This window comes from Gastrolobium bilobum, unplaced genomic scaffold (assembly GCF_033153095.1).
Source record: "Gastrolobium bilobum isolate Gb01-03AN ecotype WA unplaced genomic scaffold, APGP_CSIRO_Gbil_v1 utg41872, whole genome shotgun sequence".
NCBI classification, from domain to species: Eukaryota; Viridiplantae; Streptophyta; class Magnoliopsida; order Fabales; family Fabaceae; genus Gastrolobium; species Gastrolobium bilobum.
In genome coordinates this window covers 161528-233616 of record NW_026896659.1, presented here as the reverse complement: position 1 = coordinate 233616, position 72089 = coordinate 161528, and the positions used below count along the sequence as shown (strand labels likewise).

The following is a 72089-nucleotide window of genomic DNA, read 5'->3' as shown; positions in this document are numbered from 1 at the left end:
TGAATCTGGTTGTTGGCTTCATGGTTTGGCGTATCATATTGGCCAACGTTCAGCTTTTGTGACTGAATTATGGGGTGTTCTCAAGGTCTTCAAGCTGCTTGGATTAGGGGTTGGAGACGTTGCATCTTAGAAAGTGATTTTAGTTCAGTTATCACTTTGCTCACCAAAAATGGGGGAGCAGCTCGAGAGTCCAGATTGGTGGCTCGCATTCGAGCATGGTTACAGAAAGATTGGGATGTTCAACTTATTCATAATTATAGAAAAAGTAATGGCTATGCAAATTGGTTATCTAAGTATCCACTAGACCATGTAATTGAGGATAATCTGTGTATTTTTGGCTCCCCTCCCCCTCGTATTTTGCCACTGTATTTGGCAGATTTTTCTTTGGTCTGTAATTTTTGTGAAGTTGTTTTAACTTGAGTTGGTCTTGGGGGCTTTCCTCATTTTGTTTACGAAAAAAAAAGTATACACAAGATTTATATGGAAAATTTGATTGAAAAAAATCAAAGATTTTTATTAAATAGAAGAAATTACAATCTCTCTCTAAAATGCAAGGAGAGAACAATATAATTCTGATTACCAAAAAAAAAGAACAATATAATTCTCTTTTATATCACGAGAATACACCTTATTCAAAATAACACTCGAGACATTTTGTTTTCCTCTCTAAATTTGGATACATGAAACCATTATCAAGCTCCTTAATTATTTTTGAATTTAATGTCTCTCATGTTGTAAGAGGAAAATTATATCCTACACATACATAAAAATGTGTGGGGTCCATGTTTTCTTTTTTTATCTCTTCTCTTCATATGACTCCATGTGGGTCCCATATACTTTTATATATATATAGGAGATAATTTATCTCCTATAATATAATAAACATCAAACCCTTTTTTTTATAGGCATAGATTGATGGACAATTTGATCATTCATTGATTAATCTTCTATTTGTTTTCCCTAACCGATGTGATTCAAACTTTAAAAGCCACTAATTCAATAGTGATATCAAATTATGCATGTGAGGACAATGGCAACAAAATATAGCTTTAATTTTTTGTCAGTTTAAACTAATATTGTGTAATTATAGTGCTTTTAAAAATTCACACATCTAGGTTGTTAAGATCGGAATTCACCCAAGTTTTTGAATTTTTAAAAGGGGATATTAGTCTCATATTATATGACATAAATTGTCTTATGCAACACACACAAAAAAAGTATATGAAACTCACTAGTGGCGGACCTACTCTATTACAAGTGACCCAAATGAAAACACGAACTTTTGAAAAAAAAAACATGTGCATGTTCTCATACAATAGAGGAATGGGAAGAAGAGTCTTACCACAGTACAAGGGCTAAAGAAAGAATTCAACTATGAGAAGATCCTCAAGGAAGAATCTTACTATGCTGCAACGACAATGTTGTGCATGACAAGGAACTTAGCAAGATTATCCAACTCCAAGGTGATCAACGCAAGAATGTTTCTCAATTCCTCGTTCAAGCTGGCCTTGTCAAAAAGGACCAGATCAAGATTCATGGTTTCTGACCATCTCTGGTGATCTTTATATGTTTATGTTAATTAAAGTTTGATGACATGGTTTATGAAATAAGTAAAGTAATAGCTTAGTTGACTCTTGATTATTATTATTTTATATTAAATTGAAATTTTCTTTTCTTTTCTTATTTATATTCTTTTATTTTTTAATGCATTTAAAATTTTTTTCAAAAGAAATTTGAAGGCATTGTGCCCTAACCCCTATCAGTAAATATATAGACATAAACAAAATTTTCTGGTTCTGTGATTGCTCAGAGCCATTGTCTTGCCTCTGTGTTTTAAGAAAACTAATCCAATTATTAGATACCCCATAGACCCTTGTGGAACATTTTTGGTTTGACCTTTTGAGAGAAACTTTGAGACGAGTAAAGCTGCAATCAAAGTGAATGCACATAAGACAAACAAAGGCAGTACCATATCCATTTGCTTTGGCCTTTGCTAACGTTGAGGTTTGACAAATGAGATGAGTTTAGTTCAATCGATACATCACGTGACAGAAAGACTAAGTCATAAAAATCATTCATCCATGACCTTCTTGGAACAGAATGTCTCTTTTTGAAAAAATATTTTCTCACCACAATAAAAAAATGTCTCTTTTTGAAAACAGAATGTACCCAATTGTTATGATACACCGACACTGACACAGGAGACCCGACACGACACGACACGCCGACACATAAATTCTAAAAAATGTCATATTCAGACACATTGGGACACGTTTTGATATTAAATAATATTTTTAATATATATAATATAATTTATATTTAATACATATAACAGCCTATAATAAGTCTTATAACCAATCAAATATTCAAATTTCATAACATAAATATAAACAAAAATAATTTTTCATGTAAATTTCATAAGAGAAAAAAATTGATTTATAAATTATTTTTTTTATTTTTAGTTAATAAAATAAAATTAAGAAGTAAAAAAACGTGTCGGATGCGTGTCGGAACGTTGATCGCGTGTCTAAAAAGGTTAACTGCGTATCAGAGTGTTGATCGCGTGTCTCAAAATATTAATCGTATGTCGAAGTGTGTCTATATCTAACATATATCCGACACACATATTTTGAAAGAAAGAACGTGTCCATGCTTTAGAGCCAATTGAATACATATGATGCATCAAAGTTTTGTTGAGCTTGTTGAGACTTTTTGTAATGAAGTGACATAAAAAAGAAGACAATGAAACATTTTTATTTTATTTTTTTGGGTACAAGTAATCAATTGAATAGTCTGATTGATTGAGAGATGGCTATTAAATAACATTTTTCATGCTACGTGCCTACAAACTCCCAATGTCAACCTGAAAATTCTTATAATTAGTTTAAGGGATATATTTTTCTTATGTTGTAAAAAAAAAATTACTTCATATTGTAGAGATAAAAGTATAAATGGAACTCACATGTAAGAGGAGAGAGAGAAAAGAGTGGTGGGACCCAACTTCTTTTTTTTTTTTTTTGGAGTTACCCAACCCTAATTATCTCTTTGAGACGAGTTGGCTCCCTCCGGTATCCCCACGAGCTTCGACTCTTTGAGCCGGCTATGGGACTAATCCGGAGTGCGGGGGAACAGTGATGGCTAAAGGTTCAGCCCCCTCCCCAAGAATGCATTCTGCGGGAATCGAACACATATCCAACCCCACTAACTCAGCGCCAAGTTACCAACTGAGCTGCACCCATTGGGTACCAACTTCTTTTTGTGTGTGTAGAAAAATTGTTTATCTCATGTAAAATGAGATAAACATAACACTTAGTTTAATGCTATTTTATAATTAATTTTAACATAAACTTAATTTGATCAAAATTTATTTTAAATCACTTTTTATTTAATTGAATTTAAAAAAGTGAACATACTGATAATTTTATTCTATTCGATGATCATTTTTAAATCTAATTGAAGGACCAGACAAAGAGAATCAAAAAGAAGAAAAAAGTTAAACTAAATAAATAATTTGGTAATATTTTTTAAAAATTATCTCAAAATTAATTTTAAAAAAAATATGTTTTTAAATATTCAAATGAGTACAAAACTACTTGTATTTGAAAAAATAACTACCCAATGGGTGCAGCTCAGTTGGTTCCTTGGCGCTGAGTTAGTAGAGTTGGACATGTGTTCGATTCCTGCTGAATGCATTCTTGGGGAGGGGGTTGAACCTTTAGCCATCACTGACCCCCGCACTCCGGATTAGTCCCATAGCCGGCTCAAAGAGTCGAAGCTTGTGGAGATACCGGAGGGAGCCAACTCGCCTCAAAGAGGTAATTAGGGTTGGGTAACTCCAAAAAAAAAAAAAATAACTCCACTTCACTTGTATCTAAATATTTAGTTTCCTACATTGACAACTTTAGGTTACTAGCTCTAAAGCACGGATACGCAACTTTTCAAAAAAATTGAGTGTCGGGGGCACGTGTTTAACACGGACACGTACCGAGACGCTCGGACACGCGTCTGATATGCAGTCAACATTTGGGGACACGCGGTCAACTCTCGGACATGTTCCGACACGTTTTTCCGACACGCGGTCAACGCTTAGACACGTTTGGACACTTTTTTTTTTTTAAATCTTAATTTTATTTTGTTAACTAAATATAAAAGAAATAATTTATAAATTAACTTTTTCCTGTTATGAAATTTGACATGAAAAATTAACAAAGTACGAAAAATTATTTATATTTATATTTATGTTAGGAAATTTAAATATTTGATTGGTTATATGACTTATTATGGACTCTTATATGTATTAAATATAAATTATATTATATATATTAAAAATTTTATTTAATATCAAAACGTGTCCCAACGTGTCAAAATATAATATTTTTTAGAATTAACGTGTCCGCGTTTCGTGTCGTGTCATGTCCCGTATCCATGTCCGCATCATAGGTTACTAGTACCTCTTAACTTGTGTTCACATGGGATGTTCACAGCCCCAAGCACACTAACACTTAAATTTGAAAAAATAACTCCACTTGTATCTAAATATTTAATTTTCTAATTTCATTTATGCAACTCTATGATTTCTTTTATTTTTGAAAGCCAAATTCTATTTAGTTATGTAATGATGGGATGGTGTAATATTGGTTTTCAAATTATTGATATGTATTTCATCATTAGAATGAAATTTTAGCTGAAAACTCTTTGTATTGCAAATATTTTTTAATCGTTTTGAGTCTACGTGGTTTAAAAGGAAAGCAAAATTTTAAATCATTTTTTTTCTAATTTTTCAAATAGAACTGCGGCGGTTTTACAGTGGCTCTTTACTTAAAAAAATTAATTAGATCTTGAGTTGGTTATTTCGCTGGTTATATAATTCGACGTCAAATCTCATAAATTGATATAACGGTGCTATTTCCGTTGTCGATTTTAGAAAACGCCATTGAAATTTGCAAGGGCGGTTTAAACAGCCGTCAAACCAAATTAAAATCGCACCTGATTACCAAAAAAAGAAATCGCACCTATTTTCCGAATGTGTTGCAGTGAGTTCCATTTTAATTAAGAATAGATTAAGTTGTTTACCCAAAAAAAAAAAAATAGATTAAGTTAGCTATTATATAAGTAGAAGACTCATAAATTTAATATCTTAAAAGTTTAAGCTCGTGAATGAATGGGAAATGGTAAGTATCAAACTCTCCACTACTTGATAGTTTAATATCATATTAAGCAATCAAATATTTAGTTTAAGTCATTAAGTGGAGATATATGAATTATTTTATATATTATACTTTTAACAAATTGTGTTTGGATATAACTTAAGATCTTCTTCTATAATTAGAGTATAAAAAGAAAAAGAAATTTCTATTTGAGTAAAATTAACCTTGATTTAAAAACTATAAACTAAACATGATATAAATCTATGGTGATGAACGCATCCTCATAGAAACAAATAGGAGTCGTGGATGTAATTACTACAAAAAAAATAAAAAAGAGAGACATAAATGATTGTGATGAAAGATCTTAAACAATATGAGTTAGTGAATACTTTTTTGTTTAAGTAACAGAAGCCTTATAATAATAATAAAAAGTAATTTTTCAGAAAAATCACTAGGACCATTTTAATCCCTTAGAAAAAAAAGGTCAATTTGTGGTCCATTTAAAATTCAAAATAGATCCAATTAGTTGAATCGTAGTCCCTCTGAAATATTCAATAAAGACTCGTATTAGTCTCTCAAAATGACTAGTATGGAACTATTTTGAATTTCATAGGATGATATTAGTTTAATTTTTTTTTAAGGAATTAAATTAGGTCCCGTATTTTTTTTCGAGGATGATATTTATTCTAACAATAATGAGTCTTAATAATAATAAATAATAATATTTATGGGTTAAAATAACTAGCCTGATTTGCCGGGAATGGGTCCTTGAAAGTTCAAAAAGATAACGAGCAAGAGCCATTATGATTCAACGGAATTAATCTATATGGAAAATGTATTAATCAAGTAATCGAGTTCAAAATTATAATTTAATATTTAAAGAAATTATTTTGTTTAATATGTGAATTTAGAGATGTAAATCGATAATTAGGTCAGTTTAGACTTTGATTTAAATAGGTTAAACTTATATAAAATATTTTAATTCTTATCTAACCTATTAGCTTGATGTAGACGATATATTATAAGTTTGGTCACCTATATAAAAAATCCAAAAGGTTTTTCCTGAGCTTGTTAGTTTTATTTAAGCCTATCAAGCCTTCAATACTTATTAATAATTAGAAAAAAAATAAATAAAATTATTTTATTTTATTAATTAAAAATATTAATTTTTTATTTCGTTTTATTTTAATTAAAAAAATACAATATAGACCAATTTGTAGGCTTGTAACTTGTAAGACTTGTAAAAATAAGTTATAGTCTATTTTTTAAATGGATTTCTTTAAGACTTAAACCTATTCTGTTTTATTAAATATATTAGGTCAAGTTTGGCCTATCATAGGCCCTTGATAGGTCAGCTATGTCTTTAAAATTGTTGGAGAAGAAACTTGATTCCAATTATAAAAATGAAATTGATCTCTAATTATATTAATTTATTTTTTGTGAAATTTCTCTACCAATTCATTGATTATTTGACTATTTTGATCGAGTCGGGCAGGGACAACAATATTTTTTTATTATACTTTTAACACAACTGCATATCAGGACTCAAACTTAAAATTATTGGTTAAATTGAAATAACTCCATTTCAATTGATCCACACTTTTAGTGATACATGCACCTACTCGTGGTCCAAAAAACTATTTAAAAAAGAAGGAAATGAGGCATTACTATAATGGGATTGAGTTTCTACGTATGACAGACCAAGCCAACTTATATTAAAAGGAGGGGTACACAAAAAAACAGGCATTTTGCGGCGGTTCATTTTGGTATACGCGACGGTTACAACCGTCGCTAAATGCATTTTTGCAATTAGGGGCGGTTGTAACCGTCGCGTATACCAAAAATGAACCGCCGCTAAATGCCTGTTTTTTTGTAGTATATTCACCTTTTCGAGTGCAAACTGACTGTGTAAATGGGCAACATCATCATTATCCTGAGAGCTGACATTAAGTTTAAAGGGAAACATCATCATTATGAGACCTGATAGCTTCTATTAATTTTAAAGTGATAGACAAATTTAAAACTAAACAACTTTTAGAAAGCATGCTTGTGAGGTATCATGCAAGGTATTTTAGGAAGAGAAGAAGGAGGAGACGTACAACATGTAGCAACAGTAGTGTTAAGAAATAAAATTGAATAGGGAAAATCAATTTCATCAAAAATAACATCTCTAGAAATATAAATCTTTCCTGTGGAGGAGAGGCATTTGTAACTTTTTTGATTGATTGCATATCCTAAAAACAGACATTTGTGAGATCTGAAATCAAGTTTATGTTTGTTATATGGTCTAAGTAAAGGAAAACATGCACAGCCAAAAACTTTCATAAACTTGTAATCAGGTTTGTTATGATAAATCAATTCAAAAGGTGATTTAAAATTTGTAACAGGAGATGGCAACCGATTTATGTGATAAGTAGCAGTTGAAAAAGCATCATCCCAAAATGATAAAGGGAGTTTGGCATTAGCCAAGAGTGCTAGACCAACTTCTGTGATATGTCTATGTTTTCTTTCAACTCTACCATTATGTTGATGAGAGTAAGGACAGGTGAGTGTATGAGTGATGCCATGAGTGTGCAGAAAGTGAATAAAAGCATGAGATAAGTATTCTTTTCCATTGTCAGTTTGAATTGATTTGATTTTTAAGCCAATGAGAGTTTCAATCATAGATTTATATTGTAAAAAGGCTTGAAAAACTTGAGACTTATTTTGCAAGAGATAAATGCAATTGTATCGAGTAAAAGCATCCACAAATAAAACATAATATCTGCTTCCAGAGGTTCCAGTAATTGGAGCTGGTCCCCATACATCCGAAAAGATGAGGTCAAGAGGAGCAGCATAAGAAGTGGTAGAAGTAAAGTGAGGTAATTGATGAATTTTGCCTAAGCAACAGGCTTCACAAACAGAATTAGTCATTGTGGTTTTATTATCAAAAACAGGAAGATTACATTGTTGTAATACAGATGTAACAATTTTGGAGCTAGCATGGCCTAATCTTTTGTGCCATAGATCAAAAGAAACATGTTTAGAATACAAAGCTATAGGGGGTGTAGGAACAGATGAGCATTTATTAACTAATACATTCGAAAATTGATAGAGACCATCTTTAAGATTGCCTTTGAGGACAATGTCCTTAGTGACCTGAGATTTTACAAGGCAATAATCAAGAAAAAAATTCAAAATATACTTTGTTATCTCTAGCAAATTGAGACACACTAATTAAATTTTTGGTTATGGAAGGTACATGTAACAGATTATCAAGTTTAAAAAGAAAAGGAGATGCATATGAGGTTAAAAATGAATTGCTAACATGTTGAATATGCATACCTGCACCATTTCCAATATGAACTTGCTCAGAGCCATTATACTCAGAGCTGGAAGAGAGATTACCAAGATCATTTGTGAGGTGATGAGTGGTTCCAGAATCTGGATACCAAGAGCTGTCAGTGAGTGATGCAGGTCCTTCCATATATGCCTTGGGGTTGTGAAATGAAGGAAGTGGAGGTGGAGGAGGTTGGTGATTCCTGAGTATTTTGTGATGATGGTTGGAAGTTGGAATCAAATCTGTAAAAACATTTCAAGGCAGGGTGTCCTATCATTCCACAGATTTGGCATTGCAACCGATTTTGATTCCAAGAATTCCAAGGTTGACCTTGTGATCTACCACCTCTAAAGTCGCGGCCTCCTCTGCCTCTTCTTCCTCCAAAGGATCTGCCTTCATTATTGTTGAATCTGTTTTCCTGTTGTACATTAGTTTGTGTGACATTTTCCTGAATGGGAACAGGATCAGTCTTCTTGAATTTTTTGAGCATTTCTTCTTGAGCAAGAGGAAAAGCTTCCAACTCAATTATGGAAAAGGGTGGGGATCTTGACATTGCAGAAGTGATTAATGGAGTGTACTCTTCACTCAACCCATCAAGAATAGCTTCTGATTATTCTGCACCAGTTAATGGTAAACCTACAGCTCCCAAAGACTCAATGATCTTCTTGATTTGAAGAAGATATTCTGATGCTGGTCCTTTCTTCTTGATGGTTTTCAATTGGTTTTTCAATTGTTTAACTTTTGCCTGTGTATGGTAAGCAAAGTACACTTGCAGCCTTGTCCAGATTTAATGGATAAATTTGCATCCTACCATTCTGTTCTTAAACGATATATTCATGGAAGAGAGCAGTCAGGACACAAGAAGATGATCTTGCTGATGCCAGGTTGCATAGTTTTCTGATTCTTTTCCGTTTTCTTTATCTTCTTGAGTTATAAAATGAGTGGGGATCTTTTCTTCGTTGAGATGATCCTGCAGATTGTGCCCATGGATTGAAGCAAGAGCCAGTTGCTCGCAAGGAAGAAAGTTGTCTTCATCAAGTTTGTCTGCAATTGGATTTGAGTAAGATTTCATAATGAGCTTTATTGACTTTGCATTTTCGTTGCTTGTAGAGGATCTTGGTGATGATTGAGGAGAATCCATGGATCGTTGCTAGCTCTGATACCATGTGAGGCATCAGACCTTGATGCTTAAAGAGAGGGATTCACACACGGTGTGAAGAGAGAAAATAGAAATAGAAGAAAGAGATTGAATGAAATATTATTGTATTGATTGATCACAAAGGATACATGAGTGCTGTTATACATAGCAGTTGGGAAAAGTAAAATAACAGAAAATAACAGACTTGTATAACAGAAACAGTTTTATCTATCATTATCTATCAATGCTTAAATAATTTTATGAATGGCCCCTCCATTTCTATACACTTTCCAAATGGTTTATTCTCAACAGTCTAAGTTGTCTTAATCAAACATATCCAACTTAATAATTCATCAAATCAAATGTCATCCAAATTTAACGTAAACAAAGATGAGGAGTTAGACTTGAGAATTTATTTAAAAAATATGAGTCATTCGATAAAGAGGATGTTCGCAGTGGGGTTCTAGGATATTTTCTTTATGTCTGCACAATTTTTTTATTTTTTATTTTAAAGATCATGATCATGATTCAATTTTTGCTTCAACTTCAAAAGTAAAGTTTTAAGGAAATAATAGATAATAATAATTAAAAAATAAATAAACACCACAAAAAGTCATTTATAAAATATAGTATATTTGTAGGAGTTAATCGATCAAAAATCCACCTTTATCGATGTCTATTTGATTCAAAGTTGGCCACTTTTGTTTAACAAAAAAGTGAAAAATCTCGTGTGATTCTTCTCCACTTGATGAAGATTGAATTTCGGGAATGTTGATGTTTATTAAGATTTGGAGCTAATAAGATTTATATAAAAAAAAAGACAAAGCAATGGGCTAGTGTTTAAACTTTAAGCTTTTAATCGTAGGGGTTGGTTAGATTGAACATATTTTTACCTTTTTCCTTTAATCTTCTTATTTCTTTTTTTTTTTTTTTCTTTTTTTTACTTGACTTGAATCACACATCTCATGTGAAAAAAAAATTCTCAACTTTGTGTATGCAAGTGCGCCTGCACTCATCTGCGTCCGCCACTGGATGTTCGTGATGGTGAGTTTCATCTAAGAACTACTAAGAAAACGCCATAAAGGGGAATGTGAATCAAATAAGAATAATAAAGAGAAATCAGCAAAGAAAACTCAAACTGCATTAGTAAATTTAACCCTTTGAGTTTTCAAATCTTAATTCTCAATTCGTTCTTTTTCTCTCACTAAACTTCTCTTACTTTGTATTTATTCTCTTCGTACATTCATTCCTTAATACTTTTTTACTTGATCCTCAAATTTTATAACTTAATTATATTAATAAACAAAAACTCTTATCCGCATGCAAAACTATCCAACCTGTGACCTTACCTTTACGAAATTTTTTACGGGTTCAATACCGTCTGATCATTTGTATCCTTCGAAATTCATAATTTTGATTGAACCCTAAATTCGTTGAAATTTTAAGAAAATATATTTCGTTAAAGATCATTTTACTTCCCTCGAAAAAGGTGGGCAGAAAATAATGTTTTTTTAAAAAAAAAAAAAACAAATCCATCGAATATTTTGACTAAACGAGTTTGTATTTCTGTCAAAAATTTCGATCATAATTTTTTACAGAATTTAACTCTTTTTAGAGATCTCACCCCACGTTTAGGGCACATTTTCAGGTTCAGGTATCTCGGGGGTTGATACCTCGGGCGGCAGGAGGTCGGAGCTTAGTTGACTTATGCATGCGTATTTATGCTGATGTACTTAGATGCTGATTATGTTTTATTGTCATTATACTGTTATTTGAGCTGAGACTTTGTTGGGCTTTGTTGCCTTATTGGGTGAGCATGGGAATTGTCCATCCCACATTGATTATGTTTTGTTTATTTAGAATCGTGATGTATAATGAATCAGGATTAGGTCCGATCTACGTGTTGTAGTTCCGTGACTAGATACATATTTATTTAATGAGGTTATTCAGTTAGCTTTTATTGCAATTTACATACAGACATTATTTTGAAAAAAGATTAAGTAATCAACTTGGTTAATAATAATGACATCATAATTGAAAAGAAAAAGTTAGCTTCCGCATTTAATTAGCTACGCTACTGCCACATGTTTAATACGCCGGGTGCACATGAGGTGTTACATTTTATGGTATCAGAGCACTTTCTAGTGAAAAAGCCTGTATGCATTGCGATAACTTAGGATGTCTTGCGGAGTGTTTTGTCTTGTGTGTTTCTCTTTTGGGTTTTACTATGATAATGCATGTGTGACCACATTGAGTGGGCCTGATCAACTCATTCTTTGTGCAACTTGTGCAGAGTCACGGTACTGCCTAGGTGGAACTGGGAGATGAGCGAGGGTTAGTCTAACACGGTCCTGGCTGCACTAGCTGAGTTGCAGGCGGCTCGACAAGCCGACCAGGAGGCCATCAAAATGGCAAACCAGGCTATGTTGGACGCCATCAGAGAGGCGAACTGGAAAGCCACTGAGCATGTGCTAGAGGAAAATTGCCTAGCGAACATGACCATGATGAGGGTCATGTTGGAGGATATGAGGACCGACAGTGTTGATGGCTAGCATCCTCCGCCACCACCTCCACCGCCACCACCTCTACCGCCACCGCCACCTCCACCCAGACACCAGGATGACAGTCAAAGTCATATGGAGGGTGTCAGTCATCCTACTGGGATTATGCAGACCTACCTTGAGCCTGTCGAGGACAGAGATACGATTGACCGCCGGTTGAATGCTTTCCGCAAGCATAAGCCACCTTCTTTTGATGGATCTTATGATCCTATTGCTGCTGTGAGATGGCTCCAGTCTTTGGACAAGATCTTCAGAGTTATGCAGTGTACTGATCCCCAGAAGCTGATGCCACATACATGTTAGAGGGAGATACTCATGAGTGGTGGACGAACACCTCTTAGGTTTTTGAGATTCAGGGCCATGTTATCACGTGGCCATTCTTTGAGGACTATTTTCTGGGTAGATATTTTCCCTACGATGCGCAGGAGAGGAAACAGGAAGATTTTGATCGGTTGGTTCAAGGCTCGATGACTGTGGACGAGTACTTGGCTAAGTTCAATGAACTGGCCAAATTTGCACATTTTCGTATTGATATGCCTACCCCGACATTTCTGGCTTCTAAGTTCCGTAGGGGACTTAATGAGGAGATTGGTGATAGGATTGCTGGAGCTGCTTCCAGAGACTTTGACACTTTGATTCAACAGCGCTGTGACATTGAGGACGTCTGTATTGTGAGCAAGGCTAAGAGGGCCATGGTAGCTGAGGTTAAGGGAACCAGTAGTTTCACTTCCTAGAGAGACAGGAAGTTCGAAGGTAGAGGTAAGGGAAAGCAGTTGGCTGCGAGGCAAGCGCCAAATCAGTTCAAAAGGAATTCGGCTCAAGGGAGTGCAGCTAAACCTCCTACTCCCAGATGTATTGTGTAACACCCCGTGTATACCCGGTATGTTAACATTACATCGTATTAAGCTGCGCTTAATTAAAAATGTGGAATATTCTTTTTCTTTTCAATTATGAAGTCATTATACTTAGCCAAGTTGATTACTTAATCAATTTCATAAAATCATCGCTGTATGTAAATTGCAATAGACATCTAACTGAAATACCTCAATATATAAATAGAGTGAGTATCTAACATCACGAATCTACAACTCGTAGCCCGGACAATAATCCTGATACATTATTACAACTCCAAATAAAGCAAGACATAAACAAGTCTATGTGGCATGGACAATCCCCATGCTCACCAAAACACAGCGTCTCAACAAGATAATCCAAAGTCATGATGAAGCTAAAAGCATAAAAGCAACATGCATAACCAGCATCCAATAAGTCTGCATATAATAACAGCAATATCTAACTCAGCTCCGGCCTCCTACCGCCTGAGGTCTCAACCCCAACATTACCTGAATCTGAAATAAGCATTCCCCAAACGTGGGGTGAGATCTCTAAACCAGAAATCTCAGTAAGACAAGGGGTCCTCAAGGATTCTCCACCCCAAGCTCACTTACATGTGCAATATAAGTTCTAAAAGCATTAATTCAATATAATTTCCAAAATAGTGCAATGCAGCAGATAATCATGTCATGTGGGTTATAACTATTCTACTGATCAGAGAAGTGCAGGAATACGTCTATTACCCACACAATACCAGCCCATGTTGTATCAGCCCATGCTGTACCCACCCCTAAAGGACCACCCCATGGCTTCCCTTTAGGTAAACATCACATAAATATCATACAGCAATTGCACTTAATAGCTCCATAGCATTTCAATAAAATAGTACATGAAAACACATCATGCATATAACCATCCCCCTATGGGACATGGTGGAACCAATAATGGCTAAACCGAGGACACGAAAGCTTACCTTGTAAACTAGCTATCCAAACCAAGAGTCCACACAAGCTCAAGGCCCACAAACAGCACAATCACAATCTGCCCGTACCATAATTAATCATCAATAATCATAGCACAGACTACACTAAGTGATTAAGTCTTTCTTACTCATTTTAACTCATTACATGTTGTTTTCTGCAGGAGGTATTCGAATACTCCACGAGTAGTATTTGAATACTCCAGCTCTCCAGAAAGTATTCGATTACTTTCATTTAAGTATTCGAATACTACCAAGTATCCGAATACTTTTCCCCCCAGTATCCGAATACCTCAGTATTCGAATACCAAACCCCATTGTATTCGAATACTTTCCAGTATTCGAATAATTCTTCAAAGGTATCCTAATACTTTTCTTCTCAGAAAAGTATTCCAATACTCCTACAAGGAGTATTCGACCACCAATTCATATATTTACTAAATACTCTAAGATTTTACTATGTTAAACTAGACATCTCAAGCTTTTCAACGACATATTTTATGACTCAATCGGAGTTGTATAACTTTGGTTAAGATTTTTGCAAAATTCCTACAACAAGCTGAATTTCCAGCAATAGGGTCTCGACTTAAAACATACACTGAGAGAAATCCACTTATCCAATGGATCTGAAAATTTACAGGGTTGTATCCCTATGTGTTAGCTTCATATAGGTCCAAACCTCACTCAATTTAGAGCTCTGTATCTCAAGATATCGCACTTTTACTAAACTAGGTCGCTGTTGTCTCGCGAAGTATTCGATTACTGCATTTTCTCAGAAAAGTATTCGAATACTTCTTCGACAGAATGCAGAAAACTAAGTTTCAAAGGTAAAATCGACCTCCAATGATCCAAACTCGATCTGGAGTCCAAGAACTCCTTAAACAGATGTTTATTAACATGCTATGAACCCAGAAACACATTCCTTTTATCAAATGGTTCAAGTTACGATTTTTAATTGCTTAAACAAGCTTAAAACATCAAAATGACAAGAGTTATGATCAAGTATACCTCTAATGCACCACAACTCCGAAAATGAGGCACACAAGGGGTCATCTACACAGCACATAGGTTCTGACCCACCAAGACTACGAAAATCAACAACAAGCTTTGACCTTTCACCATCAAAATGGTTTCTTGAAGCCTTTCAAGCCAAGAACAAGATGACCCTCACCCCAAGCTCTCAAACTTAGCACTAGAAACCCCCACACAGAGCTAAAACTATCAAAAAGCAACACCCCACTCACTCACAAGCCAACCATACAAGGTATACAAGGCTAGAGGTGACTAATCTCACATAAAAGAGGTGTCTTGAAGGGTTAAGGTGAAGAAAAGCTAACAAAACAGAGAAGAAATGGAGGAGCACCAGCTGCTGACCAGCCACCACGTAGAGGACCAAAGGAATTAACCTAGGTCTTTGTGTCAATCTCTATTTATAGCCACTTAAAGGTTAAACACACAGTATTAACTTTAATTGCTACGATTAGCATTTTAATCTCAAACTTAGGATTCTGAAACTACTCATTTTTCTAGGATTTATCATATTTTTATTTTATTTTTCGGAGCACCTTTCCGGTACGCGCTTTTCATAGCCAGTATCAGTTTCTGGCACCAGTTCTCATTATTTTGACTTGAAACTCGTTTTACAAGTCCTATATATCATTCTAGTAATTATCATGCACTTATAATAATTTTCCGGGATACTTTTTCGGTACGCATTTATACTGACTAGCAGAACCGGTATCTGCACTTTTCTTCCGAAAAGCGACTTTCAGCATTCTTAATCACTTACTATAATTATTAGAGCCTCATAATAATTATTAGGGTCAATTATGGAATCATTTCCTAATTTCACATAATTAATTAATTAACTTCCTTAATTAACGGTGCGGGTTCTTACATATTGGATGTGGGAAATTCTATGTTGGGTCGTGTGCTACCGGGCAGGTCGTTTGTTTTCACTGTGGCAAGGAAGGCCACTATGCTAGAGATTGTCCATCGTCTACGGCGAAAGCTGCAGCGGATCAGGCGATTCCATTGCAGATAATTCCTACTTGCACCTACAGTGGCACCTGTTTTGCCACCTGCCACTAGCAGAGTTTATACATTGAATAGGCAGCAGTCGGACAGAGCTCCGAACCTTGTGAGAGGTATAATTCTTGTTGAAGATACTTTGGTGATGTATTGTTTGACTTAGGGACGACACACTTATTTATTTCGAGTCCGATTGTTGTGGGGCTAAACTTGCCCATATCTGAGTTTTCTCAATCTCTGAGGGTTACTACCACTACGGGGGAGAAATGCGAAGATTCATCTATCTATCTGGATGCGGTATTTCAGTTGGATGGTCGGGACTGCGTAGCAGATCCTTTTTGTCTACCCACGGTCAGCCTGGAGATCATTTGGGTACGGACAGGCTGTTGAGAAATTGTGTGTGTTGGATTGTTGTGATTGCATAACATGATGTATGAATTATGTTTATACATTGAATGTTGTATTGAAGTGTTTGATAATATAACCTGAGGAACTAGGTTGATTGAGTGGGTTATTGGCCATCAGCGTATTGTGGACTATCCCTGGAGGGGATGTATCCAAAGAGGGTGCCTCTGAGGAGTTTGATTGGATGCTCAGTTGATGTGTGATTCATTCAGTGGTCCTTGTGTACAAGGTACACTGGAGACTGGTATGCCTACTAGTTCCTTGGCTGATAACCTATGTCATGGGTTTCCCTTTGGGGATTGGATCTTAAGAGTGTTGACTCTTGGAAGTCCCATGAGGGCACCGATTTGAGTTTGACTCATCGGGTGGTCCGGGATCAATAAATTTTAGTTTGCCTCATGGTATAATAATGCATTAAGAGACTTAAAATATGAGTTTATACTCTACAACTACCAAGTGGTGGGATGAGTAAAATATACTAAGAGTGATATGCCAAAGCTAGCATGAAAGGTAAGATGCCTTACGCCATTATATATTGTGGTGGTGCTTTATTTTAAAAAACGTAAGAGATGATATCTAATTGCTTGTGAGTGAGAAACACTCTCTAGTCAGGTTTGTTTGAGAATGTGAAATTCTCTTTAAGAAGTTAATGGGTAACACTTGGATTTTGTGGCAAGGCCACGCACGAACTTGTATATATGAGGCAGGTGCATGTACAATTAGTTTTGTGGGTTGAGTGATCTCCATGACTCTAAGTTAACATGAAATTAATGATCTGTTTCATATGTAGATTGCATGTAAACACCACGAATAGTACTAAGCATGAAGTAAATACCATGAACTGTGTTATTACATCGATGTTGTGCCATCCTTTATTGACTTTCGTTTTTGCAGATGACATGAGGATTGAGGTATGATGTTGCATAGAGTATTTATTTATTATGTTATTTGAATTGGAAAATTTTGTAGGTGTACGTGAACTAAGGTATGCTACTATGCGAATTGGTATATTAATTAACATGTATTGACTGAATTGAACATGAGTATGCTTCTGTACTATGAAATGAGCATGAGTATATTAATTAACATGTATTGACTGAAATGAACATGAGTATACTTTTGTACTATGAAAGAAATCATGGCTTTATTCTAAAGACTGAGGAGTTATGGAAATTGTAAGTTGAGCCACGACTAGAGTCATGGAATATGACCTAAACTCACTCAAGTTATTGTGAGGAATAAAGTATTGGGGGTCAGGTCACCTCTGCTGATAGAGTGACTGATGATCCTAGAGAAATGAATGACGATTTTGATGTTGATCACTTCAGACCTGGAAGGCGAGTTAGGAAACGTTGCGAGGTTCCGTGTGGCGATGATGGATTGGTATATACCCAAGATCATGAAAAGTTGAGTTAAAGAATTGTTCATCGATGTTGATACGATTTCAAGACCCGAGTAGTGAAGTATATGCAAGCAAATATATGAACTTGCACAGAGCAAAGAGCGTACGGTCTTGTCAATTTGGAGGAATTACCTCAATGGAGTAATCTTTACTTGTACGTTGACCAGAGATTTCATTCTCGGATGGTCGAAGAGTTAAACTTCTGTCGACTCTATTTGGTTATTGTGGACATAACAACTTGTCGGCCCAAATTTTTCTGGAAAGGAAAGCTTATCCAGAGGGCTATTAGCCCAATGCTAAATGGATGTGATAATAAGAACTTCGTGGGGTACATGAGAGCATTGTCAATGATCGATACCCGAAGTTCACCTCTTGTGTCAGAGTACAATTGCAAAGAGCTTTCATCACTCAGTTGAAAATAAGTACAACATATCATTCTCTGATGGATGGTGAAACTGTGTGGATCCTTCCAATAATGGAGGAAATGCTGAGAGCATGTGCTCTGTGGCAGAGCACATCACAGATATTTATACTTTTCACGGTGTAAATGAATTCGAAATATTATTGAACATAATTGATTAGGAAAAAAACTTAAGGAAGAACTCCAGAGGAGTGTGGACTTGGGAGCGGGAGGACGAGTTTCTCCTGCAATACCCCGAGTTTAAGGAAATGTATGTCTCTAATTTTGCGGACAAAATTCTTAAAAGGTGGGGTGAATGTAAGAACCCGCACTGTTATATTAGGAATTTAATTAATTTAATTATGAGTTAAGAGATAAATTCCATAATTGACCTTGAATAATTATAAGAGAGCTTAAATAATTATTGTAAGTGATTAATAATGTTAAAAGTTGTTTTTCTGACGAGAAGTGCAGATACCGGTTCTGCCTCACGGTATAAGTGCGTACCGATGAAGTATTCCAGAAAATTATGAAAAGTATGTATATAGCACTAGAATAATATATATGACTAGTATAACAAGTTTGGAGTCAAAATAATGAGAACTGGTGTCAGGAATGATACCGGCTACGTAAAAGCGCATACCGATAAAGTGCTACGAAAATTATAATAAAAATATGATAAATCCTAGAAAAATGACTAGGTTCAGAATCCAAAGTTTGGGATTAAAATAATTAGCGGAGCTATTAGTGCTAATACCGACTATTAAAACTTAATGTCCCTATATATACTAATTGCACAAAATCCTTGGCCATATTTATGAGGCTACGTGAGGCTTCCTTGTTGCTGATCAGCCTCCACATTCCATTGCCTCCCTCTCTTGAAAACTCACCAAGGAACCACCTTTTCTCTTTGGTTTTCTTCCTTAATCATGTAAACACCTTGTAGCTTGTGTTGGGTGAGTGAGAGGCTCATGCTTCTTAGTGTGTGGTTGCTGTTGGTGAGGGGTTGAGGACTGACTCCATTGATAGTTGTGTGGAGGCCATTTCTTTGACACTTGTTATCTCAAGAAGCCATTTTTGTAACAAAGAACCTAGCTTGGATAGCTATTTTCGTGGTCCTTGAAGTCAGAGCCATGGGAGCTGCATAGAGAGCTCCAAGAGCACCCCTCTTTTCTGTTTTGATCTTTGGGGTATGTCCTTGAACCTTGTTCATGAGTTTTCTTTGATAAAAGTTGAGTCTTGGCATATAAAATGAGATGAGTAGGTAACCAACTTAAACGTTTGCTTAAATGTGTCTAAAAATGCATGCTTGGACGTTTGGAAGTGTTAAAAATGAAACCTTGAAGGGATATATACGCAAAAATGAAAAACTGCATTCTGTCGCGAAATATCCGGATATTTGGTTGGTGATATCTGGATATAGATATCCGGATATTGGGTCTATGAATATCTGGATATAGATATCCAGATATTGGGTCTGTAAATATCCGGATATGGATATGCGGATATGTCCCCGAGGAATATTGGGATATTCAGGGAAAAATCATGTTTTGAGTTATTTTACCCAGACAGAAGCGTGAGTTGAGTTTCTGGAACCTTAAATGATTGTTATGAACCTCTGGAATAATTTAATTAAGTCAGAACCAATAATATTTAAGGCTTATGGCTTTGAGAGAAGCCTACGATCATTAAACGAAAAAGAAAACGTCTTTATTTCATAAACTTTTAGATTATGAATGTTGATATGATTGTTGGTATAAACAGACTGTGAGAGTGCTGTTTGTGGACCTTGGACTGGGTTGGATTCTTGAGTTGGATAGTTAGCTTGCGAGGTAAGCTTTCGTGTCCTCAGTTTTGCCCATTGTTGGTTCCACCATACCTCATGGGGGATGGTTTATATGCATGATGTGTTTTCATGAAATGATGTTTATTGAAATGCTTTTGAGCTGTTAAGTGCAAAGCCTTAGATATGTATGTGGTGTTCACCCTAGACGGTAAGTCTGAGTATGTAGCGTCATACAATATGGTGATCCTGTGGGCAGGTACAAGTAGCGTCTTGTACTGTAGGTTGTAGACGTATGTGATCCCTACTTTTGTTCTTTGGCCAGTAAAATTTTGACACACGTGACATGATTATATGTTGTATTGCACTGATTTCTGAACTTATACTGTTATACTGCTTTTTGAACTTACATTGCACATGTAAGTGAGCTTGGGGTGGAGAGATCCTTGAGGACCCCTTATCTTACTGAGATTTCTTTTTAAAGATCTCACCTCACGTTTGGGGCACATTTTCATGTTCAGGTACCTCGGGGGATGATACCTCGGGCGGCAGGAGGCCGGAGCTTAATTGACTGATGCATGCGTATTTATGCTGATATACTTAGATGCTGATTGTAATTTATTGTCATTATACTGTTATTTGAGTTGAGACTTTGTTGGGCTTTGTTGCCTTATTGGGTGAGCATGGAGATTGTCCATGCCACATTGATTATGTTTTGTTTATTTAGTCTCGTGATGTATAATGAATCAGGATTAGGTCCGGTCTACGTGTTGTAGTTCAATGACTAGATACACATTTATTTAATGAGGTTATTCATTTAGCTTTTATTGCAATTTACATACAGACATTATTTTGGAAAAAGATTAAGTAATCAACTTGGTTAATAATAATGACGTCATAATTGAAAAGAAAAATTAGCTTCCGCGTTTAATTAGCTGCGCTACTGCCATATGTATTTTTAATACGCCGGGTGCACACAGGGTGTTACAACATCGGTGTCAAATTTTGAAATTTGACATCAAATCTTAACCGTTGATTTCCGTCAATCTACGACTATCATTTATTGGGAATTAATAATTAATTATTAAGTTTGATTCCTAATAAATGATAACCGTTGATTGATAGAAATCAACGATTATGATTTGGTGTCAAATTTCAAAATTGGACATCGGTGTGAAAGAATCATGCCCTATATATATATATATATATATATATATATATATATATTCACTTAAGATAATCTTATCTTCGGCCACCCTAAAACTATGTTGTTTTGGGTGTTACGAGAATTAATGAAGGGTGTTTTGGTAAAATTCATATAATAAATAAACAAACAAACACCCCGAAATACCCTTCATTAATTCGCCTAACACCTAAAACGACATATTTTTGGAGTGATCGAAAATAAGTTTATCTCAAGTGACTTAAGAAATATTTTTCTTATATATATATATAGAAAAAAAATTCTCTAGCTATTTGAGATAAGCTTATATCCAGCTATCACAAAATTACATCATTTTGAGTTAAAAATAATAATTTTTTATTCTAAAAGTAAAAATCTTAAACACAACCATAGTTATCCCTCATTCTTTTCCTTTGGTTGGTTGTTCTTCCCCTCTTTGTCGATTTCCCACTTCGTTCTTCTCCTTTGTCACTGTTGGTTCTTCTCCTTCAATACACATTCTTGTTCAACACTTGAGTCATTTCTCAAGGTCAAGCCACACTCATTTTCCCGAAAACTAAACTTTCTTTGCTATTTTCTGCGAAAATATGAAAGAAGCATGAGATTTGCAAAGGAATGTGTCAACTATTTTTCTCCATGTGGGATGACTAAAAAAGAGAGTAAATCTCCTTTTGGGTCCCTAACAAAAAATGCGGTCCCCTCTTTTGTCCCTTAAAAAAAACGTGAACTTTTGGTCCCTCTGCAATTTCAATTTTTTGAAAATGTGGTCCCTTAGAAATTCAATGAAAATCCAATTTAGTCCCTAAAAAAGGACTAATATGGATATTTTTTTATGCGATGAAAGTGGGAACTGTATTTTTTTTTAGGGACCCAAAAAAAGATTTACTCAAAAAAATTTGAACTTTGAAGCACCTGCTTTTTCCTTTTGAGTTTGTAGTGCAGAGGCGCTCTCATTTTCCACAATGCAGAATAGAATCTCAGAGATATGGGAAATCGACCAAAGAGAAATGTATTTTAAAAATCTTTCCCCTCTTTTTTTTAGAATTTTTTTTTTTTCATTTTTAACCTCAATACAACGTAATTTTTGGATGATTGGAGATAAGATTATCTCTAGTGGCTGAAGAAATATCTTTTCGTATATATATAAAAGATATATATATATATATATATATATATGTATGCTTTAATATTTCTACAGTGAATGTAGATAAGTTATCTACATTAACCTCCAAAACAATGTCGTTTTGAGTTGAAAGATTAAAAAAATATAATAAGAAAGATCATTATAACCCTGAAATAAATTATAATTACAAAAATACTTGAATTCCATCCCCAAAAGGACATCATTTTGAGCTCAATGTAGATAACTTATCTACGTTGTCTGCATCCAACAATTATAATTTAAGAAATCATACTAATTAATTAATATAGTGGCAAATTCTTTTTACACCAGTATAAGACTAACAAGTCTTACATCACATCTCATCTTGATGAACGAAAATCATAAGTTGATATTTGTACTGTAATTAATGATTAATTAATTCGTATAACTTCCTAAATTATAACCGTTGGATGCACGAAAATCAACAGTTGAGATGTTGTGCAAGATTTATTAATCTTACACCGGTGTGAAATGATCCTTATATATATATATATATATATATATATATATATATATATATATATATATATGGCAGGATATTCTTACACTGTTGTAAGAATATGAACTTTTATACCAAATCTTGATCATTAATTTGCTTGTATCTAACGACTCAAATATCTAATAAATTAGAACAGTTAAATATAAATAGGATCAACGGTCAAGAATGAGAGTGTAACTGATACTGGTGAAAAATGATCCTGACATATATATATATATATAAATATTTGTGTGAGTGTGTGTGGATAAATATTTTCATAGCCATTTTAGATAAGATTATCTATAGCTACCATTTATAACTATGTAGTACATAGTTATAATATTAAAGTTTCTTTTTTTATCTCCTCAGTGTCTTTTCAGAACCTGTCTGCTGACGTGGAGAAAAAAAAACTTTAATATTATAATTATGTATTATCGATAGTACATAATTATAAAGAATAGCTATAAATAACCTTATCTAAAATAGTTGTAGAAATATTCTTTTCACGTATACATATATATAGAGGTGGCAAAGTGGGCGGCTCGTCCCGCTCCGCTTTTGAAAGTGGGCTGAAAAACCTAGCCCGCCCCGTCCCGTTTGGCGGGTTGGACGGGTTGGTCTGCCAGCCCGAGCCTAATTTACACTGACCCGCCTCAGTCCGTCTATGCCCGCCATTAACCTGCCAAAAAATGAGCCCGCCCCACCCCGTTTGACGGGTTGGACGGGTTGGCCCGCCGAGCCGAGCCCGTTTTGCCGGCTCTATATATATATATATATATATATATATATATATATATATATATATATATATATATAATGTTAAATTACACATTAAATTATTGTTAAAATCTTATATTTAACGTATTATTACAATAATGCATTTCATTACACTTCATTTTTTATGAAGATTAAATCAAGCGCAAAGGTTAAATGGAAAATTATCGTTGCAAAGTATATTTATGTAAAGTAAATATTTATTTTATGTTGATTCTCCAAAAATAAAATTGTTTATTTCTTCACTAAATTAATATTAAAGTTTAACGTCAAATCAGTCTTTTTAGAGGACTAATGTGATGTTGAAAAATATCGTCAAAGAATTAATTTGGTTTTTAAACTGGACATCAATGACTAATTTTATTTATTTTGTATTAGCTGAGCATATTTACAACTTCGGGATCCAAAGTAAATGTTTGTTCTTCTTATCACTTTTTATTTTCATATTTGCATAAAAAAGAAAATATTGTTCAATTAAAGTAATGAAAATAATAATAATACATCAAGTGAGACTGCTTTTTATTTTAGATAAAATCAAGATTCCTCTTTACAAGACTTCTTTTAACTAATAGAAAATTGCATACTAGCAAAATACGCACTATCTTTTGTTATATCAAGTACACATTATTTGTTAGACTTATTTTTGTAAACTCATGTATACTATTTTCTTACAAATAGTTTTTTTACCTCCGTTGCTCTTTCGCACTCGCACAGACATCTTTCACGGCAATAAAGTTCCAATTTTTAACCAGCTTTACTTTACACTCATCGCCTTTTCCTTTTTAAAATAAATCCTTCACGGGTATACACTCATATATAATAGGGATTAATATTTCTTATGTTTTAAGAGATAAAATTATCTTCTAAACATATATAAAAGTGTGTAAGACGCATGTGAGAAAAAAAGAGAAAAAAATAAGCCTCATATTTTTTTATATATATGTAAGAGATAAAATTATTTTTTATAATATTAGAAACATCAATCCCTATACACACACACATATATCTATATATATGATAAACTTTTGCAATTAAATATTGAAAAATATTTAAAATTTAAGTAATATATATGTAAGGTTCGCTTTTTCAACAGTTAATGTAGATAATTTATCTATATTAAGCTTAAAACGACGTCGTTTTGAGGCAGAAATCAAGGTATTTTTGTAATTATAATTTATTGGGAATTAATAAATGTGACACAATAAATGTTATTAATTTATAACCGCTAGATTGACGGAAATCAATGATGATTAAATTGGTTGTAAGAGTTGTAAACTTTTTTGGTGGTAAGTGAGTCCCTTCCCATTTTTTAATTTTTTAACTCAAAATAATATCATTTTGAAAACAAATATAAATAACTTATCTACATTCACTTTAGAAAGCCCTATGAATGTATCCGTGACCATGACATTCATTGTCAATTGAATCATATGATTGTGCATGTGACGCTATATGCTCTTGAAAATGATGTACAAAATCTAATGAATTAAATAATACTTAGGTCACATGCATGAAGATATACAATAATAATTTTCTCCCGTTCATATCGTTTCATCTTCAAAGACGGGGTTCACAAGGGCATATAAAAAATAGAAAAACAGTTTTTCCTTTAATAGGAGAGTTGTTTTTTCATGTCAGAGTTTGTTTTGTTTTGTGTGTAATATTTTTATTTATTTTTTGTTTTTTGTTTATGGTGGGACCCATTAAAATTATGTGTGTAGGAAATTTTCTAATCTAATGTTAAATGAGAGATGTAAAGTCCATAAAAAATATAAAGAAATTTAATTCGTACAAAATTTTTAAATTATTATTTTAGATGCTCGCTATCATAAAGGTAAAATATGAGATTAATGTCATATTGCAGGTTGTACATTTTCGATATATCAAATTTGTCTTAAAAGAAATTGAATATGTAAATCATAGAATTAAAAATCATATGAACGAAAGAAAAACAATACTTCAAACACATTGTTTGTGATTGAAAATAACCTCTTAAACCAAAAGAAAACTTTTACCAAATATTAAAAGTTAGAGGATAAAGTGTTACAAAAATAAGTTAGAGCAGCATCTATTAAAAAAATTCCACATAAAATAATTTATTCTTGTGAAGAAAAATCAATAAAATAAGCTCAGTTAATAAACGAGAGTAGGGTGAGAGTATGTATTCATTGTTGTACCATCTTTAAAAGCGAATGGTTTATACAAAGTGAAATCAATAAAAGTTCCCCAATAAAAAAAATTGATTTAGCTTGATAAACAAAGATTAAAAAAAGACGTAGAAAACCTTCTAAACAAAACCATATATTAAAAAAGACATTTACCTGAATAATCTTTTTACAAACTTATTTTTTTTTATTAAAAAGCCGTCGTTTAATTCATATAACTTGCGCTATTTATTGCAGAACGATGAAATAAGCTATATGAATGAATTAATGTTGCATTGTTTGACAAATTTAGAAGAGAGGACAAGTTTAAATCTCCACGTCGCTATGTAATAAAAAAAAAATTAATGATCTTACCAATCGTGTCTTAAATATATTTGTTAAAAAATATTTAATATTCTTTATTAAATATTTTACTTTTTCAATTAATAATCTTTATTTTTAATTCCTTAGCTAACAATCCCTTAAGCCCTTAAGAACATTCTCAGGCAAATTTCCTAAAAAAGTAAATCTACAAAATACATAAAAGTCAAAACAAAATAAGATAAATTATAAACAATATTAAATAATAATAAAAAAGAATTCTTAATATTTTGTTTCAACGTGAGGAAGAAGAAAGAGCAGAGACAGAGAGAGAAACAGAGAATCGATCGGAAAAAACAGAGAGAAGAGAAGAAAAGAAAAGAGAATGGCCACCCAAATGCAAGATCCGCCTTCAAACCCTATCCCTAATCCCAATGCCATGGCGACTACGTCGCCGTTTATCCGCGGTGGTGGGAACGGTGGTTCTGACAATCCGGTCTTCGGTTCCGGTTCCGGTTCCGGCGCCGGGGAGTCCCATTCTCACCATCGAAGGGCACAGTCGGAGGCCAGTTACCGGCTGCCGGATGACATTATGGACCTATCTCCGTCGGATCCGTTCAACGGCGGATCCTCGACGGCGAGCCTGGAGGAGATCGGATCCGAGGACGACCTGTTCTCCACCTACATTGACGTTGAGAAGCTCGGAGCAGTCGGAGGAGGGACGAACGGATCGGGTCGCGGCGGAAACGGATCGGATCAGAGCGGTTACGGTAACGGCGCCGGCACGAGCGGTCAGAACGACGGAGAGAAGAGCTCGAGCGCCACCATGGCGAGGTCGAGGCACAGGCACAGTAGCTCCGTCGACGGTTCAACGTCGACGAGCATGTTTGGAGAGATCATGGAAGCCAAAAAAGCCATGCCTCCCGATAAGCTCGCTGAGCTATGGTCGATTGATCCAAAGCGTGCCAAGAGGTCTATGATCCTCCCTTATATTTTTTTTCTGAATTTATACTTCATTGAAAACGCATCAAGTTTTTGGCTCTTCAATTTTGGTTTCGAAACTGAAAGCAATGGATTAAGGTTGATGTTACGTAAATTCATCAATAGTTGGTTTATAATTTAATAATAATAATAAATATTATTATTATTATTATTATTACTACTCTCTGAGTCCTTACAATTGCATTGCTTCGAGTCTTCGTGAATCATGAATGTTACAAATTGGTTATTTATTTGTTTGCTTTCATATGTTCTGTGATTATTTAATTACCTATTAACAATGAAAATTGAGCGTTACCTTTTAAATGTGATTAGTTGATGTATGACTTTTTTAGTTGACCTTATCTGATCTCAAACTATTGCTTTCGCAGAATCTTCATATGGGAATCTTAGGTTTGGCTTTGATATTTGATAGTTGCTGTGTTTTTCATGACTTGATGCGTGGATAGATTTACATGCGTATCTTTACATTACACAAAGCTAGCTCTGCTGTGTTATATGTATCCTACATTGATCATTCAATTGTATAAGTTGGTTGCTGTGGAAAATTCCTCCTTTATATGATTCTAGTGTTTTGTAGAAGCAAGTTCTCAAACCCTGGCAGTAATTGAAGCATCGGAATGGGATATGAGTTATATGACTGAAAAGGGAAGTGACGTTATAATTGATAACTTACGGTTTCTGATTAGACAGGGAGGAAGGTTTTAGATTGCCGTTGTATTGGGACTACAAAAGTTGCAGACAATTGTAGGAAAATGTGGCTGATGCAGCAGCAATTAAGGCTTTGTTCCGGTTGTGTAGGTCTGGAGACCTCCAAAACCGCAATATAATGCATTCGCCGACCACAATTTAAATTCGTTTGTCATTAAGAATCTTCCTGTTTTTGTCTAGATTATGTTAAATCTAATGACAATATAATAGTTATAAAACGTTAGAACTTAAAATTTCTGAATAGGCAGAGACGTTAAATGTAGATCATTTAAAATGGGGATGGGAAGCAGCAAAAGTGAGGGAGCGTGAGGTTTAGGCGATAGACACTGCTCTTTAATTTCACTTAATAACTGTATTTTAATAGCTGGTGTGGAATTTTTTTTGTTATTCTCACAACTATTGTTGTTATGTATAGAATCCTCGCAAATAGGCAATCTGCTGCACGTTCAAAAGAGAGAAAGGCCCGCTATATACAAGAACTTGAGCGCAAAGTTCAGACCCTTCAGACTGAAGCCACAACTCTCTCTGCCCAACTGACACTGTACCAGGTTGGTGTTGACTTATGCAAGAATTTAGTTGAACTAGGTCTTAATATGCCACTGCAGTTTCTTATTCCCTTTCTGCTGCTTATGATTATTGTTTGACTATTCTTATAATCTTACATCGTTGCTTGCAAGTGTTTCTTCTTCAACCTTGTGTTAGCATATCTTCTCAGTTCTCACCACCTGCTCAAACTTAGTTTTAATGACAAAAATATCGCATTTAGATAAGTAGATGCACTCTTTTTGTATTTCTCTTCAGAAATTCCTTTTTTTTTTCCTATACAAATCAAATCTATATATTTCTTGATCATAATATTGAGTATTTTTCTTTTTGTGAATTATTATTGAGTAATTTAATTGTACAAAGGTAATTCCTGGTACACAGGTTGACTTTTCATTAAACTTCACCATTAGTTGACTTCAGCTATTATGCGTAAACTTGTGGTTGAATAGGAATATGATTGATCACTTCTTGATTTTTTATAGAGGGACACAACTGGTCTGAATACAGAAAATACTGAGCTTAAGCTCCGTCTCCAAGCCATGGAGCAACAGGCACAGCTTCGCGATGGTAACTATTATTAAGTCGATCACTTTTTTTTGATACAATAACATACTTTACATTTTTCGAAATGATAGTTTTTATAATTATTTTTTTAAGGTTAATTAATTGTATTGGAATCTGTTTCTGATCTGATGTAGCTCTTAATGATGCATTGATGAAGGAAGTTGAGAGGCTTAAGATTGCTACTGGGGACATAATGAACCACTCCGAGTCTTTTAATCTGGGAATGCACCAGATGCCATTTGCAGGGTCAAATTTCTTTCCAATCCCACCACATTCAGGTCCTTCTGGTCACCAAAACATACAGTTGCCTCCATTTAGTCACTCCCCATCTAGCATGCCAACTCATCAGCTGCAACAAACAAATACTCTCCAAATGTCAGATATATTGCAGAATGACCAGCTTGGTCGTTTGCAGGGACTTGACATTAGTAGCAAAGGATCAACCCTCGTGAAGTCTGAAGGTCCCTCAATATCTGCTAGTGAGAGCAGCACCACATTTTGAATTTGACCGAAACTGCTTGACCTGCTGACTTATCCAGTGCATTCCCTTCTCTTCAATTGTTTTTAGTGTTGACATGTAGTCATCTAGTGAAGGTAATCTGCTTCACTAAATATTCCATTCACATTAAGGATTAATTCTTAATTGTTTATTCTTAGGGATGCTCCCCAAAAAGGTGAAGCACCCTTGGTGTTTTGTTGCAAAAGTTCACCCAATCATATGTCGAAGCATGGCATTTTGATATTTGTGGATTTTAGAATATTGGGAATGAAAGGTCATTCTCATGGTGTCTTTGTAATGTATCTTGGGACTTGGGATGTTTATCGATCCCTCTCCTGTCGTTTGTATCATCATTTACATGATAGCATGTAAACTGTGATTTGTTGTTGTGTTCCATTTCAAGGATATGTAAAATAAATTATCAAAGAAAAGAAAAGGATGTGTAAGATGGACTTAGTTCCTTCGATAATGTCTTATTATAGTTTAATTTATTCATGGTAGTTGTACTATTAGAATGTTGGAGACTCAATGTATTATGCTTCTTCTCAGATCAGATATTTATGTAGTTTGATTTATTCATTGTAGTTGTACAAAAGAGTTTTGAAGACTTCTTGTATTATGCTTCTTAGATCAGATATTTATGAATACTTAGCATATAGCTAACTGATTGCATCTGGATTTTTTTAACTCTAATGGAGGACTGCGTCAATCATCATTTTGGAGATAAGGTTCCGAAATACCTCGTCCATGTATTTCGATTTTGGCTTTGCTAACAGCAGCTGTCCTTTGTCGCCTGTTTTGGAGATAAGGACTCCCCTCTTCGGTTCTCTCTCTGCCTTGCCTTTTAAGTTTTAACTTTTTTTTGTTTTTAAGATTTTTCCACAGGCTAAACAATTACTCCATCAATCCAATCGAGTTAGGACTAGTAAAATTCTGTCTATTAAAATTTTAATACAATTGCTTATACAAAACTTAAAATCGAGATTACTGATTAAACTATGTTTGTGTAATTTATTTTTTTTAGTACGTCCAGTTTTAACTCTCATTTCTTCTTTGGTTTTTTTGTCTTATAATACATTAATAGTCAAAAAAAGATAGGGCAGATTTGTGTCTTTAGCAGCTGTCTTATCTCTAGAGGTAATGTGGTTCGTTATTGTGGGCCAAACTCCATTATAACCAGTGTCGAGAAGGGAAAGCGAAGCGCATGGGACGATAACGTTGTCTGCATACCATTAGTTATTGCTAAAAAAAAAGTTGGACAAGTTTTTTTTTTTTTTCTTTTGACAAAGGTTTAAAAAGATAGAAAACTTTTTTATTCCAAGACTAATTTATAATTAAATTAAAGATCACTGGTCAATCGTCAATGGTATATTTTAAATCGATTAGCCCGACATTAAGTAGGAAAAGTTGAAATCAAGTAGTCATTTTGGAATTTAAAGTGTATGAAAGCACACAAGCATTCATTGGGGTGAAAAGTTTAAGAATTGGAAAATTTGTCCCATTCTCAGGTTTGTGTACGCTATAAATCACAATGATCGTGATATTATCAATGAAAAATTGAGACAAAAATTAAACCTTAGTTTAACTTTTTTGAGTCTCTTCAATCGGTTCATTTTAAATATTAGTCCGGTTCAAGAACTATCAGATCCAAAGTAGAGACCGCTCTCACAAAATCATTTTTTTCATTCCCAAGACTCGAACTTGAGACTTGTAGTTAAGGAATACAAGCTCCTTACCACTTGTGCCAATGATATTTGTTTCATTAGTTTATTAGATTGGACTCGTGCCAATTATATTTGGTTCATTAGTTTATTAGATTGGACACCAATAATGTACATATGTATGCCAATAGATAGAAAGAAAAACCATCATATAATGCGCTAATCCCGCGAGGATGTGAGATTGTTATTTTGTTTGATTAGGCTATTGAAAGAAGTCTACCACGCACAATGTGGACTCTGCTAGAGTAGAACCAAAGTGTTGTAATCCACTAAAAAAAATGATTCGATGATTTTTCTACACGTAACTGTTGAATTCCGCTGGCTTTTCTGATTCTTATTTTTCCATATTTGGAGTTTGGTGCAGACTTTTCGATATTTGTTTCCAATCGCGGAAGTCTTGATGTCTACTAGAAACAAAATACCAATTATCTTATCACTAATATTACAATTAAATTTTCAGCAATGACACCTCCAATTTTACATAATCAACTTCCACGAATTATGTGAATTTTAAGGGGGCCAAAAAAATACTCTCATAATGCAGATGTGACAATATCAATAGTTAATTTGAGATATTAGATGATGTTTTTCCAGCTACTGCAAACACAGAATGGCCCATGAGCAGAAAAGAAAAAAAAAATAGTCTTACTTATTTTTATGTATCAAATATTTTCTATGAATGAGAATATTACGCATTCTGTATATTTTTTATCAAGTGTGGTGAAAGATAATTCATTTACACCATTTCTATCTTTATAATTATTTATTTTCATTTTTTTTTCTTTTTTGTAAGGGAATATCTATTTCGTTTTACAAAAAATATGTTCCTCCTTTGTGATGAATCAACCTATGCTGTTATCGGTTAAAAATAAATAAAAAATGTACACAAGTAGCAATGTTGGATATTATCACACTCACGTAAAGATAAATAAATCTCATCAGTTTTTTTTTCTCTTTTCTTTATAATAAAACCCATATATTTTTATTTGAATGTTATTTATATATTATAAAAGAGGTGATCAACCAAATTATGGTAGTTCAATAATTGATATATGAGAACTGAGTATGTAGAGGTGAAAACATATTTGATCATCCATAGTATTATATTTGGAAGGGTTTAAGTCATTAAATCTAGATTCACGCCGAGCAGAATTGTCTCCATTAAAAGATATTATAGTTTTTCCAAAAAAAAAAATGTGATCAATGCTATTTGTTGATTTTGTTCAGCTACTGTTTTTTTTTTCTTTGAGTTAACCCAAATGATCAACTTATTTCCTGTCGAAGGTTGAAAAGGATTTTCGTATCAAATGGTGGTAGTTTAGTTGATTCATGGAGCTGAGAGTATGTATTTGATCTTTCTCAATATCACTTTTAGGAGTAATTTAAAATGTTAATCTTGTATCCATTCCAAATTAGGCTAATCGCAAAATAATGAATCGATTGAAATCAAATCAGTGTCCACAATTTTGCCAATAATGTTCTATTTTCATTGTTATTGTCAGTGATCTGTTGGCCTCTAAATGGTCAACACTCAGCCATGATGATCCAAGTTGACGAGTCTATGATGTTGCCATGTGTCCAACGTTGTGCCACAACATATTGAGCAAAGTTTCTTTGCTCCAGGAGCAGAAATCATTTTGTGGGAATGTGGTGAGAGAAAGAGATAAAAGATTGAGGAGAGACGAGAGAGAGAGAGAAAAAAAAATTAATTCAGATATCAATTTTTTAGTGGAAGGACCATCCTTCAGCCATATATTTTTTGCGCTATATATATATATATATATATATATATATTTTTTTTTTTTTTTTTCTTTACGTTCTTTTTTTTTTATTGGCTAGCTCCTCATTGAAACAACGAGTGCATTGAGCTCCCCACTTCGAGGACAGAGACACGCCAAGATTTGAATCTCTGACCCAAACAAATCATTAGAATTTCAGTTACCAAACTGAGCTACCCTTGGAATTTACGTTCTTATTTTTTACAATCCATTTTAATGCCACAATGTCATAACGTAACCTTAAGAAAGAAAATAATAAAGGGATATTTTTATTGGCTGATATATTGTTCACCAAATTGGTTGGATCGTTATACCCGATCCGTACACTTTATTCCCTAGTAAGTTTAATATTTCTTTTTTTTAGATATAGAATAATCTTTCCAGCACTGCTAGTGATCAATAGTCTTGATCTCCAGTCATATAGTGCACCCTTTGCTGCTTACTTCACCCTGCACAATCCATAATATTAGTGTGAATATCAAATATTTTCAGTCAGCAAAATAAATAAATAAATAAAAAAAGAAAGAAAAATGGATATGGAGGCTAGGCAGAGAAGAGAAGGATTACTTGGAGCAGTCAGTGGAAGGGTAAACTTTGTAGGGACATTTAGTGCCACATTTGCCAGGAATAGCATTAACACGGTTATAGTCAATCCCAAGGATATAGGCTGCTTTATCCTTAATGCACTGGCATGCACCTCTTCGATCATCTGCATTCTTATATGCTGCATTGAGAGAGTGGATACCTTGGCAACACATGGGTGACACACTCCCTCCCAACACTGCATAGCTGATGCATGGAGTTAGCCAGATAGTGACTTGATCACATGTCAAGTTTGCTTCAGCGTGAGAGCCTGCTATAAGCATGCATATCATCACTGCAGCAACCAATGCCACCTTAGTCACTGCCATTTTTTTTCTTAATATATATGTAAAGAGGGTCTCTTGTGGTAAGTATTTGGTTTTGTAGATAATGGGGTATATATAGATTGGAGAACAGGGGTGGTGTGGTGCCTTAAGAGAATCTTACAAGTACACGGTGGCTGCGACAAATTTATAGATAGAGCCAAAGATTTTTTATCATTTGCATGTGATAATTCTTAGTGAGAAAATTCAAAGAACGTTTCATGAAACTTCAAAGAGGTAGAAGTTGCGTATATTGATTAAAGAACTAAAAGCATAGGTATTATTAGGCTTACGGGTTGCACAACAGCCAAATTATATTATGGTAACGTTTCCGCCTCATATCCGTAGCCGCCTCAATAGTTGGGAAGAATTAACTAGAAATAAAATTTACTTTTTATGAATGGCTTAAAATGTTTCTCCGTTAGTTTTTGACATCAAGAAAAAAGGATTTAAGATAAGACACTTTATTTCGAAAAATTTAAGATTACAAATATTTGCATTTGAGAAGTTATCTATCCGATTTCAGTCCAAATGCACAAATTCACACCGGTTAACTGTTTCATCTACGGAATCACACGCGCTCATGTTCAAAAACTGAGTTAATGAAAACTTGACTGCTTTTGGATTAATCACCCAACTTGTTATACAGCAGAACAAAAATCAGATTAAAGAGATCGACGATAGGATTCAACTATACAAAGTCACAAAAATAGAAGAAATTAAATTGACACACTGAAAATTCGAAAACTCGAGTTGACGCTGGAGATTAGTAACACCCAATCTATGACTTGAAGAAGAAGGACAAGAATTATTAGATTAAAAATTTACACGGCTACCATACCCTTAATCCTACCAAGAAATAATTGCATATACAGATCAAACAAAAAATAGCATCACATAAATTCATTTGTATATAGTACAATTCATATCTCAAAGTTGGCATGATTGCTTTTCGTCTCCAGCATCCCGTAATCGTGAACGATGATGACCTGAAATTTAGACCGCAAGTTAGACGTAAGCTACAGTACATCCTCTCTATCATTAGTCAAATGATATGCAATTTGGCAGCAAGTTTTAAACAACGATACCAGGTTCTATTAAACTATATAATGCACTTATTTGTACGGGAATGTTTTACATTAGTAGCTGCAAACATGAATGCAAGTAAAACTATCAATACCAACCTCAACTTGCCACGTTAATTGCATGCACAACAATCTGTTCTCAACCCGTCATTAGTGTCTTCTGTTTTTAGGGCAGACGGACATTCTATAAGGCTCAACATGGAATGGTAAAGTGGCCAGTATGCCACATTAGATTTTTCAGCCAGATAAAAAAAAAAATGGTACCATGATACTGAATTTTTCCATCCGATTTCTTTATTCTTAACTCAGTAGCAAGAAAATTAAAATCGTCTTGAGCTTTTAAGATGCAGGGGTTCATTAAGTTGGATATCACGACAAGAAACCCTAATTTTTTACTGAATTATCATAAACTAGTATAAAAAGGAATCACGTAACAGCCATAAAACTTCAGATATGCATGCTATATGCATCACCGAAAACTGCACTTGAAATGGGATGGACTAACCTTCAGATGAGCCTTTGAAAACCAGGATGTAGGGATGAATCCAGAAGTGTTTGAGTGGGCCTTTGCAAGGGCTTTGGACACCAGTTGTTGGTCCTCACTCCTCACTCACTGCACTAGTTGGATCACCTTTTAACAAAACTCGATTGCATCGAACCTGCTATCAAAATTGCCATTTGCCATTATCTGGAGCATGACAAATTTTTGCAGATAGGAATATAACGTAATGCTGTCTATCCCATAGGCCAACTTAAGCCTCCAACTGACTATGAAGTATGAACCAGGGAGGAGAAAGGCAAGGAAAGAACAAAAAAGCTTTCAACACACTCGGTCATCCAAGATCACAAAAGTACAAGACATCAGTTAGAAATAGGTCATACCAACTACTGATATTCTACTTTTATCATAGTTGACAAGCCTTGTATGATACAACTTATAATTTAATGGTGCCATGGTGGTAAGGCACTGTTAAATTCGTGCAAAACACTATCAGAGGCTCATGGCATTGCTGCTTGGTGATCAAGGTGCCATGACAGCTGCTATGCCATGAGTCCATGACAGTATGGCATGATGGCAGCAGCACGCTTGAAATGATGGACAGTTTACTCTTTTTTCAGGGTATTTTGAAGTTTTTGCCTAAAAAGTGTTTCAAAAAATCTAAACCATAGTCCTAACACATTTGATGTGTGTGTCCCTGTGAAACTGAACAAAGCCCTCCTCCCTTCTTAAAACAGAAAGAATCAAGCAAGAAGTGAAATTGCAAGTGTTAATACAAACATTAACCCTATTAACCAAGGAAATACAATTTCAAAAGTCTATGCAAGGAAAAATACCTCCCTAAGATATATACATAGAATGTTCAAACAGCTCCTCTGTGTCACCTTATCATGTTTCTCCATTTGTCCTTCAGATCAACCTTCAAAGAAAAAAGATCGAGTTAAACTAAAGGCATAAGTCCAAAAAGAAACAAGGTAAAGCATTTTGGTGCATAGATTGCATACTCCACTTCTATTTTCAAAAATGTTACTGTAGAAGTTTCGAATTGTCGCCCAGTTTCCTTCTCCAAACCTGATAAATGAGAACATGAAATCATAATGTATTCACCAGTCACCAGGACATTTATGGTTTGATTAGTTTAGGACAAGCACATACATTTTTACACCAGCCCTTAGTGTCTCCTCTTCCAATGAAGACCATTTCCTTTTCCTCCTTCTTGGCTGTCTTCCTTGTGGCAAATTATCTATAGAATCATCCCACTGCAAAGACAAGGAAATATCTAACATGCCAATGCAAAAACATATAGACGTACAAATTGAGTACCCAGAACAAGAGAGAAGAATCCATTAAAAAATGGAGACTCTTAACCATCTGATTGCAGAAAATCAACAAAGTCTTTGTTGATCCACATCTGCAGAACCCACAGGCCACTGTATCAGGCGATGGCATGGTTTTATATTGTCACAAAAATCGTGGTTTTGGCAGTTTCTGCAACTGCATGACGACCACATCGACCACAATTTCCCGTAATTGTCCACAATTTCTGTAACCACAACCACAATTTAAAACCATGGGTGGTGGTAATCCTTCTCGAAGAAGAACTTCCTCCACAAAACAGCAAGCATTTTCCCATGAATGAACTCATCTTGAACAAGATACCACCGTTTAGATCAAAACCTGGTCCCTTGCTAACAGTTAAAAAATTAAATGGAATTGGCCCCCAGGTTAAAACAGATAATTAAAAACATGATTACCTCATAAGTACGGGCAGTACTAGTCCGTTTCATTATGTTGGGACGATTAACATTACCACAATGAACAGAAGACTTCTTGGCAAGATTGGCATTATCAGGTTGAAAAGGTACAATACTCTTGCAAACATCTGAATCTGGTACATCTATGTCTCCGCGCAGGTTTTCAATAGGAGGAACATCTTTTGTTGCCAATTTGGATCTTACAATTTCAGACGTATGCATTGCATCAGGAAGAGGATCCTTGACCAATGCTCGTAGCTCCAAAGAACTTGATTTAAGGGATTCCCGAACTTTTTCAACTTCAGGACTAGGCACCCACGATTTTAATGGCTCCACTTCCTCAGCACCAGATATTTTAACACCCCTACGGCATGCACGAAGTGCAGAGTGCTTGCGTTTAAGCTGAAGATTGCATTTGTGAATTCCTACTGGGGACACATGGAAAAAAGAATGTTGAAGAAAGAATCATTGGAATAGCTTAGAGAATTCTCTGAAGCTATGTTGTATTTATAATGAATTACAATCAGCAATAATGTACAAACAATAATGAAAAGCATGGAGACCTATACTAGAGTGAAATGGAAACCCATGCTGGAATGAAAACCCATTCCTCAATTATACAAACAAACAAATAACAGATAAAGGAGGAGTAGGTATTCTGACACTCCCCCTCAAGCTGGAGCATATATATCATATGCACCAAGCTTGTCACAGATAAATTGTATTCTTGGTCCCCTCAGTGACTTAGTAAGAATATCAGCAAGCTGATAGCTTGAGTTAACAAATTCAATGAGGATTTCTTTAGAAAGGACTTTCTCTCTGATAAAATAGCAGTCAATCTCAATGTGTTTGGTCCTTTCATGGAAGACGGGATTTGATGCAATATGCAATGCAGCTTGATTATCACAGTAGAGTCTCATCTGATTAGTATCTCCAAACTTCAAATCTTGAAGTAATTGTTTTACCCATATGAGTTCACATGTAACATTTGCCATTGCACGATATTCATCTTCTGCACTGGATCTTGCAACCACATTTTGTTTCTTACTTTTCCAAGATACTAGATTACCACCAATAAATACACAAAATCCTGAAGTTGATCTTCTGTCACTGGGTGATCCAGCCCAATCAGCATCAGAGTATCCCATAACCTTAGCATGACCTTTATTTTCATTCAACAATCCTTTTCCTGGAGCATTCTTAATATATCGTAAGATTCGAACCACAGCATCCCAATGCTCAATACACGGAGCATGCATAAATTGACTTACTACGCTTACCGGGAAGGAGATGTCTGGTCTGGTTAAGGTAAGGTAGTTTAGTTTACCAACTAACCTTCTATATCTGTCAGGATCTGAATACAGTTCTCCTTGATTTGATAATAACTTGTGATTTGGATCCATTGGAGTGTCAACAGGCTTGCAATCTGTTAAACCAGTTTCTTCCAAAATGTCTAGAGCATATTTTCGTTGTGAAAGCACAATGCCACTTTGTGATTGAGCTACCTCAAGACCGAGAAAGTATTTGAGTTGTCCTAAATCTTTTGTTTGAAAATGTTGAAACAAGTGCTCCTTCAACTGCAAAATACCCTCATTATCATCACCTGTAATCACTATATCATCAACATAAACCACCAGATAAATACATCGACCAAAGGGAGTGTGACGATAGAAAACTGAATGATCAGCTTCACTCCTAGATAACCCAAATTTCTGTACAACTGTGCTGAACTTGCCAAACCAATTTCGAGGAGATTGTTTCAACCCATAAAGAGACCGTTTTAACTTACAAACTAGTCCAAACTCCCCCTGAGCAACAAAACCAGGTGGTTGCTCCATATAAATCTCCTCATCTAGATCACCATGAAGGAAGGCATTCTTTATGTCTAGCTGATATAAAGGCCATTGCCCAATAGCGGCGATGGCTAGGAATAGACGAACAGATGCCATTTTGGCCACGGGAGAGAATGTCTCACTATAATCAAGACCATAAGTCTGAGTGTATCCCTTAGCAACAAGACGGGCTTTAAGTCGATCAATACTGCCATCAGAGCCTACCTTAACTGCATATACCCAACGACATCCAACAACCTTTTTGTCTCGGGGAAGTTGAACTAAGTCCCATGTATCACTGTGCTCAAGGGCAGTCATCTCATCAATCATAGCTTGCCTCCAACCAGAGTGGGAAAGAGCCTCGTTAACAGTGTTAGGAACCTGAACAGAGGATACAAATGCATAATATGACGGAGACAAACGGTGAAAACTCAAGAAGTTATAAATAGGATGAGGATTACGGGTGGTACGACTACCTCTACGAATAGCAATAAGAGAAGAACTGACAGACTTACCGGGAGTTGATGCCGATGTAGTAGAGGAAGGTAGGTCCATAGTAGGAAAAGCCGTTGGGATAGGACATGATGTATAAGGATCCTCAGTGACTACCTCGGTTGTAAGAATGGCTACCTTGGAACGTCGCTGGTAAGTGATGATTGGTTGTTGGGGAGGATCAAGCTGGTCATGATCTGGTAGAGAAACGATGGGTTCCTCATGATCAGGCTGAATATCTGTAGGTACCTGTAAAGAAGACAAAGGGAGACCACCAAAGTATGGTACCGGTAAAGCTTCAGAGATTACTATAGGATCAGTGGTTGAAGTGAAGTACGGTGTGTCTTCAAAAAAAGTGACACTGGTAGAGATATAGTGACGATGAGTGATAGGAGAATAATACCGGTACCCTTTTTGCAATCGAGAATAACCAAGAAAGACACATTTGATAGCACGAGGGGACAACTTGTCGCGCCCGGGAGATAGATCATGGACAAAACAAGTACAACCAAATACTCGAGGAGGAACTGTATACAAAGGAATTTGCGGGTCTAACACCTGAATAGGGACTTGATGATTGATAGCAGAGGAAGGCATACGATTAATCAAATAGCATGCGGTTAAGACAGCATCCCCCCAAAATTGCAATGGCATATGAGCATCCAACAACAATGTACGAGTAGTTTCAATAAGGTGACGATTTTTTCTTTCGGCTACGCCATTTTGTTGGGGGGTATGCGGACATGATGATTGATGCAAAATCCCATGAGATGACATGAACAATGAGAAGTCAGCAGAGAAATATTCTTTGGCATTATCACTACGTAAAACTTTGATTGTTTTGCTAAATTGATTATGAATCTCACTGCAGAAGGATTGAAATATGGGAAAGACTTCTGAATGTTCCTTCATTAAAAATAACCAAGTACATCGAGAAAAATCATCAATGAAAGTCACAAAATATTTAAACCCAGTTGGTGTAGAAACACGACTAGGACCCCAAACATCAGACTGAATAACAGAAAAACTAGATGTTGTTTAACTGTTGACCTTACTAGGAAAGGAAGAACGAACATGCTTGCCAAGTTGACATGACTCACAACTGAAAGACATTAGATTTTCAAGACCTGGGACCATTTTTTTAAGTTTTAATAAACTGGGATGACCAAGACGGTGATGGATAAGACTAGGAGATTCCACAGTAGCACATGCCCTATGAGAGGTTGATTGGAGGTAATAAAGTCCTTGTGATTCATGTCCTATGCCAATCGTCTTTCCCGTACCACGGTCCTGGATAACAAAAGAATCAGAATAAAAAGTTACGGAACACTTCAGAGATCTTGTAAGCTGACTCAAGGAAATTAAATTAAATGGACAACCAGGTATAAATAAAGTAGAATTTAATGACATGGATGCATTGGGTGAGACAACACCAATACCTCGGACAGATACTTTGAAACCATCAACTAAAGTTACAAAACGAGGACAAGCAGGTGAAGAAAGAGAAAAGAAGAGAGACTGATTACCAGCTACATGGTCAGAGGCACCTGAATCAAGGATCCAAGGTGTGGAATTATTACCCGTATGAGAAATACAAACTGTAGGATTACCTGAATGAGCAACAGTGGTAGTAGAAGATTGAGTTGGCTTTGCTGCTTTCAACTGAAGAAATTCCTGAAACTCCTTTTCTGTAAGAGAAAATGACTGTTCACCAGTGTTAAATCTCGTCCCTTCTTCTACACCAAGTTCAGACTGAGTGAGATTGACAGATTTATCAGGGAAACCATGTAGAGAGTAACATGTCTCCTGAGTATGGCCTGATCGCTTACCGTATGTGCAGTGAAGATTGTTGTTGCGATTACCACGAACACCACGACCTCCCCGAACTCCTCGTCCACCACGACCTCCACGTCCTCCACGAAAGCCAGAGTTAGTGACTAAAGCGGAAGCCGAAGTGTCAACTATGTTGGGACGCGGGTCTGAAGTAGTGGAATTGGGAACCCTCAAGAGGCGAGTGGTAAGATAGTCCATGGTGGGTACTTCGTGACTAGTCAAAAGTTGATCTCGAATGTGATTGAAATCAGGATGCATAGCACGCAATACCAGGACTACATATAGATTTTCCAACTTTCCCAACAAGCCTTGATGGCTGTCAGCCTGTAAAAACATTTTTAGTTCCTCCACTGTTGCCTGTGCCTGAGCAACAAAACTTGTCCTATCATGACTATTTTGGTGAAGAGAAGCCAATTTCTGGGCTGCATCATAGAGTCTTTGAATGTCATTAGCAAATAAGCTGCGAGCTTTATTCCAAAAAGTGACACATGTTTTAAAAGTGCGAAAATTAATTAAAATTGTGGGTTCCGCAGATTGCCAAAACAAGGCACATAACTGATAGTCAAACATTTCCCATTGACTTCGTTCTATTTGAGGAATATCAGAAATTGACTTTTCAAGATGGTTTGAAAGACCTTGACCAAGAAACCACAACTCAACAGAAGAGGACCAAGCTAAATAGTTCTTACTATTTAACTTTTCAGATGTAATTGTTGGTGAACCTGAAAAAGCATAAGCAACTGGAGCATGACGTACCGGATTGGTAACTTCGGATGAAACAGGAACTTTAGGTGAGAGAGGAGTTTTGGGACAAGAAGAATCTTCATCATTTGAAGTCATATTTACTCCAACACAGCTAAAAAACAGACCCAAATCGCACAAAAACAAGGCAGAAACACAGTACTGGAATAGAAGTGGTTTGAACAACAAACAATAATAAGTGGATTTGGACAATACACTATTGAAAAGAACCAGAATGGAGCAACTCAGTACTGGAACAGAAAGAGGAGACTGAGTCGAGCACGGCGAACGGAGATGAGCAGTGGAAGGCGGCGCGTGGCCTTCACGCGCACGGAACTGGGCTGCGCGTGGGCTTCTCGCGCTTGGACTGTGGCGGCGTGTGGCGGCGCGTGAGGAAGTTTCTGCCGGTGGGGAGCTCCAGATCGGGTCGTCGGAATTTTCTGGGTTGACTGGGAGTGTTTCCATCTTGATTCACAGTGGTTTTGAGGTATGTTGGTGAACCTGGGAGTATTTAAGCTTTTGAATGGACTAAATGAACCTTGCACTTGATACCATGAAGAAAGAATCATTGGAATAGCTTAGAGAATTCTCTGAAGCTATGTTGTATTTATAATGAATTACAATCAGCAATAATGTACAAACAATAATGAAAAGCATGGAGACCTATACTAGAGTGAAATGGAAAATGAAAACCCATTCCTCAATTATACAAACAAACAAATAACAGATAAAGGAGGAGTAGGTATTCTGACAAATGTAAATAACAATAAAATAGGTGTAGGCATAGCAATTCTTGAACTGTGTTGTAACTTGTATCATTGAAGCTTCCTCTGAATAATGAAAGACCTATTCATTTTAAAAACCATAGAAGTATTTGTCTAAAGCTTAAACTGATTTTCATTGACAAGAATCCTGTAGAGGGTGGGTAGTAAAAAAAAAAGCTAACTACTTACATCCAATTGGCAGTAACAACAGTGGCAAAGGTAACATACAAACAAAATAAGGAAACACTTTTTGCGCCAATTCACTGTTAATACTTAATAAGCCAAACAATCAAATTCCAAATTTCCTCTCTTCCACAGAGAGATAGAGATAGAGAGGGACTAAAGTATAATTTCTAGGGTAATACACAAAAAAATAAAATAATAATAATATCCTTATTTAGATAATGAATAATGAATAAATAGCATATATATTCCAAAAATGCTTGCAAGCACAAACACAGAAACCTTGATAAAACACGCAAGAGATACTCCACAGTTAATTTCATCAACAAATTAAGCCATACTACTCTCAGCTCACAGTTACTATTGTGTGTAGTCCTTGAACACAAACATAACTTGCTAGTAACAAATACAATTCAAAGCATAAGAAACTTGACACCGAAATTTAGAAAGCAACACCCAAGTTATTTATTTATTTTTTTGAAAAAAAAAAAAAAGAGACCTTTATTTCCCTGTGTTGGAAAATCAAGCCCTTTATTTCCCTGTGTTGGTAAATCAAGCCCACCCACTTCCTGATTTGTATCAACAGAAGCTCCAACTCTCTCTTCCAATTGTTCCTTGCCCTGAACTTCACCCGTCACTGCCACATTCTGCATGCAGCATGCATCGTCATCATCATTATCATTATCAGAATCACTCCTATCACCACCAACAGAGTCCCTTCTCTCCTTCGCTGAACCCTCCATCCCTCCATCACGCTTCCCCATCGATTCATCACCCAAAGCATATTCACAAACACCTTCAGGGCGCAAACCATTCGCCTTCGACAACGTCGCCACGGAATCGAGAAACGAAGGACCCATGATTTCCCACGCTTCATTCAGATACACCTTCACCTTCTTCAGCGCGTCCCTTCTGCTATTCAAACTCGCCAACCTCTCAGAAACCCCATGATCCCAAAGCGCAGCCTCAATGTCATCCCTCCACCGGGTCAACTCGCCGGAGAACAACCCACTCCGGCGACCCTCCGCCGTCATCTCCGTCACCCGGCCCCGCCAGATCCTCCGGACGGCGCCGAAGTACTCGCCGGCGGATTCGTCGGGGGACGCGGCGAGGTACTTGACTGTGCACTCGACGGCGACAGCGCAGTAGGCTTGGCGCATGGCGTCGGTGACGGGAACAGCGTCGTTCCGGTCGAGGTCCTCGAGAACCTCGAAAATTTCGAGTGCGGTTTCGGTGAGAGAGGCTTTGAGGAGGTGAGATTGGAGAGTGCGGAGGAGGAGGGTTTTCTTGAGGCGGTTATCGGCGCCGGAGAGAGGAAGGACGGTGAGGGTTTTGTGGATCAGGGAATCGGGAACGGAACTCCGGAGAAGAAATTCGAGGACCCACCGTGAAATGTCCGGATCCATTTTTAGGATTTCAATTTTGGGAATTTTTGTGATGAAATTGAGATTTGGGGAGAAGAACCGGGAAAAAGATTAACGGGGCGTTTGGTAGGAGAAATGTTTTGAATATTAGTGAAATGAAATTAAGAAGCAAATGATTTGAAAGTGAGTTTGGTAGGAAAATATAAAAAAGTTGTTTGGTTGAAAAAAAATTTATCGAGAAAATTTGATAACTTGATGGTATTTTGGTCTGGGTCAACTTTCACCTTCTGTCATTTACCCATCTAACTAAGAAAAACCACGTCGAAGAAAGCTTTTTAAATAGTGGTAATTGCTCCATTTCAAAGGCCAAATCTGAATAGCTATGCAATATAAATAGACGGGGAAATTTTAAGAAACTCTCTACCAAACAAAGAAATCAACAATTGCTGGCTTGATTTGGATGGGAAAATTTTAAGAAACCTCCCACCAAAGAACACCTAAGGGCATTTTTAATCATGTTCGGTGTTTTTTTTTTAAATTAAAAATCAAAACAAAATAAAAATAAATTGGACATATTTTTTAAGTGAAGGATATACTTACCACCAAAAAAGTTTACCATATTTACAACCAACTTAATCACCATTGATTTCCATCAATCTAACGGTTATAATTTATTGGAAATTATTAGGTCCCATTTATTAATTAATTATTAATTTTCAATAAATACAATAAATTATAACCGTTAGATTGACGGAAATCAATGGTGATTAGGTTGATTGTAAAGGTGGTAAACTTTTTTGGTAGTAAGTATATTTTGCCCTTATTTTTAAGGGAAAAACATCTATTCTTTTAAACAATATAATCTTATATCATTTTAGATTCTATAGAACATTGATTTCCGTCCATCGATGGTTATAATATATTGGATCAAATTTAATGGGCCAAATTTATTATTAATTAATTAATAATTTTGATCCAATAATGTTTGAATACTAATTTTAAAATAATTTTTTAATTTAAAAAAAAAACTTATTTAATAAGATATGTTTTTATAAAAATAATTCTAAAAATTGTAATTTTTTTATTTTTATAATCAAATTTAAAAAAAACTGGGAAAAACATCTGTCATTTTAAAGTGTATAAGCTTATATTCTTTTAGATCCTAACCAATGATTTTCGTTCATCAACGATTAAGATTTATTGCGAATTAATAATTAATTAATAAATTTTATTTGTGAAAATCTTAACCGTTGATTGATGGAAATCAACGGTTAAGATATTAGTTGTAAGAGGTTGTAAAGAAAAATAGGTTCTAAGTATAACCTTCCCATTTTTTCTTATATTTGGAGTGTAAGAAAAATTCAATTAGATTAATTAGGAAAAAATATTTATTCTTTTAAAGAAAATTCATCTTAATTAAAATTATTAAATTTTATTTAATATTTAAATTTAAAAAAAACTTCTCATTTTTCTTACCATAATTTTTATTGTGTGACTCTCACTATAAAATACAATAATATGACATAATTTTATATTTTTTAAAGGAAAAAATGTTTCTGCAGTTAATGCAGATAAGTTATCTGCATTTATTCGCAAAACGACGTCGTTTTGGTATTGAAATATTAAAAAATTAGAAATATAAAGACTATTATAGCCCTGAAATAAATTAAAATTACAAAAACACCATGATTTTTGCCCCAAAACGACGTCGTATTGGCTTGCTGCAGATAACTTATCTGCAGAAAAAGCGAACCCTTCTTTAAAAGAATAAACACTTTTTCCAATAAATAAATGTTTAGCTGTAATTCTTATTTTATTATTATTATTATATCATGGAAGTGATATATCTTACCAATATATCTCATGGTTGTATCACAAAATCAATTAAGGAGTTTCCAAAAAAAAAAATCAATTAAGGATTATAAAATGACATCAAATCATTGATTTGATTTTGGTTCAAATTATAAATGTGATTATAAGAAATTGTAAGATAAAAGGGATTGTAATTATAATATATTCTTAATTAATTAGAAATGTTAAGTTTATAGGCTAATATGCTTTTTAATTACTAATAAAATATAGTGAAGTAGTTCAAAGAAAATGGCCTTGAAGGTCGTAGGCATGTGAGGATGAAAATAAAACTTTTCAAGAGCGGAAACACACATGCAAATTAAGATATGTACTTTAGGACGTAATGATACCTTTGTTCGTGATTCAAAACTCCAAAGTGATCAGTGTAAGGTTTGAAGGTTCAAACCCTCTAATGTTGATCCACACCACCCTACGTCAAGATGCAAGAACACTTCTTAAAAGCCACCAATCGAACACCACAAGGAAGGCTAGCTAGGCGTCCAATAGGAGAGAAAGAGGCCTAGGTTTCAAGGTGTTTAGTTGAGTGAATTTTCAGCATGAAGACTCACAAAGTGGCGCATGAAGTTCTATGAGAAGAGGCTAGGTAATTTTCAAAAAACCCTTAAGAGAACCTAACAAAAGGATGCACTTTTGGAGATGAGAGAATGATTGAATTGAATCATATTTTTCTACCAAAAATCTGACCTATGTAGCGCCCAATGGTGGAGGAATAAGTGGAGTTGTTGCAATTCAAATCTAGCCAACAACCTCCTATCATATCCTCATGAGACTAAGTCTATACCTAGTCAAAAATCTGACTTAATAACCATCATATGGCCAACCATTTGGTGCGCCCTTATTCAGCCCAAAAACAGTCCAAATACATTGAGTAGTTGCAATTCAAATTGAACCAACTCACTCACTTATTCTCTCAACAAGCCAAATCTGATTGGAGCTTATTTGGTTGATCATATGACCATCAAAGGATCACCAAATCAGCGCCCCAATCTTGCTAGAAGATGTCCAAAGATCTTCTCTTGATACTTGGGATTTGATCCATCTAGTTCTCATCTTATCCATTTGTTATGAAACAACCTTTCACAGCCAATTCAAATTCAAATTCAAACGTTCAAACATTTAAATTCAAAATTCAAATTCAAAATTCAAATTCAAAATTTAAATTCAAAATTTAAATATTTGATAATTAATTTAACTAATTAAATTCATTAATAATGTCTTGGACCATCCAAGCCCATTACTACTACCATGCGCCCTTTCCCTCTTAGGTGGGCTTCCAAACTTCTTCTTGGACTAACAACCATTATTAGGCCCAATACCTTTAATGTTATATTCATCAAGACAATAAGGTGTTAGTGTGTGACCCATTAGGCCCAACATAGCCACTGACATAAATGGGCTTGGGCCCAACAAGCCCACAACCCATTTAATGATAACACAGAGCACTAGCAATGCTTTGTTGCCCCAGAGCTAGTTAGGTTAATGACATGATCATCCTATTACATATATTTGGTTACCGTATGTATTTCCTTTCATCTCGGTTACCTTCCCTTTAAACCTAGGGTGAGGAAATGTATCAACCCTTGCGGTTTAGGGTAAGCTTTAATTCGAAATAGGGAATCTTCAATTTACTGACTCTAAAGGCAGATCATCTCATGATCTCTTTTACTATGCATAAATTCTCGAGTCCTGTAAATGTCATCTCGATTTCTCCGGTTTACAGATAACCTAATCCCTTACAGAGATTTGACGAATTCCTTCAGCTTATCACCCTAGGCATGTGCTCTTTCAGGACATGCCCAAAAGTATACCTATGAGTCTCCATGTTTCAGGCAGACGAGGTATACAATTAAAACATGCCTTCTAGAACACACTACAGTCTAGGTGACAACTTATGGTCTAAGAAAAAACATACCCAAATATTAAGAGACTGCTCTAATGATACTTTTGTAAGATTTCCTCATAGAGTCTCTTTGTGGGTCTGTTCAATGCGAGCTGTACCCTTATAGGTCCACCCACGACTTTAGCTAAGACATCTCCATATTTGTAGCTCATGAGGTCTTTACCTTGTATCTGAATACAAGTAGATAAGTCGTACTAGTCTTACCCGAGATTATTGATCCTCAGTCTCAGTGTCTCTAAACTAGGAACATAAAATTAGGAATAAACATCTGGTATCCTTAAATCCTCATGATCGTGATCTCATCACAGATACTCAAGAGATACATATTTTATTCCAAGGGATTTATCCAGTTACTCATATAATATATTAACAATAATATTGAGACAAAATATGAAACAGGATAAAGAGTGCTTATTATTTATTTGCGACAATATAAAAAGGTACATATATGTCCTAATCTAATCAAAAGATTGTCTCTAGGATATCCATATACTAACAGTAGTTACCCATGCATGACATTTTATTATTAGCATTTTAATAGACTTGATAATTTTAAACTATTTGAGTATGGCATTACGTATTTAAATTTATAATTACGATTTTATTTTATTTTTGAAAATAAAAAGCAAACAAGGAAATACAATTCCAAATTTTCAATATCTTTCACTCTATTAAATTTGGGGGAAATGTTTATACTTTTAAAAGATGGTCATTTTAGTTAAAATTAGTGTTTTTATTTAAAATTTAAATTATAAAAAAATCTCTCTCTTTTCCCTTCAATAATTTTCATTGTGTATCTCTTTCTTTCACTTGAAATACAAAATTATATATATTTAAAAGGACAAACATTAATTTGATTAAATTTTCAATATCTATAACATAATTTTAGGTATTAACATTTGTCCTTTTAAATAATATAAAATGGAAAAGGATCCACTTACCACCAAAAAAAATTATCACTTTTACAATTAATTTAATCACCGTTGACTTCCGTCAACCTAACGGTTATAATTTATTGAAAATTAATAACATTTATTCTGTCATACTTATTAATTAATTATTAATTCCCAATAAATTATAACCGTTAGATTGACAAAAATAAACAGTGATTAAATTGATTGTAAGAGTGGAAAACTTTTTTGGTTGTAAGTATATCCTACCCCATATAAAATTATGTCATTTTTGTCAAAACTATTATGTTTATGGTGAGAGAAACATAAATTATAGTGGGAGAAAATGAGAGTTTTTAATTTAAATATTAAATAAAAAATACTAATTTTAACTAATTTTTTTTTTTGATAACATAACTAATTTTTATATCTATCATTTTTTATTTTATTAATACCTTTTAAATTAATTTTGGTTGTATAATTAAGTATTAATACTTAATTATATATTTTTATTAAATTTTCTTCTTTTTTACCGTTAATTGCTTCTTTGCATATGATGGATAAAAATTTATAATTTTTTATACCATCAATTGCTCCTCGTAAGCAAATTTTATTAATATATATTTAGATACAGATAATGCGCATAAACATAGATTGGTGTAGATATTTAAGAACTCACATTTGGAAATGATATAGTCCTGCAAATTATAGCATTTATTCTCATTCATTATTTTTCCTCGACATTGTTAATTTTATTTGTATGTTCAATTTATTGTTTAAAGTTAATTTATTGTATTTAGTTCTGCATATATAAAAGATACTAACATTGAAATATGATATTCTAGAACTCTCATAATTGGAAACCGAATATCGGGAATAAATTAAAGATATTAACATTAAAATATGATATTCTATAAGGCTCATAATTGGAAACTGAAAATCGTGAATATCATACAGCATTTACGCAGATTCAATATTTTTCCTTTATGTTGTTCAAATATATATATATATATATATATATATATATATATATATATATAATATATATATTTTCCTTTATATTTTTTTTGTATTTTAAATGGTAATTTGAAAATAATTCATTATATTAATTTTTTATTTCAAAGTAAACAATATTGATAAAATTGGAGTTGCGTTACTAAAGATTTAGTTCAAGATAAACTTTATACGTGACAACATATGTACACTATTAGATTTTATTTTATTTTTTGGTAATCTGGACACTATTAGATTTTAAAATAAGGGAATGATCCGTTTACAAATTTTTTTTATAAATTATATTAAGTATGACCGGTTATATATTCTTGATTAGTGTATGACCGGTCAGACATAGTGTAGTTTGTAAACAAAAAATTTGTAAATATAACTTTTCTCTTTAAAATATGTATGTATTTATTATTTTAAATTAATTTTTCGATATAGAATTCATTATAAACTCCAGCATATAATTTTGAATTGATTGTTTAAAGGGGTATGTTTTTCTCATGTTACATAAGATAACATACCCCTCCTACTCATACATTAAAAAGTGTGCTAGCATTTATTTATTTTTTTACTTTTTTTTTAAAAGTGGGTTCCACATGTTTTGTGTCTATGGTATGAGATAGCAAATCTCATGCAACATAAGACTTGTATTTCCCTTGTTTAAAATAACAGGATGGTGGTTGAAACATGTGACCTTATATAAAGTGCTCATTCTCTTAACCAGTGTTATTAAAATCGGACCGACCCGATCGGGTCGACCGAAAACCGGTAAATCGATCATATAACCGGTCTGGTTGAAGCAACGGACCGGCTATGCATCAGAACTGGTCTGACCCGGTCGATTTTAATAAAAACCGGTGACTCGATCGGTTAACCGGTGACCCAGCCCAGTCCCAAAAAAAAAAATCACAATGGACATATTTGAATATTTTTTTGCTTATTGACTTACATAAGTTATGTACCTACAACACTAATATCATCTCAATTATGTACTATGCAGAAAATTTTGAATTAATTTATAGTTAGAGATTTAATTTTCTAAACCTAAAGTCCCGTATCACGATCATTATATTTTTGTTTGATCTTTTATTGGATAATAATATGTGATTTATTATTTTTATATTAAAATATTTGAAATTTCTATCATTTTTTTAGATGTTTGAGTATGTTTATAATTTTTTAATATAAATTATAAAATTGCATATAATTATCGGGTCATGCGGTTGAACTAGTGACCCACTGGTTGAATCAGTGACCCACTGATTGAATCAGTGACCCAGTGCATTGACCGAGTCAATGACCAAACCGATTTTAATAACATTGCTCTTAACTACTAGTTCAACAATTGCAATCGGTAATCACAATAACTTCATCATGATTCTCCATATGCTTTTAGATTTTTTAACAATTGAATTTAAAAAGTTATTCTACATAAGTTGTGGATATTACAAATTCAATTTATAGAATTTTCAATATTAGAACTCCTTCCGAAAAAATTATTTGAAATGTTTTTTAATTTTTTTTTTCTTTGATGTCAAAAGTGGTCTTAGATACTTAAACTTTGTTACTAGAGTAAATATTATATCAGGTAAACTAGTTAGATAACATAGTCAATGACTACGAGATCACGAATTCAATCATTATCACTTCCATTTTTTAGAGGAGCATAAGGGAGAACTAAAAAAATGGGCTTTCAAGCCCAAATACACTCTTGCATGAGAAAATGCATGTATTAGACTATTAGAAAAAAGTTTATTTGTGACGAAAAATTTTGCCACAAATTGTTAATTTTTGACACAAATAATCAAATTTCGTCACAAATAAATTGCGACGCAGGAATTTGTGACGAAATTTCATAAAATTTTGTTACTAATAAGATTTTTTCTTATAGTATATAATATGAAATTATTGAAGGCTCATTGCTTATAACCTTAAGCTTTTAGTTGAGATAGTTGTTTATTATGGTATCAGAGCCAAGGTGACCAACAAGTTTAAGCTATTGAGTTGAATTTTTTGCTTATCAAATTCAAACATTCATATGTTCATTATAATAAAAAAATTATAAAATTTTATTATTATCAAATGATCATATTATTAATATTTTCTTAGTAATATACTATAAGTATATGGTATTAAGAATCTTCCATATTATTAACAACGGTTCATATTATTTTAGAATCTACCTAGGAATGAATTCAAAAAGAATAAGATTTTTTATACATATTAATCCTCACACACCAACTCCGTCAATTAAATTACTTACATATTGCAAATCTTATAATCAAGAAAATCATAAAAGTGCCTGATTCGCACCTGATTCGCAATATCTTTCATGGATGGAATGATATTTAAAGTGATATTTTATTGTGCAATGCCAGTTGTATGTTACTAACACAAAACATAACACTATCAACAAAGGCTTATCCAAAAATCAAACCATGTATATCTTGCTCTATATAAGAAAAGATTGGTCATGATAAAAAAAAACCCAGTACAAACACCTTCTCTGGTCACCACCATGACTAGAAAAAAGGTGAAACTCGCATTCATAGTCAATGATGCTGCAAGGAAGGCAACATACAAGAAAAGGAAGAAGGGTCTAATGAAGAAGGTGGATGAACTCACCACCCTTTGTGGCATTGAAGCATGTGCTATAGTTTATAGCCCATATGATTCTCAACCAGAGGTTTGGCCATCCCCATGGGGTGTCCAAAAGGCACTAGCCAAGTTCAGGACAATGCCTGAATTGGAGCAGAGCAAGAAGATGGTGAACCAAGAGACTTTCCTGAAACAAAGGATTCTGAAGGCTAAAGAGCAGGTGAAGAAACAAAACAAGGACAACAGGGAAAAGGAGATGACCTTGCTCATGCTTCAGTGCCTTAGTGCAGGGAAGCTTCTGCATGATAATTTGACCATGGTTGATTTGAATGATCTTGCATGGTTGATTGATCAGAACTTGAAGGATGTTGATCGAAGGTTGGAAACAATGAATAAGAATTCTCATATGACTCCAAGCCAAGCCCAAATGATAGCCCCTGTAGCCAAGAATGAATATATGACACCGGTGGATCATGGCCATGGGTTTGATATGAATGTTGACACCATGCAAAAACAGTGGTTTATGGACTTGATCAACAATAATGGGGATGAAACAATGCCATTTGGAGATGTCAATCTCCAAAATGGCTTTTGCCCTAACCCATTGCTTCCTTGAAAAAATCATGTGCTTGTTGGTCCTACTTTAGGGATCTTTCCTAATTCAGTTGCCTATGATTTGGTTTTTATTGTCCTTTTGTGTAGATGTGAAGACACAATCATAAGTCCTTATGGTATAATCTTCACATCTTTATTTCTTATGTTTTAAATAAGTCATCTTGTGGCCTAGTTTTCAAAAGTTTATTTCCTACTTTCAGAATTTAGTTGCTTATTATTGTTTAAGAAAGTTTCACTTTGCATAAGTCTATTAATTGGTGTGGATTGTAATACTTTTGCATTAAGCATTCATCAAGAATGATTATCTCATGTTATAACTATGTCATATGATAAATTAAGCGACCAATGAAATTTTTGTTATAATAAACGTTAGCGCAGTAAGAGAATTTGATGCTTTTTGTGCCTAAAATCTCATCTTTTAAAAATGTGATAACTAGTTGGCTTTCAAAGAGAGACTATCACGTGATTGCTTGCTCAGTTCCTCAATCAAAATTTTCAATTTACTTATCGAAATTTCCAAGAGCTTAAACAAAAGAAATGCTTGCTTACCCACTTCAACTTCAAAGTTCAAAACAAAGAGGATTTCTCACGAGATTGGAGTAATTGTCTTTCTCCCATTTGATGAATTGCTCGCTCCTATTGACCTAGTCATCAATTAATTTAAATATTTCATGATTTTCGTTTTACATACTTTGTCATTAAAATTGTAAAAATTTATATATCATTGAATGATTGAGATTGATTACATAATATGATCACATTAAAATTAGAGATGAAAGAATCCATTTCCCATACTATATAACCCATATAATAAAATTGTTAATACTTATTTTACTCTATGTAATTGATAAATTCTCAATAATTGAATGAGGTTGTGTGATTTAATCTTATATATCATGCCACTAATTATCCATCTAACTGCACCCTATTTTTGCTATAACTACTATATTACACGTGTGTTGCATGGGGAAAAAAGAAATCGATGTATTTGTCTCGTAAAAATTAACGCAAATCGTAAAAGTATATTGCTGCATTTTAGCTTGTCCTGTAGTCATTCAAATCGTAAATCGTAAAAATTACACGTGTGTTGGCGGGTCTGTTTGGTGGGCAGGGCGAGGCAGGACAGACCGCCTGGCCGAGCCCATTTTGTCACCTCTAACGTCAGCATTTTATATCAGCATGTAATAAGTTTTTATATTTATCCACAAAACGAAAGGTTCTTATAATTGCGTCTAGATTACTATCTATCTATATATTCTATAATTGCCTCTAAATCGACTCTCTGAGGTGTGTGTATTTGTCACATATATATTAGATGAAGAGTTGACAAATATTTGAGTTGGTATGTTTAATATTTTAACAAACACTTCATAGTTGAAGTTGAATGTGGTAATATCAAAAGAGCATTCATTAGCTTAATTGCATAAGTATAAATAATTATTCACAAAATTAACATAGATATTTAGTGCGTCATATTTAATATCAATACTACTTCAACTCTATCAACAATAATTTGGTGAATAATATGAAAAGCCAACTACTCACTGAGTTGGAAACAACTAATCATAAATAACATTAAAATAATAATATACTGCAAAACATTGAATGATCTTTCCTTTTAATTGAGTAATTAATAAGAATAAATGATTATTTTTTTGCCAGGATTTGTTACCTTAGTATTTGCAACTAAGGGTGATAAATGAACCAGAGGCCTTTCAGGTGCCTTTGGCTCAGCTCGTGAAGGCCTTAACGTACATGTCTAAAATTGGTTGTTGGAACCAGACTTGGACTTGTATAATAGCTCATTTAATAAAAAGGTCTCTGGCTCCAATTCAAAAGTTCGGGCTTAGAGCCTTTTAGGCTAGCCTAGTATATTAATTTTTATTTTTATTTTATATTTTTTTATACTACTTGTAATAGCCCTTTCTCTCTCTCTCCTTAATCCATTTCACCCCATTTTATTGGCTAAACAGACTTTTTGAATGATTTTATTCTATATTATGCTATTTGGATATACATTGAATTTAAGAATATTTATGAAATTACTAGTGCTGTTGATTGTATATTCTGTTTGGATAAGTTTTTGTTGTCTTGTTTTTTTAAACAGGTTAAACCATGCTTTTATTTTTTGTAAAAAAGTTAGGCCGCAGGCAGATAATTATATTCATAACAGGTAAATGACTTGGTTAGGCTGACACATTTAAACACAGGCTTAGGCTTTTAATACCAAAGCTCGGCCCGACTCGGCCCGTTAACACCCCTATTTGAAACTTTACAAATTAGTATTTACAAAATTGAAATCAGATTTAAGAATTTTTTTTTTTTTTTTTTTTGATAACAAGATTTAAGAATTTAATTATAAAAGATGAAGGGTGAAATTTTAATTTAATTATAAAAATATGTTGATGTGCGGGTAGGCCGAGCCCATTTTGTCATCTATAACTGTCAGCATTTTATATTAGCATGTAATAATTTTTTATATTTATCCACCCAAAAAGGTTATTATAGTTGCATCTAGATTATTAGTTATCTATGTTTTATATAGTTGCCTCTAAATCGACTTTTGGAGGTGTGTGTATTTGTGACATATATATTAAATGAAGAGTTGGTAAACATTTAAGTTAGTACGTTTAATATTCTAACAAATACTTCATGGTTAAAGTTGATGTGGTAATATCAAAAGATCATTCATTAGCTTAATTGCTTAAGTATAAATAATTATTTGAAAAATTAACATATATATATATATATATATATATATATATATATATACATACATTAAATGCATCGTATTTAATCTCAATAATACTTCAACTTTGCCAACAATAATTTGATGAAGAATATGAAAAGTCAAGTACTCACTGGGTTGGAAACAACTAATCATAAATAGCATCAAAATAATGATATACTACAAAATATTGAATAGTCATTCCTTTTAATTGAGTAATTAATAAGAATAAATAATTATCTTTTTCCAAAAATTTGTTGCCTCAGTATTTGGAATTTTACAAATTAGTATTTACAAAATTGAAATCAAATTCAAGAATTTAATTATAAAAGATAAAGGGTGGAATTTTAATTTGGGGTAGAATATTGTAACAACCAATTAGTGTTACTACCAATCAATTTCACCGTTAGATCGATTATGTTGATCCAACGGTTATATTTATTTCTATCTTTGTAAGGTTATAATTCCCCATATTTAATGTTTTCACATAAAATATGGGGAATCATAACCTTACAAAGGTAAAAATAAATTTAAGTATTAAAAATAAAAAATCATAACAATACAAATATGTAAATAAATATAACCGTTGGATCCATAGAATCGATCTAACGGTGAAATTGATTGGTAGTAACACTAATTGGTTGTTACAATATCCTTTCTCTTTTAATTTAATTATAAAAACGTGTTGGTGGGCTGGGCGTGTCGGCCCACCGGGCCGAGCCCATTTTGTCACTTCTAACTGTCAGCATTTTATATCACCATATAATAGATTTTTATATTTATCCACACAAAAAAGAGGTTTTTATAATTGCATCTAGATTACTATCTATCTACGTTTTCTATAGTTTTAAATTAATTTTAAATTCACCAAAAAAAACTCAAATTATCAATTAATTTTAAATTTCTCTTTCTATATTAAAATTTCTTATTCTCCCAAAATCTTAATCGATTATACTTTCAATTAAAAAAAAATTATTTTTCTTTCTCCAAATCTTAATTGCTTATGGATTTAAAAAAATTTATTCTAAGTCTCCATTAAAGAATGGCACATATTATTCCTAACTTTTTAAAATTTTAAATTCAAATATTTTGTATTAATTAAGAATTTTTTTAGGATTTCTTATATTCATATTGTAAGAACCCGCACCGTTAACTAATTAATTAAACAAGATTATTGATGCCGGAGCATGGATTTGATAAAGATTATGCATAATTATGATAAGATAAATATTTAGGAAGTCGAATAATGTTTTAAGTCACTTTTCTGATGAAAAGTGCAGATATCGATTCTGCTTCGCGGTATAATTGCGTATCGATGAAGTATCAAAAAATAATAATAAAAATATAAATATTCCTAGAAGAATATCTAGGTCTGGAATATCAAGTTTGGAATAAGAATAATGAGTTTTGATGTCCGAACTAGTACCTGCTGCTTGTAAAATGCGTACCGGCAAAGTTTGGTAGCAAAATGATTAGCGGAGCTTTTAGAACTAATATCGATGGATTAAGCTATATGTACCTATAAATATTATGGCACATTAACCTAGGTCTGAAACCTTAACCACTCTACGTGAATTTCTGAAGCTGCCATAGTGCTCTACCTTGTCTCCAGCTTCCCACTCCAAGAAAACCTTCAAGAGGCCATCCTTCCTCTTGATTTCTTCACCAAAAACACTAGTGTGGATTGTGAGCAAGCCTTGAGGGGTAGAAAGGCACCTCATTTCTGAGTTGTATCCACTGTGTAGAGTGAGTGAGGGCTGACTTCATTGGTTGTTGAGGTGGGAGCCATTTCCTTTGTATGTGATGATTCAAGAAGCCATTTTGTGGAGTAAAGGACCAAGCTTGTGAGATAAATTCATGGCTTTATAGTGGCAGAACCATAGGAGGGTGTATAGTGCTCTAAGATCATCCATTTGCTCTGTTTTGGAAGCTTGGTATACATTCTCAACCTTTGTTCATGAGTTTCTATGTTAAAGATTAAGTCTTGGCATGTAAAATGATATGATTGAGTAAACTAACATGAACATTAGCCTGAAGGTGTCTGAAAATGCATACTTGAACGTTTAGAAGTGTAACACCTCGTAGTACTCTGATTGTTAACATACATGATATTTAGCATACACAGCGGAAGACTTTATTTTAAAGAATAATAAAACGTCTTACGAAAATATGAATAAAATTTTTCCACAACGTTTTATGAAACATTTCAAAAAAACATTCACTTGAGATACTGCGAAAGCGTAAATCTAAAACATACATCTACTAATTAATCCCATTAGCAAGTATTAGTGGCCATTGACCATCCGGATATAACATCAAGTGTCATTCCTGACAGAGTCAAGCCATAGACGGTTACACATGTGTGACGGCAGGGTCAAGCCATAGACAGTCAACACAACCTCAGTATGAAATAGCTACCAGAGTCAAGTCATAGGCAACCTACATACCATGATCACTGGTCAGGATCCTCATAACATATATTATCAGTGCATCGTCATAACATCAAGAATCATATAACATCTATATGAATGTGAATGAATGCATATATACATCATACCACGTACTTTCATTCAATACAACCATAATGCCCACTATCATGGTGGGGCCACAAGAGAGAGGAGCAACCAAAACCAAGAACTTATCTCACTGAGCTTATCTCAAGCCCAACTCCAACAGTAAAAAACGTATGCTCCAATAGACTCTCAAGTGCCAAGCTCTCTAGGCAAACCTAGAGCAGGAATCATTTACATCATTAATACAAAATCACTTAATGATTCCACATTCCATTCTTACATGCCAATAATATGCCCATTACAAGTCTAGACCAATTATTACATAATTACGTATTTTAGTGCATTATGAAGTGTTCACTTATTACACAATCAATCATGTAGCTTTAGCACTTTACATAATCTTAGAATCACACTATAGGATCATAAGGTTAACTTAGATTATTTTCAACTCATCCAAGCCATTATATAATTATTATAAGTTACAAAGGGTTCCCATAATCCCACTTAGCCTAAATATCACTTTTACGGTTTTTCCATAACTGTACATGCTTTTATTTTCTAGTCACTGTGTGCAACTCACTTTTTATAAAATTATCATCTTTTAGTATGTTAATTTAGACTCAATTACCTTTCCAAAAAGGTATCACATGCCTCATTTGGAGTTTTTTAGCTCCGGTTATCACCATTTGAAGTTGGACAAACAGAGCTGTTTGCCAACTCCGAGCAGAGCCCTAAACATCCTTTACCATTTCTACGATTCTGGAAAATTTACTAAACCAATTGCTCTCAAAATTTTATGTAGGCAACTAGACACCTTCAGATTTAATTCGACATATTATGAGCCTATTTTGAGTAAGAAAAGAGGGAGAAACCATTCGTGGAAGTTGTAGCCATGTACAGCCCCTGAACATAGCCTCCTAGGGCAGTCCTCACTCAAACGAACATAAAGAATGATATACATCTTCAATTGGTACCACATTTTTACACCACATAGCTAACATCTCAAGATTAAAAATGATATAAGTTACATCCCTATAGGACCTTTATGGAGGGAGATTTACCCTCCCCAAGTTAGCCTAAAAACTGGTCATTTAACCCTAAGTGAGTTTAATTATCAAACCTTAATTACCTATGGTTAGCAATTCTAAGTTACTTTAATTCTTGGATTTTTTTTCTATTATTAGGTCACATTATGAAATTATACTTAGTCATATTAAGTCATGGTACCTCAAGTTCACTAATTACTTGATTAGTGCTCCTAAATCGTAATTAAGTCCAATTTTAGGGTTTAATATTTAATTAGTGTATTATGCATAGTCCACCTCACTTAACCACTAGATTAATGTCCTAATTAGGTCTTAATATTAATTTTAACATAGTGACCCTAAATTAATCACATATGGCCAAATTGCTTAGGTGTTTAAATTAGTAATTTTAAGCTTGTTTCTTAGTCATTTCATTAGTTAATTAGTACTACACTTAATTAATCCACTAATCCATGATTTCCTTATTTTTAAAGGGGGAGATTTGATTAATTATATTTATTAGGGTTTTTAGCCATCCTTAATCAAGATTAGTAGTTTCACTTAAAGATAACCCACTTAATTAATCTTTCTTAGTTCCACTTAGGATTTTTTCCACACTTAACAACATTTTAACAATTTTTAGTCAACAAACCCTAGTTCATCATGAGATGGCTGAACCATCATGTGCCTCTTTTTGGGTTCATGTTCATTCTTTTCCATGAAATCCACTCAAGGGTCCAAAGGTTGCACCTTTACTCATCAAACCACCCATTTCATGGTTTAAAACTCACACACCCTCAAGAACATCATCAAAACCTTTACTTTATAAATTTTTCAACAATATTTCCCCACTCACAAGACAAAAATCGTGGCATCAAAAGGAGAAAGGAAGGCTTTTGGGTCATTTTTTCCCAAGGTGAAGCTTACATCTTCAAGTTCACACCTTTGGCTCCAAGCTCCACCTTTTACCACTAAGAATGCTCCTTTAAACAAGAAAACACCTTCAAGAACATGTTCAAGAGTTAGAGCTCATGAACACAAGAGAAAAAAATGAGATTTTTCAAGAAAAGTTTAGGAAACTTACACTAAAAATCAACAAGTGTTGTTCTTCAAGAGAACTCAAGAACAAAACTCCATGGCCCTTGGAGCTTCAAAAACCGTGGCTGTACATGAAGGAAATGACCACGAAAATTTGATTCACACCATGAAAATGGTATGGTTGTGAAGGAGGTTTAGTGATTTGGAGAGGTTTTGAAAGAGAAATCTTAGAGAAAAGTGAGAGCAAGGTTTGAATTTCAAATTTTAGAGAGTGAGAAAGGTTGGAGGCTCAGAAATCTGAAGGGAGAAGGAAGGGATTGTGCCCTAATTAGGGGTGCCATGTCACTTTAGTGGCACTTTGTTCTTTAGTGAGACCCAGTGTAATTTTTATCTGAACCGTCGTCAAATTTTTACTCGGAAATCCCCAAGACTCTAACTTTAACTAATTAACATTAATTTTGTCTAATTATCGTTTTAATAACTTAAAAATTTGATTAGTAGATCACAGATCCACTAACAATTGTTTAATTGCACTGTAGTCTTTACCGGTGTTCTTAATTGTATCCGGATTTCATAATCTTCTTAACTTTAACATTATTGGTCTAATTATGACTTGTTAGGCATATATTGGTCTTTATTTTCATTTTCTCATATTTTTCCCGTTCCGGGATTCCACCAACTGCTTCTACAGCAGTACAAAATATCCGGCAGAAGTGACTTTTCAGAAGTACCCTAATATGGGTATCAATCTTTACCATTTCATATACTAACCTCATTCATGATGTTTATATCATTAGATTAGCTCTCTAACTCAGATTTACTAGATTGGAGCTATTTTACAGACTGTTACTACGTTAGCAGTCGAAAACAACAGTTGAAAACTCAACTGTTCATAATACTCCCAATATGGGTATCAAACTTCACCAAATCTTATGCTTACATCATTTATGATATTCATATCGTTAGAATATCTCTCTAACTTAAATTCACTGTACTGGATCTATTCTACAGTCTATTACTGCGTCCGCAGTAAAAAACAACAAATGAAAATTCACCTGACTGGAATACCCACAATATGGGTATCCAAATTCTTAGAATTTCCTTCTCATTCTATTTATGACCATAAGGTCCTCATCATAACCCTCTAATGAAAAATTCATATAATTAGGGTTATTATAAGAAGTATTAAAATGGAATCATGGAAGGATACCTTCGCGAAATGCAGAACTGCATTTTGTCGCGAAATATCTGGATATGGGGTTTGTGATATCCAGATATTGATATCCGGATATGCCCCCGTGAGATATCTGAATATTCTGGGAATTTCATAGTTTAGCCATTCTATCTAAACAGAAGCGTAGAGGGGTTTCTGGACCCTACATTGGTGAGTATGAACCTCTGTAGCGAAGTGACTAAGTCAGAATTTATAACATTGAAGGCTTGTGGCTTTGAGAGAAGCCTATGGTCATTAAACGATAAAGGAAACATTGTCTAAGTGTAATGAAAACCTAGACTATGCATATTGATGATGTGAATATTATGAAAACAGATCCTTGACTGTGTTGGACATTATTATTGCTTGTGACCTTGTGGACTCCGAGTTGTGAGGGAGGAGTTACCTTGACAGGTAAGCTTTTGATCCTCGGATTGATCTATTGCTTGTTCCACCGACCTCCATGGAAGGGTGATTTATATGCATGGTATGCTTTTATGAAAATGATATATGCATTGATATATGCCTGAGATATGAGTGTCTGAGCATTTGAATATATTGTCATAGCTATATTGCCCTAACATGACCATGCATCGTATTTAATGTGTGGAACTTATATATATCCTTGTAAGTGAGCTTGGGCGGAAGAGTCTTTGAGAACTTCTTGTCTTACTGAGATTTCTTTTTAGAGATCTCACCCCGTGTGGGGCACATTTTCAGGTACAGGTACCTCTGAGGTTGAGACCTCTAGCGGCAGGAGGCCAGAGTTGAGTTGATTTATGCATCCTGCTTTATTGATATGATTGGTTTATATTATGAGTTGTTATTCGATGGCCTTTGTATTTGAGACATGTCATTGTTATGTTGTTATATTTGGTGAGCATGGGGTTGTCCATGCCACATTGGTATAAGTTATGATTGTTCAGACTGGTGTTGTGATATTGTATTAGGATGTTGTCTGGTCTACGTTTGTAGTTCCGTGACTTGATACCTTTTCTATATATGATGTTATTCAGTGTAATTTTTATTGCAATTTACATACAGGCGTTATTTTGAAAAAGAATAAGTAAATCCACTTGGTTAATATGATAAGTTCATAATTGGAAAAAGTAAGCTTCCACATTTATTGAGCTGCGCTATTACCATATATATGTTAAATACACCGATGCACACAGGGTGTTACACACATCTTTTAATTTGCTTTTAAGTTTATTTAAATTATGCCTTTTTATAATTTTTAATATACTTTCTCTTAAATATTTTTTCACTTATATTTTTGTATTTAAAATAAAAAATACATCTAATATATACATGATATATTTGCTAATATACATAACTTGCATGTAATTAGAATCGACTATAAAATTTAATGTGTAAATATAAATTGCTGGTCTAAATATTTATGTATACATGCCATTGTCAGAAGAACTATGATGATGACCGCTTATGTTTGACCGTTGAACTATCATACCAAAAATTTGTGAAGAAAGATTTAAGCTTATCACCAAAAAGCCCTAATTAAAGATGGAAAATGCATAGCAAGGGTGCGATGCGTTTGTATAGGATACATCTCTTTCGGTCCAACATACTATTATTTGGCTTCCTTCACCGGAAGAATTTATTAAATTAAATTCCAATGGTGCTTCTAAGGGCAATTCAGGGGTCGCTGCTTGTGGTAGGGTGCTGCGAGACTCAAGTGGCAACTAAAGTGGTGGATTTTCTTACAGAATTGATACTTGTTTATTGTGGAATACAGAACTATGGGGTGTTCTGAAAGGGCTCCAGCTAGCTTGGAGTAAGGGTGTTAGGAAACTAATTATCAAAAGCGACTCAAGCTCTGTTGTTGCATTACTCACTAGGCATGGTGAGAAAACTCGTGAGTCATTTTTTATGACTCTAATTCTAGAATTGATCAATTGTAACTAGCAAGTCCACTTTATTTATACACCGAGGGAGGCCAATAACTGCGTCGATTACCTGACAAATCTCCTCCTGGATTATTCTTGCTTTTGCTTGCTTACTTCAATTGTTGAGGACATCAATATTCAAAACCATTCCCAGATTTGAATATTGCTGTCCTCAGCAATTAACTAGAATAAACTTACTGGAAATCAAGCAGGACCTTTCATTTGCATGGAATTTGATAGGAAAGATTCAATCAGAGACATGATTACAGAGCATTCAGACTTAGAAGCATGATACATCAATCAACAAGATTCATAATTCATCAGTTAAAAGCTGCAACAAAATTTCTTAAGATTAAGAATAAGGAAAATTTCCTGAAACACTCCCTCACTAAGAATTCAATTTACTCACACTCAACTGTTTAGAGGGTTGGTGTTTCACTTACATCCCACTGAATTAACACTACCATAGGCTTGCTTATGTAAGAACCCGCACAGTTAATTAAGGTATTTAATTAATTAATTATGTGAAAATAGGAAATGATTCCATAATTGACCCTAATAATTATTTATGAGGCTTAATAATTATGATAAGTGATTTAGAATGCTGAAAGTCGCTTTTCGGAAGAAAAGTGCAGATACTGGTTCTGCTAGTCGGTATAAATGCGTACCGAAAAAGTATCCCGGAAAATTAATGTAAGTGCATGATAATATACACGGGGTGTTACACTTATATTCTCGCTCTCCACAGTATTGTGACATATCTCACAGATCAAGAGGTCTTTCTCAGGGTTATAACTTGGCCTGGCTAAGGGAAGGAAAAATTTAGAGAATGAGCTGCAAGATTAAAATTCAGATTCAAAGAGGAATAAATGTAATCGTTTACAATTTGTAAACAACTTTCTTTCTTCTTTTTCTTTTGAACTCTTCTCTTGTTTGTCGTTTTCTTTTCTCAGAATAATCTTTCTTTCTTTCTTTTCACTTTTTTTCTTTTTCGCTTTCTTAGTATTTTTCCTTTTCTTTGTTTCTTTCTAACCAACCTTACTTCCTTGGCTTTTTCCTTTTTCCCTATACTTCCATACATCACAATTTATATCATCAACAATTAACATTTTTTTCTCAATTCAAATCTGAAAATTAATCTCAAATAAGGTGAGGATTTATATGGAAATGGCTTATTCATCTTTATAGGTTTTCAAAGAATAAACAGGCCTAGGCTAAAAGGGGTTTAACTAAGGAATATCAGCAATGGTTGGCTATTTGGCCATCTAGTTTAAAGAAAGAACATGCCTCAATCATATCCATAAAATATATCACATACCAATTCAAGCAAGAAACAAAGCAAGTTCTAGAGTCTTTCATACAGTGGGATGCACACTCAATAAAATTTTCTGTATAGGCTCAAAACCTCACGGCTATGAATGCACAGTAATTCCCTTGTTCTTTATCTTAAAAAGCTTCATTACTAAAGAGAGAATATTCAATGAATCATGAAAATAATTACATTGATGCTCATTATGAAAATATTCAAGTAAGTGCATCATCATGCTCTCAATCAATTACTGATTAAAATTCCTACCAATTATCCATTTATTTGCACTGAGTCAGAAAAATTTAAAATTTTCACAAAAACAACGGCTTGGGGTTTTTCAAAACAACTAAAAATTAAAAATTAAATTAAAAAGAATTAAGGTAAAGAAAAGGAGAAAGGATTTGAGATAGTTCCCTGTTTTAGCCGGATATTCTGTGTGTGCTCGTGAAGTTCCTCCAGCTTAATCCATTGTAAAAGATGAACTTCGCGTTCCCCATTCCCAGATTTAAATGTTTTTTTCCTCAGCAATAGATTTAAATCTAAAAAGTACTTGCTCTCTCTTGTTGTTTGTTCCCTTTTCTTCACCTGTAAAATTCACTCAATGATAGCCATTAGTCTCAACACCTTCTCCTATATTTTTGTATTTTTCTTTATTTAATTCAAAGTAAAAATAACTAAAATAGTGAAATTAAAATAAAACAATAAAGTGTGGGTTTGCCTACCCATTAGCGCTTGTTTAACGTCACGAGCCTGACGTACCTGATTTACTTTCTTGGTGGCTCAAAGTATAAGCTTGGTGATGTACAAGCTCCATCATTCAGAAATTATGTCCTACCATAGTGCTCTTGTGCATATAAGTGAGATACAGTAGTCTCAAGAACTTTGAATTTGGTATTTATATGTTTTCCCTTGCTCCTGGGCTTCTCCATCTTAACTTTTGGCTTACTTTCTTGAGAAGACTCCTCATTGTGTTCTTCTTCACCTTTCTTTTCACCAATATAGTAGATGTAACACCCCGTGTTAACCCGATTTGTTAACATGTCATCGTATTAAGCCACGCTTAATTAAAAATGCGAAATATTCTTTTTCTTTTCAATTATGACGTCATTATCCTTACCAAGTTGAATTAGTTAATTCATTTCCAAAACATTGCCTATATGTAAATGCAAAAGACAGAGATCTATACTGAATAACCTCATAACATAATTAAGATCATTAACTGAGTCCCTAGTCACGACACTACAACACGTAAGTCGGACAACCCTAATAGTTATACAACCCAAATCTAATTAACAACATAATCAAATGTGGCATGGACAATCCCCATGCTCACCAAATAAGGCAACAAGGCCCAACAACAGTCTCAACAATCACAACATAATCATAAAGATAACATAACAGCATCCAACATATAATCATAATAGCAAACATCTAACTCAGCTCCGGCCTCCTGCCGCTCGAGATCTCAACCCACGCATTACCTGAATCTGAAATATGTGCCCCAAACGTGGGGTGAGATCTCTAAAAAGAAATCTCGGTAAGACAAGGGGTCCTCAAGGATCTTCCACCCCAAGCTCACTTACATGTGCAATATAAGTTCTAATGCAGTTTACATAATATATATAAGTTCCAAAGTCAGTGTAATGCACAGATAACCATGTCATGCGTGTCAATATAATCTACTGGCCAGAGAAATGCAGGATATACGTCTATCTCCTACAAATAGTGCAAGACGCTACTTGCATCCACCCGAGTCTCACCATTTTGTATGACGCTACATACTCAGGCTTACTGTCAAAGTTGAACAACACATGCATATTATAAGGCCCTTACACATAACAGTTCAAAAGCATTCCAATCATCAAAGCATGAAAACACATCATGCATATAAACCATTCCCCCATGGGGTATGGTGGAACCAACAATGGCTAAACCGAGGACACGAAAGCTTACCTTGCAAGCTAACTATCTAATGCTAAGAGTCCACACTAGCTCAAAGCCCAAACACAGCAAAATCACAATCTGTTTCGGACCAACAATATATCAATAATCATGCTTAACAAGCATAAGACAGAAAGACAACGCCTTTCCTTTACGTTTTACATCTTTAGGCTTCTCACAAAGCCACAAGCTCTTAATCACTTAGATTCTGACTTACATTAATCATTACAGAAGTCCACAATAGCCAATCATGGGTCCACAAACCCAAAATAGCATTCTGTATGAACAGTGAAGCTACTGTTCTTCGAAAACTGAGAATATCCGGATATTTGTCGGGGGCATATCCGGATATTAATATCCGGATATCTCTATTCCAATATCCGGATATCTATATTCGGATATTCAGATCCCCATATCCGGATATCAATATCCGGATATTTCCAACCCAATATCCGGATATTTCGTGGCAGAATTCAGATTCTGCATTTTGCGAAAAACCACATCCAAGGTTTCATTTTTAACACTTCAAAACGTTAAAGCATGCATTTTTATACTCTTTTAAGTTCATATACAAATCACATACTTGTTTAACTCATTAAACATGCCAAGACACCTCTTTTAAGCATCAAAACTCAAGATTAAGTGAAGGGACATGCTCAAGGCTTCAAAACAGAAGCAAAGGCTGCTCTTGGAGCTCACCAACAGCTCCTCAAGTCTGACTTCACAAAGTGCACGAAAATGGTGATCAAAGGTTGGTTCTTTGCACTAAAGATGGCTCCTTGAAGCTCAAAGTTCCATCGCCAAGGTTCCCACCACTCAACAGCAAAGCCAGCCCCAAAAACCCTCCCAAACAGTGGCTGAGCACTTAGTGAAAGACAACCTCACACTCTCACAACCCACCCTACCAAGTGTTTGTAAGATCAAGAGGAAGAATCAAGAGAAAGAATGAGTTTTGTTTGAGTTTTCAAGAGGAACAAGGAAGGTGACAAGGAGGAGGCACCACACTTCAGAAATTTCACGCAGAAAATCTGAGCATGCCTAGGGTTAAGTGCCTAAAGTTATATTTATAGCCGGTTAAAGCTTAATCACACTGTATTAGCGCTAATTGTTACGCTTAGCATTTTAATCTCAAATTTAGGATTCTGAACCTACTCATTTTTCTAAGATTTATTATTTTTTTATTTTATTTTTTGCAGCACCTTTTCGGTACGCGCTTTTCCATAGCCAGTATCAGTTCTGGCACCAGTTCTCATTATTTTGACTTGAAACTTGTTTTACAAGTCCTACATATTATTCTAAGAATATTTATGCACTTATTATAATTTTCCGGGATACTTCATCGGTACGCATTTATACCGAGTAGCAGAACCGATATCTGCATTTTTCGTCAGAAAAGCGACTTTCAGCAATCTTAATCACTTACCATAATTATTTAAGCCTTCTCATAATTATTAGGGTCAATTATGAAATTATTTCCTAACTCTCATATTTATTTAATTAATTTCCTTAATTAACGGTGCATGTTCTTACAGTAGACTTGATCTTCCGGTTGAGCTATGGATGAGGGAACTTCTTTGTCAAAGAGTTTGAAAATTGTTTGCTTTCCGTCTACCCGTAAGATCAACTCACCTTTAAGTACATCAATCAGTGCTCCTGACGTTTCCAAGAAGGGTCTTCCAAAAATCATAGGAATTGTGGCATCTTCTTCAATGTCAAGGATGAAAAAATCAACAGGAATGATGAATTTGTCTACCTTGACCGATATATCTTAAATGATGCCATAAGCTTGCTTTGAAGAGCGGTCAGCTAGTTGCACTATCGTCTTTGTGGGCTTCACTTCAGTAATCCCCAGCTTCTTCATCATGGAGAGTGGCATGACATTGATGCTAGCTCCAAGATCACATAAAACATTGTCCACTTCCACTTTGCCTATAGCGCATGGAATGCTGAAGCTCCCTGGATCCTTGACTTTGGTAGGTAACTTCTTTTGGATGATAACATTACATTCCTCCGTCAGATTCACCGTCTCACATTCATGCAACTTACGCTTCCTTGATAATAGATCCTTCATGAAACTTGCATAGTTGGGCATGTTCTCTAAAACTTCGGCAAAAGGAATGTTGATCTGAAACCTCCTGAATATGTCTAGAAACTTTGAATATTGCTGCTTCTGAATCTCTTTCTTTAATCTGTGAGGATAGGGGATTCGAGCATCTGGGGAGAGATCTAAGGGCTTGTCTTTCCTTTCTAAAGCTTTCTTCTTCTCCCACTTGAATAATTTCCTTTTAACTTTTTCAAGATTGCTTTTGTCAACTTCAATTGTATCCTTTTCCTTTTCTTCCTTCTCTTCTTCAACTGATGCTTCTTCATCCTTCTTCTTTTCTTCGGGCTGCTCCTCTATAGGATGAATCACTGTCTCACTCCTAGTGGTGATAGCATTGCAATGCTCCCTTGGATTGACAACTGTGTTTCTTGGAAAAGTACCCTGAGCTATCTCAGAAAATTGCTTTGACAACTGGCCGATCTGAATTTCCAGATTTCTTATGGAAGCTTCTTGATTCCGGTGTGCTGATCTAGTCTCTTGCATGAAAGCAGATGTGTCCTCTCTGAAAGCATTTGCACCTTGAATATAATCAGAAGTAGTCCTGCATAGCTGTGCAAAAGCTTTCTCCCACTCAGAAGTGTTACTTTGTTGTGGGGTATCTGGTTGCTCTGGAAGGGGAAGATTGAGCTGATGGTTGGATTTGTAACTCAACCCTGGATGTTGATTCTGATTCTTCTAATCGTACCAGATTCCATTGGCCTCTACTGATGGCTTTTCAATTGTTCTCATGTAGTCACAATCTTCCGTCGCATGAGCCTCTGCACAAGTACCACATTTAATTTGAGAATTACTAATAGAAAAATCTTGAGAATGATTAAATTGTTTAGTAAGAGCATCTAATTTTTTTTGTTGTTTCTTGTGCATTTGTAGCATTTGTTCATTTTGGGCTAAGATTGCATCATAGCCATCAAGCTTCATAATTCCTGCTCTCCTTTGTGCAACTGGGGCATTGTAAAATTCTTGAGAAGCTAAGGATTCTAACAATTCTAGTGCTTCCTCTGAAGTTTTTGTTTTCAAGGAGCCCCCTGCAGCAGCATTTACCAGTGTTCTTGTGTTGGGTGTCATTCCTTGGAAAAAGATTCTTGATTTCTCCCATGCTTCAATTCCATGTTGAGGACACTTCCTGAGTAATCCTTTGAATCGTTCCCAAGCCTCGTACAGAGATTCGCTTTCTTTTTGTTCAAAAGAGGTGATTTCCGCTTTGAGTCTTGCCATCTTTGAAGCTGAGAAAAATCTGGCCAAGAATTTTCTTGCTAAGTCATCCCAACTGGTTATGCTTCCTTCAGGTTGAGACTGCAGCCAAGCTCTTGCATCATCCTTCAGTGAGCATGGAAATAGTCTGAGCAAGATAGCGTCACGAGAAACTCCATTCACTTTTAATTATCACAGTAAAGTAGAAAATGATGAAGATGACTATAGGGGTTCTCTGTGCTTCCTCCAGCGAACTGATCTTTTTGAATCAGTTGTAGCAGCGCCGGCTTTAGCTCGAAGTAGTTAGCTTCTATGGTTGGTCTAATAATGCTCACCGTCTGTGGAACTTGGGATGGAGTCATATAATCCCACAAGGTCCTTGGAGCGAGTTGATTGTTTTCTGCCATCGGTTCCTCCTTTGGTTCCTTCGAGCTCAATGTTTCTTTCTCTTCTTTCGCTTTCTTTGCTTTTGCCTTTTTCCTGAGTTTCCTTTTTGTCTTTTCTATCTCAGGATCAAACTGTAAGATTCACAGGTTAATAGTACCTCGCATAAACTAAGATTGAAAAGATGTCCAGAAAAAAAATAGAAAATGCAAAACAGAAAACAGAAAAATAAACAAAGAATGCAGAAGAATTAAAATATGCAGAAAATTGATGCAGAATTTTAATGCAGAAAAATATTTTTGAAGAATGTATAAAGTGCAGAAACTTAAAATGTCAAATCTAAAAGTTAATTAGTTACTTCTAATGTTGAAGAATTCAATCCCCGGCAACGGCGCCAAAAACTTGTTGTGACTTCGGCAAGTGCACCGGTCGTAAAGTAATAAAATGTACTGAGTACGAGATCGTTCCCACGAGGATCGGAATTTCAAGCACTAGTTCGCTAATCGCGTTTTATTTGGACAATCAAGATTTTAGATGAAGAGAATTGTATTTGAAGAACTTAAAAATTAAAGACAAATAATGAGATGCAATTAAAGAAATTTCAGAATTAAAAAGACAATTGAAAAAGATGATGATTGATTAAAGAATTTAAACAAGCGTAGTTAGGGTTTCGACTTCCCCCAATATCCTCGTTATGTTATGAATTAAAGAGTCAAAAACCTTTTCTTAATATATTGCCAATCAATTTTATCTAAGTTAATTAAGGCTCAATTCCTTGTTACTCAAAATCTATGTGATCTCAAAAGAACCCTAGTTCCCCGGTTATTCCCCAAGAAAACATGCGTTAAAATCAAGAATTATGAGATTGCACAATTACCCTACGTCTATCCCTAGATCACAAGGATTGTGATAAATATATCAATTCAGGGTTCATGCACGAACATCCCTATTGTCATACAATTCCCCAAAATCATTCTATAAGGAGCAAACTCATAGAAAGCATTAAAGACAGATAAATTATTCAATTATAAAAAGAAAAGAATTCGGAGACAATTTAATTCATAAACATAAAGATTCAGTTGAGTTCCATCTACCCCTAACTACATAAAAGACTAGCTTAGCATACTGAATTGAAAAACAATAATAAAGAAAAGAGAACCCCAAGCCTCCATTGGTGTGATGTTGACTTGGTTCCCCAGTGTTCCAGCGCTCCGCAACAGGATTCCTCCTTCAGGTCTCTATGTATTTCTCTGGACTTCTGAATTCGTGTTTTGGTCTTGACCATCAGCTCCTTATTTATAATCATTGGAGTTGTATCCTTCATTCAATCTCCCAACGAATCTGTATCAGATTTATAATTGATTCTACAATTGTTTCCTCTTTGCATTTAAGATCTTGAAGATTGGTTGACAGATTTGAGCTTTGAATATTTGTTGTGATCTTCCATCATATCTTCCCATGGATTTATATCTATTCTCAATCAAGATTGATTTGTTTCCACTTTGTATTTTTTTGTAAAATCTAATGC

The 72089-nt window shown here is 34.5% G+C and overlaps 4 protein-coding genes and 1 non-coding gene across 8 annotated transcripts; 3 read left to right on the top strand and 2 right to left on the bottom strand.

Annotated features, from left to right (window-relative positions):
• The first annotated feature begins 26446 nt into the window (after nucleotides 1–26446).
• Nucleotides 26447–29663, top strand: LOC133301340 (transcription factor RF2b). The gene is made up of 4 exons (XM_061500966.1): nucleotides 26447–27033; nucleotides 28187–28319; nucleotides 28800–28884; nucleotides 29016–29663. Exons 1-4 carry the CDS (start codon nucleotides 26447–26449, stop codon nucleotides 29381–29383), a joined length of 1173 nt encoding a protein of 390 aa, XP_061356950.1. The 3' UTR covers nucleotides 29384–29663.
• A 3482-nt stretch (nucleotides 29664–33145) lies between these two features.
• Nucleotides 33146–33815, bottom strand: LOC133301344 (non-specific lipid-transfer protein 1-like). Its single transcript, XM_061500973.1, has 2 exons — nucleotides 33447–33815; nucleotides 33146–33328 (listed from the first exon to the last, which is right to left on the bottom strand). The coding sequence occupies exons 1-2, from the start codon at nucleotides 33788–33790 to the stop codon at nucleotides 33319–33321; spliced, it is 354 nt and encodes a 117-aa protein (XP_061356957.1). The 5' UTR covers nucleotides 33791–33815; the 3' UTR covers nucleotides 33146–33318.
• Nucleotides 33816–34544: 729 nt separating this feature from the next.
• LOC133301342 (uncharacterized) lies at nucleotides 34545–44453 on the bottom strand. Of its 4 annotated transcripts, XM_061500968.1 has the most exons (8): nucleotides 43467–44453; nucleotides 37123–37550; nucleotides 36524–36627; nucleotides 36373–36439; nucleotides 36205–36287; nucleotides 35375–35528; nucleotides 34969–35053; nucleotides 34545–34773 (listed from the first exon to the last, which is right to left on the bottom strand). In XM_061500968.1, the coding sequence occupies exons 1-5, from the start codon at nucleotides 44371–44373 to the stop codon at nucleotides 36249–36251; spliced, it is 1545 nt and encodes a 514-aa protein (XP_061356952.1). In that variant the 5' UTR covers nucleotides 44374–44453; the 3' UTR covers nucleotides 34545–34773; nucleotides 34969–35053; nucleotides 35375–35528; nucleotides 36205–36248. The 4 variants fall into 4 exon arrangements, with proteins under 4 accessions (XP_061356952.1, XP_061356951.1, XP_061356953.1 ...); XM_061500967.1 differs by lacking the exon at nucleotides 34969–35053; XM_061500969.1 differs by lacking the exon at nucleotides 34969–35053 and having other exon boundaries at nucleotides 37123–37547.
• An 8060-nt stretch (nucleotides 44454–52513) lies between these two features.
• LOC133301339 (agamous-like MADS-box protein AGL80) lies at nucleotides 52514–53209 on the top strand. Its single transcript, XM_061500965.1, has one exon. The coding sequence runs from the start codon at nucleotides 52514–52516 to the stop codon at nucleotides 53207–53209; it is 696 nt and encodes a 231-aa protein (XP_061356949.1).
• A 16879-nt stretch (nucleotides 53210–70088) lies between these two features.
• LOC133301345 (small nucleolar RNA R71) lies at nucleotides 70089–70195 on the top strand. Its single transcript, XR_009750177.1, has one exon. It is a non-coding gene; the product is annotated as a small nucleolar RNA R71 (small nucleolar RNA).
• Nucleotides 70196–72089: the final 1894 nt, after the last annotated feature.

What these genes read in the sequence shown, in the direction of transcription:
- LOC133301340 (XM_061500966.1), top strand. Translation starts at nt 26,447, where the DNA reads ATGGCCACCCAAATGCAAGATCCGCCTTCAAACCCTATCCCTAATCCC. An exon ending in GATCCAAAGCGTGCCAAGAG is followed by an intron (nt 27,034 to 28,186) that starts GTCTATGATCCT and finishes TGTTATGTATAG; the next exon opens with AATCCTCGCAAATAGGCAAT. An exon ending in CCCAACTGACACTGTACCAG is followed by an intron (nt 28,320 to 28,799) that starts GTTGGTGTTGAC and finishes GATTTTTTATAG; the next exon opens with AGGGACACAACTGGTCTGAA.
- LOC133301344 (XM_061500973.1), bottom strand. Translation starts at nt 33,790, where the DNA reads ATGGCAGTGACTAAGGTGGCATTGGTTGCTGCAGTGATGATATGCATG.
- LOC133301342 (XM_061500968.1), bottom strand. Translation starts at nt 44,373, where the DNA reads ATGGATCCGGACATTTCACGGTGGGTCCTCGAATTTCTTCTCCGGAGT. An exon ending in TCCAACACAGGGAAATAAAG is followed by an intron (nt 37,551 to 43,466) that starts GTCTCTTTTTTT and finishes ATGTGTCCCCAG; the next exon opens with TAGGAATTCACAAATGCAAT. An exon ending in CTAAGGGCTGGTGTAAAAAT is followed by an intron (nt 36,440 to 36,523) that starts GTATGTGCTTGT and finishes CTCATTTATCAG; the next exon opens with GTTTGGAGAAGGAAACTGGG.
- LOC133301339 (XM_061500965.1), top strand. Translation starts at nt 52,514, where the DNA reads ATGACTAGAAAAAAGGTGAAACTCGCATTCATAGTCAATGATGCTGCA.